Source organism: Mustela erminea, chromosome 15 (assembly GCF_009829155.1).
Source record: "Mustela erminea isolate mMusErm1 chromosome 15, mMusErm1.Pri, whole genome shotgun sequence".
Taxonomy (NCBI): Eukaryota; Metazoa; Chordata; class Mammalia; order Carnivora; family Mustelidae; genus Mustela; species Mustela erminea.
In genome coordinates, this window is record NC_045628.1 from 74,306,933 (window position 1) to 74,367,880 (window position 60,948).

A 60,948-nucleotide genomic window follows, 5' to 3' on the forward strand; every position below is an offset into this window, starting at 1 on the left:
CTTCATAAAGAAGGGGCCTAATGGAGTTTTCTATTAGTCATTGAGATAGCGGTTATAACCCTGAAAGATCCAGAAAGCAAGAGGAGCCAAAATTGAAGGGGGTGTGGGGTGAGGGGAAACAACAAAATCAGGTCTTTTTTTTCTGCCATCAGATTTCTTCAGCAGTAAAGGAAAATATTTTGAATGTCTTAATCGCTACCTCACACATGTGTTTATTTTGTTCTCCTTTTCAGAACACTGGGAAGTGTGTAGACACAGACCCATTCTTCCTCCATGCCTGTGTTTCTATAAGGAAAGCTTCTTTGTCCTGAGGGGTTGGGGTAACTGTGTCTGTTGCGGAGCACCCAGGGTATGGGGAAGGAGGAGGGGGAGGCCCAGGATCTCGAGCCCCAGGGGTAGGCACCAGGACTGAGGTGCTGGCTGGTACACGCCCAGAGGTCCAGGCTGAAAGGCTCAGGGCTCAAATTACCCCTTGAAATCCAGGCTTCTGGGAGAGTATTAACCCTTTCAGGGTCTTAATCCTGCAGGTACCCCCTGCTGCTCTGAGCCCTAGCTTGTCCACCTCTGGGCAAGCCCAGGCCACTCACTCTGGACTCTGGGGGAACAAGAGGGGACACTCTTCCTGCCCAGGTCACTGCTTCCTGCCCAGCCCTGTCCCCGAGGCCTTAATGGGAACCTCCACAACTCCATGATGAGTCCTGTGAGGATGCCTTTTTTTTTTTTTAAGATTGTATTTATTTGAGAGAGAGAGCACAAGCACATGGGGAGAGGGAGAAGCGGTCTCCCTGCTGAGCAGGGAGCCCAATGTGGGGCTCGATCCCAGGACCCTGAGATCATGACCGAGCCGAAGGCAGATGCCCAACTGACTGAGCCACCCAGGTGTCCCAAGACTCCTACTGACTTCAGCACAGATTTGTTTTCTAGAGACCCCAGTGGCTCCAAGAATTGTCCCTCTGGCCAGAGGAGAATCCAATGAAAACTGTGTTGGCAGGGAAAGCAGCAGTTTTCAAAATATGGCCCACAGATATCCCACATCAAAATCACCAGCAAAGACTTGTTAAAAATGCAGATGCTCCCCTCCACGCGCCACCAGCATTGCTCCCCACACACTCAGAATGTCTCCAGCAGGGCAGGAAATGGAGGGAAGACAAGGCCTCCCGCCCCTGCCTCTCAGTCCCTGAACCGCACAGCCTTCCTGGTCTCCCATGATGGCCCCAGAAGACTTTCCCTCCAGGGGTGGAAATGCTGGGCTCCAGTGGGAGGGGACACTGCCTGGAGGCTCCAGGGGACCCCCAAGGCGTGCTGTCCCCCATGGAGCGATCAGCAGACTGGGCCTGCCTGCCTTCCAGACTCGGAAACCCTCTTGTGTGCGTCGGTGTTTTCACCTCAGTGTTCCTGGGCAGAATCCAAGAGGGCATTAGAGTCTCTCGCTTGAGAGCATGGATTTCAGTTACCCTGGAGATGGCCTTCGTCCCCCTGGCTGCCTGTTTGGCATGTGGGTCTGGCCCTATCCTATTCACATTCCTAGAGAGACACTGCCTGAGCCATATTCGATGGAAGAAATTTACAGACAGGCACAGGGATCACGGCTGCCTTTGGCGAAAGGAATTCGCAACCTCCGATGATCAAATGAAGCTGGGACGAGCTGGTCACTGTGGCTCCCACTGGGACCTGCCTCCTCAGGGAGACTTTCAGAGATGCTGGGAAACATATCCCTAAGCTAGTCTTGCCTCCGTGGCATGCCTTTAGAGGCAAGGGGCCAGGAGCCAGACCCTGGCCGCGCCTTTCATAGCTGTGTGTCCTTGGGCACTTTCCTGTCCGTCTGTCTCTCAGCCACAGGCGGTCTCATCTGTAAAATAGAGAAAATGATAGTCATAACGTTTCTGCAGCATCAGTGAGATGAAAGCTCACACCAGGCACCCAGCCGGTGCTTAACCAGACCTTCTCCTCCCCCGCCCACCTCTAGCATTCTTTTTTTTTTTTTTTTTTTTAAATTAATTAATTTATTTTTTTCAGCGGAACAGTATTCATTGTTTTTGCACCACACCCAATGCTCCATGCAATCCGTGCCCTCTCTAATACCCACCACCTGGTTCCCCCAACCTCCCACCCCCTGCCCCTTCAAAACCCTCAGATTGCTTTTCAGAGTCCATAGTCTCTCATGGTTCACCTCCCCTTCCAATTTCACCTCTAGCATTCTTACTGTGCGTCCACACCGGGAACTTAGCCATGGACCTGGCCACTCAGAGAAATGAGCCCAGGAAACCATTCTAACTGCACCAGGTTGACAAGGGATCTGTTATGCCAGATATTCCTGAGTTTGAGCGGAGATAATTACAGTTGGTTTTTGAAAACAATAGGGCTGCCCAGTCTAGTGATGAGACCTCCCATCAAGACAGACAGTGTGCCACCACGCTAGAGATGGGTGACGCTAGAGCTCGGGTTCTCTTCTGAGCCCTGCCATGCTGGGGTGGCTCCGAGCAGAGTAAATATTTAAGCACGTGTCTTGTACAGCTCTTGTGGATCTGAATGCCCCAAGAGCCAAACACGGACACCTGCCTCAGTGACCCAGATTTGAAAGACAGTGTTGATGCCACTCTGGGGAGTCCGCTGGCTATCCTTGGCCGAGAGGTAGCAGAATTCTGGGGTCTGTGCATTGTCTTGGGAACAAACTCTTGAACTGGGAGAAAGAGAAAACAACTGTAATGAAATGAAACTGTAATGAAAACTTTCCTTGGGCAAAGCTTCCCTTGGCACGTTTCTTGTGTGCCCATTAAGCTCTACCTGCTAGGCTCGGAACATTACGTATATTGAATCTTCTAATCCTTACAACAGCCAGAGAAGGGACTCTTACCATCACCAAGAAACAGAGGCTCAGAGAGGTTAAATTATCTCCTCAGAGTCTTCAGCTACTCGGTGTCAGAGTGGGGGGACAGAGCCAGGGGTGGGAACTATAATTGTGGAGAAAGGGGGCCAGTGGTGCTCTTCCAAACCCCGAAGCCTTGCTAGTCACATGTTCTCAGAGACTGCGTGTCCCTGAGACCAGGGAGGAGGCTCCTGTTTACAGGGGATTCCTTCACGCTTCTCTACCAGGTCGACATTAACCCACTTCCTGGGCCTTCATGGAGGTCTACTGGGTAAATAAGTTCTGTCTTACCTCAAAATATATATTAAGACTCAAGCGAATAGAAAGACTTCAGAGACAAAAGAAAACAGATGCAGGATTAAGGCGCCACCTCAGTGAACAGAACCCAGGAAGCCCCATTCTGAGAGAGAGGGAGCCCACCCCACTCGCCTTCAACCCCTGCTCATTTGCACCTGCCCTCTGCTTCTCACACAGACCTCAGCCTCCACCAGCCACAGCGGGCCCTTCCACCCTTTGTTCCCTGGATCCCTGGGAGCTGCACTGACATCCAGCAGCTCCTTCTTACCCAGGTGGGTACCCCGGCTCCCTTGATGCCACCAGAAGCCTGGCACAGCCTGCTTCTTCTCACCTGGGTCCTACTCCTTCCGTGCCACATCGTAATTGTATGTTTATACATCTTTCCCTTCTGCGAACTGCGAGCTCTGCAGAGGATGTTGTGCCCGTCTACAGAGGATGTGGTCCCCGGGTCGCTGTCTAGGGCTTGGCACGTGGAAGGCCCGTGACGAATGCTAACTGGCAGACTGGAGGAATGGATCGTGGCCTGGGAATAGAACCCTTGTGTCTCCAATCCATATTCTGGGACACCAGCCTCTACCTGGTCAACCTGAGTTCAATGCTTTCTCCTTCAGAGATCGCCAGTCGGTCTGACCTTGTTCCTTCAGACGGTAAACAAGGTTACACTGCCTCGTGGAGAGCTCCTAAGGAATAACCAACCGGTAACTAAACAATGACAATAAACAACACTGGAAAACCGCATTTTCAAATTTCCAAGCGAGCATCTTAGTAGAAATCAGGACAATACATTTCATTTTTTAAAAGAATCATTTCAACAACTCAGAAGCATTCACTGAGCACCTCCCAAGTGCTTGATGCTGCGGGGGGAAATTATTATGACCTTGTGTGTATAAAGTGCTTTACAGCCGTCGGCTTATTTCACGGAATTGCCTCTGTGTTTTTCGGGGTCTTCACTTGGTGGGTAGAATAGTGGCAGTGGAAGACACCCCCCCCCCATGCCCTAATCCCTGGCAACTGCAACTATGTGACCTCGCCTGCTAAGAGGGACTTTGCAGATGGGATTAAAGGCGGGGTGTAGAGATGGAGAGATTATCCTGCTTCTCTGGGTGGACTCAGGGTCATCACCAGGGTCCTTCTACGAGGGAAGGAGGAGGGTCAGAGTCTGTGGTAGATGGGACAAGGGAAGCAAACAGTTGGAGCCACGTGGCCAGGAGCCAAGGAGTGTGGGCAGCTTCCAGAAGCTGAAAGACGAAAGGACGCTCTCCCAGAACATCCAGAAGGAACGCAGCCCCGCGGGCACCTCGATTTTAGACTTGTAGGTTTGTGGTCATTTATTACCACCACATAAGGAAACGAATACACGCATCCTTTCAGTGGAGATGGTGATAGTCCTTACCTCATGGGCTGTGCTGCTAGGTGACAGGTGACCACAGTCCAGAACAGAGCCAGGCACATGAATGTTTGGATAGTCGTCATGATCACAGAATTATTTTATTGTAATTTATTTGGGAGACCCTCCCCTGTGGAGTAGGCAGGCCCCCTTCCTCTTCACTGAATGAGCCTGGGTTAAGTCCTTGTTAGACACCAGGTCCTCGGCAACTCTGGGAACTTGTGACGAATCGAATGGCCTTTATGAGCCCAGGGGTCCTGGCGGGTCGGGGAGACAGATGTCTCAACAAGGAGGGCCAGCTCGGGGTGACGAGACTCAGTGAGGGGGTCTGCCCTGGATTGGGAGTCCAGTGGAAGGATCTCGGGTGGGAATCAGGGGAAACTGGGCAGGAGAGGGTCTCTCTAATGAGGGAAGCCTTGAGCTAAGAACTGCAGGCTGCAGAGACCACCAGGCCAACATGGGGAGGTGTAGTGCCGGCAGAGGGAGCAGAGGCCCAAAATCCCACAACCGAGACTCAAACCTAGACCCTCAGCCCTCGCCCAGTCTGCCGCTCTGGGCATACCCTGCACACACGTGACCTAGCTGCCGGCGGGCCTCAAGGAGGATATGGACAACTGGATACAGGATAAGGACTTGATTTCAAACAACCATAGAAGTCCCTATTTGAGAGAATTTAAAAATAAATGGTGGGGAAATTCCACCAGAAAGATTTAAAAGAACTGGACTTGGGAAGATTTAAAAAGGGGAAAAACATGAGTTGGACCCTTCGGGTGGGTAGGATATGGACAGTCTGGTGCAGGCGTGAAGAAAGATGAACCTTCTCAGCGTGGAGGCTGGGCCTTGCGGAGGCCGAGGAGGCAGGCCGCTGGGAGAGTGGGGAGCAGCCTCAGAAACCCAGGAGGTAAGGATGACAGGCGAGTCGCCTGAGAGCTAGTTCCAGCCAACACTTTATTTTTTTTTAAGATTTTATTTATTTGAGAGATCACAAGTAGGCAGAGAGGAGGGCAGAGAGAGAGAGGGGGAATCAGGCTCCCTGGTGAGCAGAGAGCCCGATGCGGGGCTCGATTCCAGGACCCTGAGATCATGACCTGAGCCTAAGGCAGAGGCTTAACCCACTGAGCCACCAGGCACCCCCCAGTCCACACTTTATTCTGAGGATATCGGGGGAGTCTGCTGAAGGGTCTCTGAGTCATGGGATGAATTCAGTGTCTTAGAACTACTCTCGGTCCGTCTCTGAGACCGGAACTTAACTTTACGACTCCCACGTGCTGCGTGTTCTGTTGTTCTTTGTTGAACTGAATTGACGTTTGCAGGATGGATTGGAAAGAATGGCAAATTCTAGCTTCTGCTCTAAATCCTCCTTGCTCACGCCTCATTGGAGACAGAAGCTAACGTTGCCAACCTCCACAAAGACCACACACCCTCATACCCGCACAAGGTCCTAAGTCATCCCAGATGGAACTCTCCTCATTGCCTTTGACCTTGCCTGGTGTATACTAAATGTCTCGCCAAGTACAGATTGAAAGGACACTCTTTAGCTCCTATTTTATATCCTGAGTATCGACTATTTATAACTGAGTGCAACTGAGTATCGACTCAGTTATAAAACAGAAGCTGAAAGTGTGATTTCAGTGCCAGAATCCGATGGGAAGAAGCAAAGCCTTTTCCGGCTTCTCAGCTTCAGCACAGTGTGCTTGCTGCCCACGCCAACCCCGCATGTTGGGCGTTGTGGAACGGAGCGGGGGCTTGGCTGCCAAAACGTGCCAGAAATGGTGCATCAGAGATAATAGTAACGACATGACATGCAGAACACTAAGAAACCGTTAGCAAGTAGCACAGCAAGGAACGCAACGTGAACTTGGGCGAGATGAGGAGCACACTGATTCATCTCACCAGATGACGGCGGTGGCCACCTAGCCTCAGGACCTACTGGAGCAGGGACTCAAGCTCCGACAGAACCTTCCAGCCACGTTTGCCACATGCCTCTCTCGGCACGTTAGCTTCATTCTCATCAAAAGGTAGTGGAGGTGGGGGGGCATGACCACCAGCAGCTTCCAGGCTCTTCTCCCCGCCCCAGGAAGGAACACCTCTCCCTGACCAGCTGCAGCTCCAATAAACTTCAGAGAGGGACTGTCTCCAATGTCATCTCCTCAAGGGGACTGAGACCCGGAAGGTAGAGACACGGAAAAGGATGACAACCCCACCTTTGATCCATGTGGCTGGAATCAAGGAAGGGCTTGGGCTGCACGAATGCTAAGGAACCATCCTGAGCCAGGAACAAACTCCAGGCACAGCAGCTTGGAAGCTAGGCCTGGGAAGGTTCTGTTATCTTCCCAGGTCTTCCCGCCTGGCCTCTGATTATGTGCCCTTAGTTCCTGCCAGGCAAGAGACCTCACTTACCCCTCTGCCTCCTGGAGTCAGCCTCGGCTCTCCCCCCACTTCCCCTCTGTGCTTGGTTTTCTGAAGTCCACGATGCCTGTGGTTAAAAATCCAACGTTGCCATGAACTTAACCTTGTGTCGGGCAGGCACAACAATGAAAGACACTATATATAAAGACCTAATATTCTCGTCAAAGACTCACGAGAACCTACAGCTTAAAAATGTAAGGTGGGGGTGAAATCAGATTAGGTTGGCCTCGATTGTTCCTCGGAAGTTGGCAGATGCCTCCCCCAATGATTGTGCATTGGATGTCCACGGCAAAGGCTAGGTGACCCATCAAGTCATCGGTCATTTAGCTGTGGACGATCCCACTTTTAGAGAGAAAGACCTTGCCATGGGGAAGAGGTCGACTTCATTTAGGGATGGTACAACTGTATCTGGAACTACTGCCATCCACTGTTGATCCTACCCGAGCCTGCCCTGCTGGTGGCAATTGTTTTAAATCCTCTGGCACCATGGATCCCTGATTGACCCCAGATGCCTGAGCATCAGGAACTAGCCCTGACTTGTGTGTCCTTGGCCCCCTAAGCCAGTTCCGGCTTTCTGCACACGTGTCATCTGCTGTGTGCCCTGAGCTCAGCCTTGAAGGCCACCCTCTCACCATGAGTCGTCCAAGCCCACAGCCAGCAGGCCAACGTCCTTGGGGGCTCTGCAACAACAGGACCTGCCTGTGGCTAGAATATGTATTTTTTTTTTCTTCTATGAAGCTATTTAAAAGAGAAGCCTTACTTTTCTGCTTATCTGGCCAATAGAAATCCCATCAGTCCTTGATAATCAGATTGCTGGCTGTTATGCCTGGGCTAGTCATGACTTAAAGCAATGGAGAGCATCTGATTCTTGATCTTGGGGTCATGAGATCAGGCCCCACACTGGGGCCTGAAAAAAGAAAGAAAAGATATGTTGAAGGGTTGAAGGTAGTTTTATTGCCCTCAGAGACAGACTCTGTCCCTTTGCCCTCAAGATACAGCCGGAGCTTTAGCCAGTTGCCTTGAAAGTCTCCCATGGGTGAATGGGTGCCTGGCTGAGCAGAGTTCACTCATCATCCCCCGTGCCTGATGATAGTGGCCCCAGATGTTACAGTTAATGCATTGAAAACTCATGCCTGTGTGTGAGAGCCAACCAGCTGGCTGTCGGGGAGCAGGCTGGGGCTTCAGGGAGCCACGTATGGTATGGGACTTTAAGCAACAATTTGGTCAGAGGTATCTTGGCAGCCCGGAGGGGAGATCATGTGATCCCGGCATGAAAACAACGGAGGCTTGAGGCCTGCAGTTTATGGGGTGTTTCCAATAAAGATGCAGAGCCCAGCACCTCCCTGAGGAATCCCCAGCATGGGAACACAGCACACATTTATCTGGCCACACTGGCACTTTTAAGTGCTTAGGAATATCCAGAAAAGGGGCCTGGGTGCCTTTCCGAGCAACGTGCTGGGCTGCTTCTGAAATCAAAGCTACACGGGCAGATTGGAGAGGAGAGGGAGAGGTGCAGAGCCAGGAGGGGCATTAAAGGCTCAGGGCTAAATGGCTCCTCGTCGGCAGACAAAAGTCCGTTTTCTTAAACCACGAGCCTGGAATGTGTCCTCTGATGACGATTACAGGCCAAATCAACACTCCAGTGATGGAAACCAGGCCTTTGCTCTGCTCACGGTGTCCAGGCTGGGACAGCTGCAGCCCTAATGAGATCCAGAAGACCTACTGAGCTCACTGGCCAGTCCTCAGGGGAGGGGGCACCTAGGCACTGTTCTAAAGGGCTCCCTGCCCAGATCAGGGGGCTCAGCAGGTATGCACCAGAGTCAACCCCATCACACCCCTGAACTCCCTACTGGAGTGACAGGGAGGGACTGTGGTACTGGGGTCAGAGCCTCTGGACTGAGCTATTCCCAGACCTCCTCGCCTGCTCAAACCATGACTTCTCTGCCTGCAAATCTCTCAGCTACATCTGGAAATGCAGGTCAAGTTTGCTCCCTTTGCACTTGGTGGAAATGATGTTTCTATTTGATCCACAATGTAGCCCCATGATGATGCACTCACCGTAACATAAGATCGGATGGATATCCAGGGAGTGATAGCTCCCTGCCCCCCAGTCATTCCACCTCCCTCATTATAACACAAGCCCACATGTTATGGAACTGAATTCTGGGGGCCCTGCTTAGGAATTTACCGTATTTTTTTAGTAACCCAAATCATGCTAGAGAAACGCCGAACATGCAGAAGGCCTCTCCACCTGCGGCCACAGCCACTTTGGTGAGAGACAGCCCTGGGGAGATGCCACTGTCAAGTACATGTCTACTTAAAGGAGCTTACATTTTACTTTATCTTATTTTATTTTATTTTATTTTATTTTATCTTATTTTATCTTATTAAGATTTTATCTATTTGACAGAGAGAACACAAGCAGGAGTAGTAGGAAAAGGGAGAGGGAGAAGCAGGCTCTCCGCTGAGCAGAGTCTGATGGGCTGGATCTCAAGACCCTGGGGATCCTGACCAGAGCTGAAGGCAGACGCTTAATCGACTGAGCAACCCAGATGCCCCAGGACCTCACACTTTAAATGCCCATGGGTCACTGTCACCTCTTAGTGGTCCCCCAGGTAGAGGCTCAACAGTTAACGGAGTGCACGTGGTCCTGGTAATGTTTAGTCCTGGGCAGAGTGAAGGGAGAAAGATGGCTTAACGGATCCTTTTATAGTTCGTAAGGGTGATTATTGGGTGTTCACGCCATGGTGTGCCACGTGCCTCCCTCCAACCTCATTATAACCTCAGCACATTACCCGTCAGGCGTGAACTTGGAGGGGAAAAAAAAAAAGAAAGAAAGAAAAATGGCTTAACAGAGACGTCAGGGCAGAACATTTGTTCTGGTCCCCACAGGACAGCAGATCCAGACTTGCCCTTATAATAAGCTGCCTCTTCACAGCTCTGGGGACAGAATAAGGCTGGTAATTAATTCTCCACCATTTTGGATGGAATAAGAGGCAATGCACCAGATCCAGCTGTTCTTTCCCCAACACCATTATTGGAGCCATGGGTCCTGAGAGGTGGAGCATTCCTGAGAGACTGGAGACCTGCACATCACTTACCTTGTTTCATGTCATTGTCGATGACATTCTTGAGTGCCAAGGAGCTGCGATTTCTGAGCAAGATAGAAAAGTGCCTTCTCCACAGCTTCAGCACAAAAGACGACCTTGAAGAGGAGCCATCCAAGTGTGGAGGAAGGTACCGATTTTCCACAGTTAATATTGTTCAGGCTTTCTGGAAAAGAAACCACAGTACCATATACACCTGACTATACTCTTGGAGGAAGTTTGCTTCATTAACTGGAGTACTGGCCTCTTTAAAGGGGCAGAACTCTCCAGATATGACTACAAGGCTGCTGTAGTCCTCTCTGGGGCACCCCACAAGCAGACAAGTCAACAAACCCAATCTCTTACAAACAGACCGTGTGAACTTCTCCCTGCTCTCCAGCTTCACCCACAGGAAGTGCATTCCAGAATATACTAGAATATTCTAGAACTTCCTAAGAATTCTGGAATGCCTGTACTCTCTGACTAAGCCTACCCAGCTTTCTCCTCCAGAGCCCTTGCAGACTTTAGAATCTCCCACCTATAGATCCTTCCTCCACCATGAACTGAACTGGAGCTCAGAGATGGCTTGTACTTCATGTCTGTTACCTCACCACTCAAAATTTTTTTTGCTACTCAGTGTTTTCTCACTAAAGTACATTTCCATTTTCTCTAATTTTTAATCATAGTCCACCATGGACGTGTGAGAGGCAGGAGAGCCCTCATCCCCAGACTTGTCAACAATTTGTAGTAATTGTAGGACCTCCCTGACCCCCAGAGGCAGTTACATGCTCTTCCTTTGTGTCCTCAACCTCAAAATAAAAGCTCACTACACCTTTTCACGTTCTGTGGAGACTGTTTGATATGCCTTCACTCTAGAAAATACCATTTCTCGAGCACTTCCTACCTGACCATGTTTAACATACAATATTTCCATTCCCTTAAGAATTCTTTATACTATTAACAGATGAGAAAACTAGTGTTCCAAAAGATAAAGGAACTTCTCCAAGATCACACAGAGAACTATGGAACAGTTGCCAACAAGCTTCAGTTGGGCAGGCCTGGCCCCAAAGTGAACCTTCTTTCGGTGGCTTCCCTACCAAGTCAATACCCTGTAAACCCGAGGTCTGGGCTCAGACTTTCCTCTCTGTCCTGGAAACTAACACTGGGAGTGAGGAGTTTCATGGGACATGGGCTTTTTAGGGCTAAAACCGGGACAGCTGGCCATCCAGGGACTGTGGACACCTGGACCTTGTGGTGGGCCCCAGGTGTAGAAGGTAGATGCTGGGGAGAGCCGAGCCAAGGGAAAGAACGCTCCCTGTATGCAAAGACGCCCCCTGAAGGGCAGACACTGTGATGTGTCCAACGTTTCAGAGGGCTGCAGCTTTAGTCTCCAGGCCAGAACACAATCAAAATCATCTGGAGGGAGAGGAGGGACTTGTCAGTAGGTTAGAGACACCAAACACTGGAGAAACATCCCCAAGTTTTTCTTCTGTGTATAAGAATTCTAGGAAGCTAGAACTAGCTAAAATTTTTTGAAAATAGTCATGGATCCAGTGGACCCACCCACCTCAAATGCTCATCTCTGAGAAGGCTTCCAAGTCCACATGCCTCCAGGTCATGACCCGAGGTCCTTTGGGTGTCCCCGATCTTGTTCCTGCCAACAGCTCCCATGCCATAGCGTCCCTCCCCCACACATCCACACACTCACTCTGCACATGACCTCGTCGAAGTATTTTAGTTTCACTCTACGTCCCTGCACATGCTGTGGCCATGGCTCAGATCAAGTCTCTCCTTCCAGAGCCTTCCCGACTACCTCCACCCTTCCCAGGTCACTGACCGTTTCTGTTGTTCATCTGTGTTCATCTCACCCTCTAGGCGGGCATGCAAGGAGGGCCAGTGACTGTGTCTTATTCCCGGGGTTTCCAGTATCCACCCCAGTGTTTGGCAAGCAGATGAGCAGTAAGTGTTAGTTTCAATGAAATGGACAGCGTAGGGCATGCTGGTAATGAAGTCTCTCAACTTGAAAGGTACCCTGCTCCAGGTTGCAGCCACAGGCAAGTCCAGATTTATAAACGTTAAGCTTACCGTGAGCCTCTAACCATCAGTCCCCGCAGCCTTTGAGGCTGCCCCTTGGTTGCCATGGGAACCAGCCACTCACAAAGCCTCTGGGGCCATGAAACTCCACCCGCACTCCCTGCTGCAGAGCCTTCTCAGATGCTGTCCAGGTGCCACAGCCTCCCTTCAGCAGCCCCTCCCCCTTAGGGTGGCCTTGAGCCAGAAGATGGAGGCCAGGTTTCAGCGGTGATCCACGTACAGCTGCATTTTTGGAGAAATGCACTCAAAATTGCAAAGCGACCAGCAGTAAGTGAACTCTTGGAATACAACCTGTGAGATAAAGTGGCTTTGCTCTAGGAAGCTGGTGTGAAATGGGCAAGAACCAAGAAGCAGGCAGATGGGGAAAATGGAAAAGGGATCAGGTCTCCTTTCTCCCCATGCTGGGAAAGGGGAGCTAAGAACTGTTGCCACCTGCCAGTGGTGGGTCCCAGCAGTGATTTTACCAGTTGGTCTTCGAAGGCAATCAGTGGAATATTTCACAGAAGAGGGAACTGAGGCTCAGAAAGTTAACTGAATCCATGTTCATTTCTTCTTTCCGGGTACACGCTACCTGGCCTCCCTTGCAACTAGGAATAACCACGTGGCTATCCAAGGGATCTGAGAGGAAATGATGTGGGCCACTTCTAGGCAATCTCCCATACACGTCTCCAGGCTCTGGTCCTCTCATGGCTGGCTAAACTGCTGATGACCCCCGGGCAAACTCGGAAGTGACTAGTGACCTGGTGAAGATGGCAGAGCCTCTGTTGGTCCAAGTCCTCAAATAAATATAGTGAGTGGGTTGCCCCCCAAGTCTTCACACCTACTCAGAAGTACCAGACTTCTAGTGTAATTATATAAGTGGAGGTCTGTTTGTTAAAAGTAGCCTTCCCTAACGGATACCACAAGACCGTCCTATCTGGTTTTCAACTTCCCTGTACCACATACCACAGGTCAGGACTAATTTCAGGGTGACCAGTGGCATCCGAGATACACAGGCTTAGCTGGACAAATCCAGAGATCTTGGGCTCAGAGCTGTTTTGTTCATTGTAACAGCTGCTTCTTATGCTCTGGAGGTCTTTCAAGAAGCTGGCTCCAAGACAGAACATGAGTCGTCCACATGACATGTTCCCAGGGAGATTATGGATTTCCTGCTTGGTGTCTAGTCCTTAAAAGGTGTTCTATAAATATGTATTGGATGGATGGATGGATGGATGGATGGACGGAAGGAAAATAGCTTCTACTATAGAGCTCTTACTATAGGGGAAGGAGTGAATGTTCTAAATATAGCCATGGAGTCTAACTGAGACACAGGAAGGTAGGTGAAGTGACAGAGCTGTTCACTCCAGCGACAATACCTACTTGCAGTCCAGCTGGGTTGAGGGAAGCAGGTGACCAGAGAGGGACAGGCCCAGGGGGGCAGCTGATGTGTGGTGTTAGTGGCCCCTACCATGGGGGAAGGCTTCACACCCATCCCCGATCAGGGCTGGCGTTGCCATCTTAGCAAATAAAAACACAGGATGCCCCATTCAATCTGAATTTCAAATAAACAACGAGTACCTGTCCATATAACGCTTGGGATATACTGATCCTAAAAAATGACTCATTTTTCTAAAATCTTAAATTCAAATTTAACTAGCTGTCCTGTAATTTGATCTGGCAACCCTAAAGCAGGCAACCTGAGAAGGGATCTTGAAGGGACAAATGGAGGAGACAGCTGACGAAGCCCGGGGTCAAAGACCTTTGCTTCAGGGACTTAGCCTTCCTGTCAGAGTGGTTTGCCTCTTTCGAATAACCAGGAGGTAAAGACCTGGAGCATCTTCATTTGGCCTCTCTCTGGCATTCTAGAAAGTATGGAAAATGGTAGGTGTGAATCAGAACAGGCAAGAAACAACAACATCAACAATAACTCTGGCCTTCCATCCACTAGATCCAGAAAAGAAATCCTTCCAAGACATTGACTGTTTATTAAATGTGGAACACACAGCCTCATTCATAACAGAATTATGGAATGGGAGCACAAGGGGCCTTTCTGTTTTTAACCTTTAGAAGAAGTCTTGGTGTTTTTTACAAGATTCTTAAACATCATTCGCGTGTAATTACTATCGCTGTCAAAAAGCTGATATTTAATAAATAGTCCATTGTCAGCCCAGAATTCTCAGTCTTTATTAGACACTCTTACTCTCCCCTCTTCGATTCCACACAATTTTAGCTTATCTTAATATTCCTGGGAGCCATGGAAGAAAGTTCTGGAAGTTAAGGAACCTAGCCTCACCCCCCACCCCCGACACACTGATCACATTACAAGTCTACCAGTAAAACCTCCTGGGAGAGAAAAAAGGTAAGAGGGCTGAAGGAGTGAACCAATCACCATCCTGGGTCAGGAGAACTGGTCAGACATCTGGTCCCCACTCCTGGCTGGTGTGATGATGCCTCATGTTAGAACGAGATTCAGAGCTATGTTGAAGCGTCACACTGTGACAGAATCCACCCATCACCATCACCCCCATAGGCCAAGTGTTTTACTTGTCACTGTCCCCCCTGGTGTCCCTATTTTTAAGGCTTGCCTCTCCGCAAGCCATTCTCAAGCAAGCAGCAGTCGGAGGGATCTTTGGAAAATGTCATTGTCCCATTTTAAACCTTCCAATGATTTCTCAGCCTTTTAAAGTATATCGAAACCCCTTCATATGATCTACAATGCACATGACTCGACCCCTGTGACCTCACTTTCTTCTACTCTCCCTGACGGCTTTCACTCCACTCTACCAACACTGGCCTACCTTTTGCTCCTCAAACACACCAACCCTGAGCCCTGCTTAGGGCTCCACAGGAACTGGTTACTATGCTTGAAAAACTCTTTCCCTGGGTGTTTGGCTGGCTGCTGCTTTTTGTCATCCAGGGAACAGCTTACAATTACCTTGGAAAGCAGCTTTTCTAGATCAGGAGACCTATAGCAAGTCCCTCACCCTATTTTATTTTTATCATCACACTTACCACTAGCTCATAACTTTTCATATATTTGCTTATTGTCTCTGGATCCTCAAAATAAAATGTAAATTCCAAGAAGACAGAGACCGATTTTTCCTATTTGAGCCATATCCCCCATACCCAGCACAGCATGTAGGATACAGTAAGCTATCAATACATCTGTCTTGCAGAAACTTTCAAAGCTTTGTCACATCACCAGGCACCAAATCCTTACAAGACAGCATCATGAAGAAATCCTCATGAAGACAGACTATAGAGAGACTAATAGTACTAGCAAATATTTATCCAGGGCTTGTCACATGCCTAAGCAGTTGACCCATGTAATTGATTCTCCTAATCCGCACGATAGTTCTAGAAATTCTATTATACAATATCCCATTTAACAGACAAAGGCCTGGAGCACAGGTGGGAAAAGTGATTTGCCCATGACCACACTAAGACTAAGGAGTTGCCTAGAGAACCCCAAAGAAAGCTGGGACCCCCAAATCCTGGGACATAAATGGGACTGAGTCCAAGCTAGTTTCTGGAAGATAGTCCCTATGAGGCTTTCTGTTGTCTTTGGAGGTTGGTTTCATACCATTTGTAGAGTTCTGGTCAGATGTTAGGAGGAAAGAGAACTTTAACCATGATTCAGCAAGAATTATGAGAAAGCCAAAAACAGAAGAGGAAGGAGGCCAGTGCAGTAAGCCACTCTCTTCTGTGTCCACTCACCTCTCCATTTGTCATTCACTCAATGCACTTGTTCTGAACACCTCACCACTGCCTGGAACTCTTCTAGACACATTCGTCCTTCAAAAGGCAGTTAGGAATAATAGTGGCCCAGAAGCAGGGTGAAGGAATATGGAACACCAAATCCAGAATGCTGCTTTATAGGCTTCCCGAAGGGGTCAGGAAGCAGAGAACTCCAGGTATGGGGACAGCAAGCGTAGAGGCCATAAGGCTTGGGAAGATGCCTGGTGCATCCGGAAGATAAGCAAGACATGGGTCTGAGACAGAGCGAGCAGTGGGGAGGGACAAGGTCAGAGGAGGAGAGAGGCCTTATAGGTGTTGTAAGGCATTTGGATTTTACTCTGAGTCGATGGAAGCAATGATTTGGCTTAACAAATTTAGGAAGTCCATGGCTATTCAAAGACCACGCGGGCACCTGCAGAAAGCAAAACACCAACTGGGGTGGGGGTTCTGCCCCCTAGTGGACATCTGAAAATGTCTGGAGACACTTTGGGTGGTCACAGCTTGAGATGGAAGGAGAGGATGCAAGAGGCATCCAGTGGACAGAAACCAGTGAAGCTGCTGACCCTCCTACAGGGCACACAAAGCCGCCACCAGAGAATTACTCAGCACAGAATGTCACTGGCGCTGTGGCTGAGAAATCCCGAGTTCAGACATTACTCCAATAACCTAGGCAAGAGATTTACTCATCAAATGCAGACTAAGCTCCTACGATGTGCCAGACAATGCACGGGGACCTGAAGATACCACAACAACAAAAAAAAAGACAAGGTCTGTGCCCTCATAGAGCTCATGCTGTGATGATGGTGGGCGTTCAGAAGAGGGTGGAGAGAGATGGCAGGGTGAGGGGGACTGGATTTTTAAAATGTCTCATGAAGGCATAACTGACAGTTTGCTCAGAACTGGATATGCAGAAAGAAGAGTCAGAGTTGACCCCAATGCTTTGTCCTAAGCAATTAGTGCTGAGCTGCAGACCCCTGGAGGGGACCGAAATCTGGGGTTTGGAGCAATCGGGGGTTGTGTTTGCATATATTAAGTAGATATGGGGGAAACTGGATATTTTAGTCTGGAGATTTATTTTATTTTATTTTTTAAAAAAGCCTGGAGGCTAAAAAAAATTCAGAGACAAAATTTTAGAAATTGGCAAATGTAAAGAAGAATACACAGGGATTCGGTTTCAATGTAAGAACACGCCCAAGAGATCCTCACACCAAACTCAAGCTCTCTCCCATGAGGAGGCTGGGGAGGCGCTGGCAACAGAGGGTGAGCTGGGAACACAGCCGGTGGGCGGAGTCTTGTTGGAAGCCAAATGAAGAAAATGTTCCAAGAGAAGAGAGTGGTGAAACCATGCTAGGTAGGTGCTCTGATGCAAGGAAGAAAAGCCGAATATCACCCGCCCCCATTTCTAACACTATAAATTGTTCTGGTGAGACCATCAGAAAACTTGGTCTGTCTGTCACTGCCTTATCTGTTCAGTCACCCAGGGTAATTACTGAGCCTGTATCCTGATCAATAATTTAAACTGGACATTGCATAAGATGCAAAAATGATTAATACATAGTTTCTGTCCTTATGAAGGTTTCTATCTAGTAGAGAAAACACAACATCCACAAAAGCTCCTGTCACATCCAAAGAAGGAATTAATCCATTGGTACTCTGGGTATCTACTAAACTCATAGCATTCTTGTGGTTAAAAATATAGAGGAGAGGCAGCTCTTTCTGCCCACAAGTCCTGTCCCCCTGCTTTAATAAAACCACCTGCTTGCACCAAAGACGTCTCAAGAATTCTTTCTTGGCCGTTGGCTTTGAACCTTAATGTCTGGGCGCCTGGGTGGCTCACTCTGTTAAGTGTCTGTCTTCCGCTCGGGTCATGATTCCAGGGTTCTAGGATAGAGCTCCCTGGTCCCCCGGGCTCCCCTGCTTGCCCTCTCTCTGTCAAACAAATAAATAAAATCTTTAACTATATATATAATATTTACATATTTATATTACTATAATATAATTATATTAGTTATATAATTATATTATAGTAATATAAATATATAACTAATATAATTATATTATATTATTTCTATTAATTATTAAATATAATAGTATATAATTATATATATAGTATAATATTAATTATATTAATATAAATATTAAATATATGTGTGTGTGTATATATACATACATATATATATACACACACATACAAGAGAAATGTAAGACAAAAGCTTTTGTCTCATGGAATTTACAAAGTAGTCAAGAGACTGGGGGAAACACAATGAAATTTTTAGAGAAGAAATAAAGGTACCACTACATTGTGAAGTGGGAATGCCCTAGGTGTTTGAAGGAGGAAGCCATTCATACTCAAAGGCTCTCTTCCTGAACTCCAACCTGAAATACTTCCCTTTTGCCATAGTTCACATGTGTGGGGGATGGGGTCCCATGGAAATTGGGAATCAGGCAAGAAGATACGAATAAATCAGCATCCGACCATGACAATCTCTGAGAAAATGGCCCCAAAGCACGCAGGCCACCCGCCGCCAGTCGGAGGAGACTTCTAGATGTTCAGCCTCAGGTTTAAGCATCTCCTAGGACGGGTAGTGGAAGTGAAATTCGGACCAACGTGGAGCTGAGATAACTTGGTGTCTTCCCTTTCATGAGCCTCCAGCTGTTACTTCCCCAGAAGTAACCAGATAAAAGAGTTTTTGCATTTGAAATGTTGAGGCTTTGGAAAAAGCAATTTCCACACCATTTTCTCCCTCAGTCTGATATGGTAACCCAAAATACTTCTCAATTTTGCATACCCAAACACAACAGTGGGAAGTTCATGTATTTCTATAACCAAATCCTCATATTATCCTGTGCCAAGCTTCAGTGCTCACAGGAACTCTTTGTGTAAGGGGCAAATGAGCCTCAAAGGACAATCGGGTATTTCCCTGTTTTAATCTAATTGCTGGAGTGGGGTCTGGGCAAAGTAGTGGCCTGTTGGGCATGTGTAAGTAGAATATAGTGCGAGTTACTGTAAAATTCATATGCCTATTTTCTGTACAAATTTCAAATAATTTTAAGATAAATGTGTATGAGTTAAGTAGAGAAGGGATCAGAGAAACCACATATTCTCTTTTGTGCTAATTCCTGTAATACTATTTCATTACAATTCAAGATAGCTCAGAAGGAAGATGGAAGGAAAATTATTTCAAGAAAATACCTACTTCCTCTATTTCCTCTCCTCTTCTTTCTTGAGTCAGTTTGCTTTCGCAGCAGTAAGATATTTCAGTTATCTGTTCTGTCAACACCCCACCAAAGCCAAAGGAAACATGATCATTTTACTCTGGTCCAAATAAATATGGGAGTAGATTATTTTTTTCAGGTAGCAAAGGACCATAGAGTTAGAAATTACCTATAACGTCTGGAAGGCTTATACAGCCGTTATCTGGAAAATTCTTTAAAGTCTCTCTCCTTCTTTTTTTTAACAAAGAAACAATTTTTTTAAAAAACATATTTTTTATTTTTCACAGTTGAGCCATCCTGTTCTCTTTGAGCCCAGTTCTAAATTGGAAAATTCAGAAAAATAAATTATAAATACATAAGATCAATTGATTTCTTATGAACGCGATTTTTCTTACCTGACATGTTTTCCATAAATTAGGATAATGTTGCTGTGTTTTTAGATTAAAAGACCCAGTTCAATATGTCTGTCCGCGGAAGAGGAAATGAAACATCTGCTTCGAGCTTCCATTAGGTAGATGACTTATGATAGGCAACAGTCAAGCAAGGCGTCTGGATTCTGATGGTGCTGGTTTACATCATGGTGCTGAAAGTCTTTGGGAATCCAGTAAGAGCCTTGGAATCTTACCAAGGCCTTCCCCACCCTCCAGCCCCAGGAACAACATGAATGATAAGGATGCCCACATGCAAAGTCCTGAGGATAATTTCAGGGTTTTCGAGCTTCCTCGCCGGCAAGGAGCAGACCTGTATGCCACATCCATTAGCTTCAGGCTGTTTGATCTGGGTCGAATGACTTGCTCTCTTTTAGTTTCACTTTCCCCCTTTGTAAAAAGGACGTGTAATAATGACATCTACTTCATCGGTTTGTTCTGAAGGTTAAATGGGAAGATATATTGGACCCCTTGGCACAGTGCCTTTCCCATCATGACAGCTGGCTATTGTTAGCTGTCATTTTCGTGCTTGGGCCACGTGGTTAAGATTCTCTGGTTAAAAAGAATATTATAGGGCACCTGGGTGGCTCAGTCATTAAACGTCTGCCTTCAGTTCAGGTCCCAGATCCTGGGATCGAGCCCCGCATCGGGCTCCCTGCTCGGCGGGAAGCCTGCTTCTCCCTCTCCCGCTCCCCCTGCTTGTGTGTTCCTTCTCTCTCTGTGTATCTCTCTGTTAAATAAATAGATTAAAAAAATTTTAAAAGAATAATATAGGTACTTGATACTTTATCAATACCATTTTTCCAAAAAAATCCAAATTACAGGTTTTATGCAATAACTGCTAAAAGGCTGGGTTTACTTTACAATGTTCATTATCTACTTTAAAATAGTTTGACAATGAACGTGAGAGCATGAGTTTGTATTAGTGGGAGCCTCAACACTAGGGGCATTTTAGTTGCCCTTAGAAATTCAAGGGCAGTAGAGAAATTCAGCCTGCAAGGGTGGTCAGATGGGATTACGTCAGAAAGACATCAGCTCTGCCGGTCTCAGTGGCCACCTGAGGCTTTGAAAATTAGGATAGTGAGTATCAGAAGTGAGTTTCTGTTGGTGAAGTGAGAGGCTTAAGGCTTGCCAGTGTACGTGGAGAATATCCAAAATAGGCTCTCAATGTTAAAATGAAAGTTTTGAGGACTGGGTAATTGTTGGGATGGTGCTCCCCAGCCCATGCGTGAATGGAACAGGCTGTAGGGATCCAGGGAGGCCTGAGGCCATGTCCATAGGGATGGCATTGAATGTTGTTGCTTCTGACTCCAGGGAAGCTTTTAGACAAGAGGGGGAATCCTCAAGTTCACAGTTGTATGAACTGTCCTGGGCCTGGTTCCTAAAGGAATGTTTGTTTAATAAAAGATCTGTATCTGTGGCCAAATTTGGTCTGAGAATCACTTTCTTAATAACGAGATAATGAGGTCGAGGACATAGCTAATTCTTACCCACCTTAAATGTCCCAGTCCCATCACATGCCCCAAATTACCCATGAATTGTGGTTGGACCTTTTGGATAAAGTCAGCTCACAACGACTTTAAAATAAGATAGACTTAAGTTTGGATCCAGAATGTGCTCCTTCCTAGCTCTTTGACCTTGGGCAAATGTCCTCACCAGGGGGTTATTAGAGGATTAAATAAGATAAGCCCTACAAAGCACAGTGAAAGAGTAATAAAAGCATGGTCATGGTTATTATTAAGTGTTTAGGGATTCTCATTTCTCCTAATTATAAGTGGCTTTTCAATGTCCCTTGATTTTCATTTTCCTTGGTGATTTAGACGGAATTATAAGTCAAAACTGTCCACTCTTACGCTCTTGTAATCTATGTTGCTCTGGTGATTCCTCTACCCCTCTGACTGCTTACTGCCTCATTAGAATAAATGTTCCTCAAGAGCAATCTTTTCTCTCTTTGTCACGATCTATGCCCAGAACCTAGCCCGAGACCTGGGATATAGTATGGGACACTCCAGGAATTTAATTACACAGTGATTCTCTCTTTTCACCCAGGCTCCAAACCAGTTCTCTTTTATTCTTCTTGCCTTTTCCCTGCTCCCATGCAACCTCTCATGCTCCCTCTTTGTTGTTTATTCATGATGTTATATCTTCCACTCTCTTCTCCATCTGTTCCTCCGCCATCTTAGTCTGGGCTCCATCTTGCATTTAAACCGTTGAAATTTTCACCTACCAATTATCTCCAGTTGGTTCCTCCTCCCCCATCTAGCTATTTCCTTTCTTCAACTATCTTGAACAAAGCTGCCAGATTATTCTATTAAAATCTTGCTTCACACAAGTTATCATTCTCTCAAAAACAAAAACAAACACTTTCAACAACTCTCTACTGAAACTATCCAAATCCCGTAGGCTGGCTGGCAACTAAAGTGTCCATGATCTAACCCCATGGCCCTTTCTTTTGGGCAATCTTTCACTCCATTCAAAATGGTCTGCTCATTACCTCCTATTGATCTCTATGTTCGTAGTCCAACACTTCTTAAATCTTCTCACCAGTCTCCCTAAATTACAGAGTAGGTTGACTCAAGTACATAGTGGGAGAGATTACTTTCAAGTCTTGTGTTTTATATTTATAGCCATATTAATTTTGCATATGAATTTTGCATATATCTCTTAGTGGTAGAAGATTCTTCTGGTGCTATGCTCTAAAATGCTTCCTACAGGAGTGCCTGGGTGGCTCAGATGGTTAAGCATCTGCCTTCTGCTCAGGGCATGATCCCAGGGTCCCGGGATGGAGCCCAGCATCAGGCTCCTTGCTTGTCGAGGAGCCTTCTTCTCCCTCTCCTTCGACTGTTCCCTCTGCTTGTGCTCTCTTGCTCTCTCTGTCAAATAAATAAATAAAATCTTAAAGAATAATAATAAAATACAATAAAAAATAAAATGCTTCCAACAAAATAAAAAAGTAATAAAAGTAATAAGTAATGGTTACATTTTAATTTAATTTTTAGCATCTTATCAAGGTCAGAAATTTATTTAACTTGTTTCCTGGTAACACGCTACTTGAGAATCCCTCACTGAAAGCAATGTGGAACTTTCCAGAAGAGTACCCAAGAAATTCTTGACTTTCTGGAGACCCACTTCCTTTCCCTGTCTGGCCTCTCCCATTTAATTCCTCAATAACTGTCTCACCACAGGGGAAGAGTGAAGACAAGGAACTCAAGAGAGGAAGGGCTTTGAAACAATGGATTACAATTTGATGAGGTTCAGGCATTAGCTACGTTTACCATGGTCCTCATCAACCCAGGTGATTGGAAGAGAGAGAGAAAGGATTTGTCAGCTGAAACACAAAATGTTATTGTGGGTTTTGTCTTCTCAATAGGCACGAACGACACACACAGGTGCATGTGTACGGACTTTCCCCAGCAACCGCCTCCTCCATCAGGCATTTTGTTGAGGGAAGTTACAGGCACTATCCAGCTCCATGGTGTCAGGCTCATCAAGCAGCACTCTTTTCATTCCAGCTGATGCACTGCTAAGTTTAAATATGATTGGGGGAGCTGGGGAAGCTGTGCGCCCCAGTGGGCGTGGCTCTTGGGCTCCCAATGAGAACAAACATTTCCAGATAGTCGCTGTGACCTCCTTCTGGTTGCCACAGTACTGACGTCAAGGACGCAAACCTGTACGCCGGAAGGAAGTCATCCTGCACCACTTGTTCAGCCTTTCGCCATCTTGTTTACTGGCTGAACAGTTATATAGTAGTTTGAATTCTGAGAAGGCTTATATTTCAGTATGTTTACGTAGTGGCTTCCAGTCTATTAATAGCAAGTCCGTTTTTGCAACAGTCTTCAACTGTTAAGGCTAGTTTCTGTTAAAAAATTGTTTCTAAAAATTATGAGAGAGACAGAGGGGTTGCTTTCCTATAGATAGACCTTCTAATATTCTTGAAGCCTGTGATGACTTCTTTTAGGCAAGTAGAAATGTGCCCGTTTGCAGGGCAGCGGGAAATTCTAATGCATATTCTCCATACAGACGTTCTGCTTTACCTATCAGCATGACATCTGAGTGCTTAGGAGAGGATAACAAGAAGAACGGAGGATAAACTTCTCCTGGGACTCTGGTCTATTGGTGTGCCAAGCCAAATTTTTAATTTGGAGAGCAATTCTGCAGAAAATGAACAGAAACTGCTATCTAAACATTTTAATAAGAATAAGCCCCCAGGCCAATATGCAGTCGAGTGCACTGCTTTCTAGTAATTTCATTTATACTACAGCTCCACAAGCTGTTTCTCTCTCCATATTCAGATAACCCTCGCCTCTAGGGTGACCGTAAAAATGATATTTTAATAATGTGCCACATCTGTGATCAGAAATACTTAATGAAACACTCTTGTGATCCTATGGTAACAAGCTTCAAAGAATTCTTTCCAGATTTAGACAGGACCAGTTAGGCTTTTTACGGTAACTTTCATCGGCACATTTTTTTCCAAGGTTGTCTGCAAGAAATCATACCTAAAGATAAGTGCTCAGGGTGAGGTCCAGAATTTATTTCATCTGCGAGGGCTTGCTGGCTCCCACAGAACTTCTAGATCTATAGAAATATAATGTGAGCCATATATGTCACTAAAATTTCTAGTAGATCCAGAAAAGTACAAAGAATAAGGTGAAATTAATTCCTATAATAGATCTTATTTAATGCCTATATCCATGACAGTATCATTTCAGTATGTAATCAAGATGAAAATGTTATGAATGAGACACTTAATGATTTCTGTATTCAGTCTTCAGAATGTGGTGTGCATTGTACGGTTATGGCATATCTCAATTTAGAGTAGCCACCTTTCAAGGTCTGGGAGCCACCATATTGGGTAATGTGGCTATAAAAAGGCTACTAAAGGAGTGCTTTTCAACCTTCTGCATCAGGAAAATCCAGAGAATCTTCATCAGAATGTGAATTTCTAGGCCCCATCCCTAACCTACCATATCAGGTCTCTGGGGGTGGCATTAATGGGTTCCAGAGCTGGAGTTTTGCTTACTCAAATTTAAGATCATCCCCGAGGCTCCCTGTCCCAAATTTGCTCATAGGCCCTGAGCCAACACCACCACAACCTCCCCCCATACAGTAGACAGAAGCGCACACAACTCATTCTAGTCTTCCATTGATTCATTCGGTGTGTGTGTGGAACACTTACTATCTGCCTAGCGCTGTTCTATGCCATAGGGCTAGAATGATGAGAAACGCAGACCAAATCCCTGCCCTTTGGAAGCTTCTAGCCCTAATGCAGAAGACAGACAGTAAGCAAGTAGAGGACTAAATAAGAGGTCTAATTTCAGGTCATGGAGAAGACAAAGTAAAGCAAGTCTAGGAGACAGTGGGTGGGTCAGAGGAAGGATTGCATTTCTAGGTAGAAGCAGTGTACTGGTCTTGGAGGGCTCTGTGAGGAGGTGACCACTGGTAGACTCTGGAATGCGAGGAGGGAGGGAGTCCCAGAGCACATGGGGCAAGAGCCCTGCATTAGAGCCAGCAGCTGGAAGGCCAGCAGGGTTGGAGCTGAGTGAGCCGAGGGGGAGAGCGCCAAGAGGAACACAGCCACCAGCTGCATGGGTCCTGGAAAGCCACATCAAGGCATTTGGGGTTTATCCTTAGAGCAATGAAAATGCCCTGGTGGGTTTCAAGCAAGGGCATGTGACATAACCCCCGATGGAGGTGGCTATGGAAACTGTCCAGGAGAGTCCTGTCAGCTCAGACACGGACAGCGATGGGGCTGTGAGTTGAGTAGAGCTGGCGGTATTTGGTAATGGATCAGCCGTGGGGAGGAAGACAGGGAGGAGTGAAGGGACAGCATGTTCTTTTGGGGCCCGAGCCACTGAGTGATGGGTGGGACATTTACTGACAGCGATAAGCATGCGTGGAGGGCGAATAAAACAAACGACTTGCAGATTATCTCTTTCCGATCTGGGAGAGTCTCATCATGAAAAGAGCCTATTTTGGTCAAAACGGGAAAGGAGGGGGAAAGTTCATTTATTTATTTATTTTTTGTCTCAGCTTCATCTGCCCTTTCACTGTCCTGTGTCCCACAGGGGATACAAAAGGTTAGGAAGCTTCCCTGCTTCCAAGATGTTGGAGGAGACCGCAGCCTCCTTCCTCACAGAATTCTCACCCAAGTATATACACACACACACACACACACACACACACACGCACTCCACCCTGCTTCTGCCCAGAAGACCCACAATCTCATTATCCGTCCAGCTCCCTTTGGATCTTCTGAGACTGGAAGACAAGCTGGGGAGTCAGCATCCTAAAACACCTACATCTCTATATAATCCTTCCCTTTGAGTGTGAGCAGGGCCTGGATTGTAATTTCACTACATTACATTATAAGGTAAAAGTGAAGGGATTTTGCAATGTCGCTAATGGTCTCAAATCCGTTGACTCTAAGTTAATCAAAGGGGAGCCTGACCTGGGTGGGCTGACCTAATCAGAAGAACCCCATGAAAGTGGGTCTAGAGGTCAGAGATGAAAAAGACACCAGTGTTGCTCTGCTGGTGACTTTAAAGAGGTAAACTTAAAGAGGTAAACTGCCATGTTGTGGAGAAGCCCATGTGTCAGGAAGGGGCTTCCAGGAGCTGAGGTCCTTTGTCCTAGAACTGCAGAGGAGTTCTGCGAACAACCAGTGAGCCTCGAAAAGACCCCTGAGCCTCAGCTGAGATTGCATATAGGCCGGCATGTTAGTTATGGTCTGCTGAGACCCTGAGCAGAGGACCCATCTCTGACCCAACGAACATGTGCAGGGGCAAGCATATGGGGTTTTAAGCCACTAAGTTTGTGGGAATTTCTTACACAGCAATAGAAAATTAACCCAAAAAGGTAATGACAATAAATATAATAAATATAGCAATATGAGATAATAATATTCAACATTTATTACATACTAAACAATTTCAGTTGCTTTATCTCACTATTCTTTATAACAGCCCCATTAATTTGGCGCTATTATTATCCCAACTTACTAAATACAAAACTTGAGGCTTAGGAAGCAGTCACAGAATGGTGACGGGGGAGGGACTGAGCCCAGCCCTAGAACTCTGAAGACAGAGTGTTTGATCACTAGGCAGTGCCGTCTCCAACCAGAAGAAGAACCCCTCGAGCTGGAGTTCTGCACCTGAGACTCTCTTCTTTATAAGAATGAAGCCTGCTCTACCAGCCTGTCAATGCCTCCGTGCCCTCTATCGCGCCCGCTCCCCCTGGGCCAGAGTCAGCAGAGCCTCTGATGGGCCATCTTTGCACTCTGGACATCACCCAGTCTGTTTGGACAGGGTGGCCTCTGGGAGCTAGGGTGTCCCCAGGCTCCCCTGAGCATATTCTGGCCCAGCTCCCCCTTTGGACAACCAGTTCATCTTGGTTTGACCAGGACTGTCCCAGTTTTAAAACTGGGAGCCCCTCCTCCCAGGAAATCCCTCAGCCCCAGGCAAACTAGGATGACCACCCTACCTTGCTCCCCTCCAAAACCAGCCAGGTTGAGGTAGGCCTTGGGGCCACTTCCACACTGCTCTTTGCTATGATCTTTTCTTTCCAATGCCCATCATGTCATCTGAATCTGCTATCTATAGAGAGCTAAGGGCAGAAGCAACTCTTAGGAAACAACTGGCACTAAGAAGTTTCTGCTGGGTAGGGTTTGGCCATAAAAGCCCAGATGGGTCTTTAGTCTGGACACCAGATAGGACTGGGAAACCATGTTCACATGGGGGTTTTGCCTAGAACTGAGCAATCTGCTTGCCCTGAGCATCACACATGAATCACATTGGTCTAGACATCCCACGGGACAGGTTCCATGTCTCCATTCACTCCACTCCCCAAGCAGGCAACTTAGAGGGAGCTGGGAAGGTTTGGCTCTGGATTTGCCTCCTTCTTCCTAAGATTTTGAGCATCCTGAGCCTTGGGGTGGGGGGGCGGTCAAGAGGACTCCTCTATTATTACTGCTCACCTCAACTGAAAGCTAAGTCCTCATGAACTGACTCCCTTTGTAGGAGCTGGCTTCTTCCTGTCATGTGTCCTGGACTCTTGATCATACCCAGCTATCTTCTAAATTGTACTCAGTGCCAAGGCACACCATCTGTGACCATGGTCGGACCACCATGAATCTATCCCCAACATGGGAAATGGCTCAACACACATATTTTATTAAATATCGCCAGTCAGTGTCTTATGAACTCATTCATTCATTTATTCATTTTTTTGGTAACTGGGGCCCCCCACCACGGGCCTGACATTATCCTAGCCTCTGGCACTGAGTTCCGGCACATTTTAAACCGAATTGATATGAGGGGTGCTAGGCACGACTCTAGCATGTAGAGACACCAACCTAATCCTCATGCGGCACATGGAGGATTCTTAAGGAAGTTGACAAAAGATTCTTAAGATGTCTGTTTCCTTCCTATAGGAAGGAAAGCATGGGTGTTTTTTTGTTGTTGTTGTTTTGGTTTTGGGTTGTTTTTCTTTTTCTTTCTTTCTTTTTCATTTCTTTTCTTTTTTTTTTTTTTTTTTTTTGCATTTATCCACAATTTATCCTATTAAAGCATTGAAAGAAAACACATCTTAATCCCATAAAACTCATCCCCACTGTCCTCTACAATATAGCACTTTACAGGACGTCTGTTTGAGTTCTAAAATAGCTTGAGACAGGATGCCTGCTATGTGACAGTCTCCAAGCTTGGCACAGGAAAGGCAAAATAAATAGGACATCAGAGATATTCAAGAACAAATGATTTAGTGGGGAAGGGTGACAGACGCTAATAAACTTCTTTATATTGTAATATGGCTTTGTTGCGGTTGAGATGTTCAGAGGGTGCTGTAAGTTCAAGAGCGCAACACTAGGCCAACCTGGAGATAGGAAAGGCTTCTGGAAAAGGCCAGGCTTCAGCCGTGTCTCTCCTGTTATTTTATTTTTTTTTAAGATTTTTATTTATTGGGGTATCTGGGTGACTCAGTGGGTTAAGCCTCTGCCTTCGGCTCAGGTCATGATCTCAGGGTCCTGGGATCAAGCCCCGCATTGGGCTCTCTCGCTGCCTGTCTCTCTGCCTACTTGTGACCTCACTCTCTCTCTGTCAAATAAATAAAAATTTAAAAATCTTTTTTAAAAAATTGTATAAGATTTTTATTTATTTATTTGACAGAAAGATCACAGGTAGGCAGAGAGGCAGGCAGAAAGAGGGGAAAGCAGACTCCCTGCTGAGCAGAAAGCCTAATGTGGGGCTCGATCTGAGGACCCTGAGGTCATGACCTGAGCCAAAGGCAGAGGCTTAACCCACTGAGCCACCCAAGTACCCCATCTCTCCCAGTTCTTTTTTGAGTGCTATTTAGTTGCTCATTAAGAAACTTCAAATAATACATGAAAGTATAAACCACAGAGTAAAACTGACCCCAAATCCCTTCTCCTCAAGATAATCAGAGTTGACATTTTGACGACTGCCTTTCTAGCCCCATGTGTGGGTAAAAACAGTGTCCTTCCTATTATTATATGGAGGGTGAGGAAAGCAGATCAATTGTTCACATGTAGCAACAAACCCACAAAAGACTCACCCAGCAGCCTAAAACATGCCTCTGCATTTTATTTTAGGAACACATAAGTGCAGCCACAAAACATCTTCAGAAAGCCGGCTAAGTCAAGAAACATACAGTAACTGGTCAGAATAAGAAATAATGGGGCCACTGCCATTCTCAAGGGGCAGGGCGGACACAAAGGTATTTTCTTCCAGGGAAAACACGGTTAACTCAAGCTGCGGAGTCCAGATGGCCATTAGATTTACAGCTGTCTGAAGAGGAGCTACAGCTTTGCAAGGGCTGAGTTATGACAACTTTCGGTATTGATCCGATGAGAGCGCCGACCCTGCCTTCGGAGGAGAGTCAGGGTATGAGAAGCAGGGGGGAGATGGTGGTGCTTACTGCCTTTATGTAGTTCTCGAAGTCACTTCCGAAAAAGAGGATGAGGTAATAGTTGAATACACCAGCAACGGACATGAGGAACAGGAACAGTATGATTCGTTTCCCAAATATGTAGCCTGGCGTGCTAGAAGAGAAAGAAAACTGTAGAAGCAGCAAAATGACACCAATTTCACAAAAAAAAAAAAAAAAAAAAAAAAAAGTTATCGTCTTTGAGATACATGGGGTTTAAATTAGAATTCCTTTTACTCTATATGCTTCGTAGGAAAAATGGGAGTTCTCCGCTATTATTCGTCACTGAATATATTTCAAAACCAAGCTAAAAAGACTAGACCCCAAACCCCATCACAGTTAGAGCTCTGCTGGGCAGCTTCTCGGTGCTCTCCCGAGTTCCCCGCAGTGTGAAGGCGGAGCGTTCTGTCAGCTGGTCATCAGGCATGCTGACCAAGGATTTGGAACCCCATTGACTTGCGGCTTTTCCGTTCCAGGAAGTACCAGGGAAGCCGTGCTGGCAGTGGGCTCTAACGAGGGACCTAAGTACCTCTATGGGAGGGGTACTGGTTTCAGTGAGCCAATAAGGCTGGAGGTTTCTAAAAGGTGCTTGGGTGTCTGAGAGGTCAGGCTCGGCTCCTGAGGCTGCTTGGGAGTACCATTATGTTCCCGCTAAGGAGAGTGGGGCCCTTCACCATGGAAGACGGGCTCTTACATTGTAAGTGAATGGAGGGGAAAGAGCTGTTTTAGTGCATTCATATTCTTCTCTTGAAGGCTCTAAATCCTAAACTGCTTAGGCAAATCAGCAGCTGGGGTCAGGAGGCATTTCCCCAGTGATATGTGACCGCTTAATTGTACATAGCGGCTGCCCAGGCCTCCCTCTGCTCCATCCTCTGTGACCGCTGGGGCTGGTTCCATCTGTGCCAGCACTCGCATGTTCGGGAAGTCCAGCCAAATGGCTCGTTAAGGCTGTTAGTAACGACCCCGGCGAGGGGACCCTTTGGTAATCAAGACCGCTCAACAAGAACAGCCAGCTCAGCTAAACAGGTGAGTCGGGGCTGCTGAGCCTGGTTTTTGACATAATCAAGAGAGAGCACAGTTCGGCAGGTTCAATGTGAGAAATTGTATCTTTTGGAATTGGACCCCAGAGGTTCATGCTGTAACTCATCTCTTTCCTGGGCCAGGAGTGTGAAAACCATTCCGCAGTTGACTGTCTAATTTCCTTGCTACTCCAAGTGTGGTCAACAGACCAGCAGCATCCACTGGGAGCTTCTTGGACATGCAGAATCTCATGTCCCTCCCTAGAGTCACTGAACCAGAATCGTCATTTGGACAAGTCCCTCCTTGACTCTCAGGCCATTAAAGCTTGAGCGGCATGGCTTGCTGCCCCTACCGCTGCTCCTTGGCCAGCTGTGTTCTTCTTTCCTTGGTTTCCTGTTTACAGCCATGCTTATGAAGTGAGACATTCTGTCTCTTTATTTGGGAAGAATATTTGACTCCTCAAGAGAGTGTTATGGGCTGAATTTTGCCCCCCCACCGATTCATATGTTGAAGTCCTAACCCAATACCTCAGGACATGATTGTATTTAGAGACAGCGTCTTTAAAGAGGTAATTAAGGTAAAATGGGATCACCAAGGGGGACCCTGACTCAAAAGGATTGGTGTCCTTTTAGGAAGAGTAGGTTTGGACACAGACACACAGACGGAAGACCATGTAGGGACATGGGGCAAAGATGGCCGTCTGTGAGCTGAGAAGGGAGGCCTCGGGAGAAAACGAGGCAGCCAACACCCTGATCTCAGATTTCAAACCTCCGGAACAGTGAAACAATCCGTTTCTGTTTTCTGAAGCCCCCCGTCTGTGATACTCCATCATAGTGTTCCCGGCAGACAAATACAGACAGCTACCTGCTAATGCTGATAAGGAAGTCACAGAGTCTAAGTAAGGGATATGTTCTAGCCAGAGAACAGAGGGTTCAGAGAAATTAAATTGTGAAAAGTCAAATATTGTGGTGGCTCAGATTTCTCACATGAATGAGGCCACCATATGCTCATTACAGAAACAAGAGAAAGTGATTTGCAAAGCTGTTTCGGAACGTGCTCGAGATAAATCTGTGGTGAAGGATGAAATGGCAGTGCCTGCTGCTGAAATTGTGGTGTTCCTGACTTTGGGCAGCATTTTTCAAAGGTCTCGGGGCAGATCGCCCCCAAAGAGACCGCTGCGTGGTACCTTAGCGATCCCCAGACCATGGGAAGGGGGCGGGAGGCAGGAGCTCTGCGCATGCGCGTCACCTGCCGGGCTAGGAAGGGTAAACAGAGGTCCCCAGCTCTGGCACTTCATGGACTTCCTTTTTCAGTCTGTCAGACTTGGAGACGGGCTGTGACCCTGGGAGGTGTGCATGGAAGGACCTGCCCCAGGCTCTGGCGAAGCTCGAAGCTCAGGAGAGTGCAGAAGGAAGAGCTGGCCACCTGCTGCCTAATCAGACTTTGAAACTTAAGGCATCTCTTTTATTGTTTGTAAAAGGTGATACATAGTTCCCCCTAAATGGGGTGGGGAAGGTCAGCATGAAGTTAAGCATCTGAGGGACCAGGCCATTCCCATCTGTGACTTCACTGAACCCTCGGACCTACTCCATGGCATGTGGTTAACCTATTTTCCAGGTGGGAAAACAGAGCAGATGGGTTGAACAATGTGCCTAAAGGTCACACAGCCAAGAAGAGGCAGAGTGGGAATTCACACTTGTCTGTGTGAGGCTACAGCCCTGCTCCTTCTGCTTTCCTGAGGGCTCCTTCAGCTTTTGGAGACTAGGATTTTGTGGTCAGTTTTGAAGCAAACATATCCCCCCTTCCAACACACACTCACACATCACACACACACACAAAACCTACATGAAAACATAAAAGAGGTCTTATGACAAACAGTTCCCTCTCAAAGGTACCTAAAGCTTGGAGGAAAAGGAGCTGTGGTATGAGACAGGTGAGCCCAAACTCAAGGCACCTGAGCTCCAGCCCCAGCTCTCTGCTGTGGGCAAGTTGCTGACCTTTCCTGCCTCACACACAAAAATATATACGTGATGTGGGTAGGAGAAGAAAACTCTATTGTCCCTTCTGACTTTACAGTTAGGTTCTTTTCAATAAAGAAATGCCACTTTAAACCTGATAACTTCTAAAGTGAATAAAAACTGTAAGGCCCGTGAGAGAAAGATACTGCCTCAGTATCTTTCTCTCACGGGCCTTACAGTTTTTTTTGTTCACCCACAGTTTTACCGTTTGACAGTTTTGTTCACCCACATACCTCCAATAAATCAGGCCCTCCATACATTTTTGTCAAATGAATCACTCTTAGAAAAGAGGCATGAACAGCCTTCAGTGTTTACCAAATTGTGTGTAGAAGTTGTTAAAAATGCATATTCCCTGGGCTCCCACCCCAGAGATTCTGATTCCATAAGTTCAGAGTGAGGCCTAGGAATCTGTGCTTTTAACAAACATCCCAGGCAATTCTGGTGTCATTGGTTGGTGGGTTTCACTTTAGAAACACCAGCCTTGATATCCCTAGACTCACCCCAGGAGTCTAGCTCTGGTGAAGTAACCCCATGGTCCATATTTGAGGAAGGGGGGGCAGGGATTCTAAAATGTTGACACCAAGGGGGAAAATGATTTCGATAGAGCAGCACTTTTGAAAACTGTGCCCCTAATTATTTCTATAGGTTTAGTCTTTTGGGTACTGCCCCTGACTCCAGCAGCCCCTGGGCCTCTGTCATGTTCATTATCATCTCAACAAAATGACTTAGTACCTCGCTGCGGGCAGGTGGTCAGTACTTAGTACACGGATGGGGAGTGAATGAGGACCGAGTAAGCAATCAGGGAAGGTGGAGTTGGTTAAGCTGAGTTCATTGGTCTCAAGTGTTGCCAATCTTTACCCTCTGAGGGACAGGAAGAGAGGGCAGCCTAGTGCCAGCCAGGAAAGGTAGATAATAAAGGGCAAGTAGTCTTTAATGCCAAACGGCCACTGAACTTAGGCCAGATGGTAGCTTAGAATGAAAGAGGAAGAAACTAAAATTCATCCTTAACTGCATCTAGAGATGCTACAAACTACCTGATCAAGACAGGGAGAAAGGGTCGGGGAGTAGGATGTAGGACGGAGACGAGGAGCCATAAACTTCTGGGGAGGGTGGGGAGGGTCAAAGGAGGGGACTACAAAATCCCAAAAGGAAGAAGCTTTGTTGAGGGAGGTATATCAAGGAATGTCATGCCTACCCAATGGACCAAAAAGGACACTAGAACTTCTGATGCGGTTGGGGCCAAAGCAACTTCTACAGAGGAGCGAAAGATGATTGTGAGCCCAAGGGAGAAATTCCTGGAAGGGTCCAGGGTCCCGCTGAGCAGTACCTTCCTCTGTTGGTGAGCCTAAGAAATAAGCAGATCCTGAAGACATTAGGTGGTGAAAGCCTCTGCAAAGTCCAAGTATGACACAGCCCAAGGACAGAGGTAGACATCCACAGTGGAATCCACAGAGGAAGGGTATTAATTCATAGTTTCCAGAAGGCAGAATTGAAAAATCCTCTTGGACCTAGCGACTGAGGCTCTCAGCCTGACATCCACCTCAAGCAATATTTTGGTCTAGATTAGCATTAGACATTTCATCTAGTACCTATCATTTCTATTGATGACAATAGCTCAGGCCCCTGTATTCGGAAGTAGTGTGAAGCCATGTTTGTTCTCCGCAGGAAAGGGCGCCATGATGGATGACTAACAAAGGCTACGCATGCAGGAGAGGTGAGAAGGCTCTAATAAACACAGACCAGGGTACAGGGGCTGGTGGCATCACACCTATCTCTCCCGGGGGACACCGGGCCAGCATTTTAGAGGTTAGGCCACTCACGTTTCTATGAGGTCCGGGGAAATCGAATCGTTCTAAGATTTTAAGTCTCTATCTTATTATTTTAGCCACCTCGGTTCGTTCCCTAGCAGTGATTACCTTGAAAATGAAAAGAGCCCGTGGGTAAATGAACACATTCTGTCATGCTCCACAGACTGTCTTAGAATTAAAGCAACTTTAAGATCTCAGGCAAGTGATGACAGAGAAAGAGAACAGGGCCTGGGCCAGACCCCTGAGATTTTGGGGAGGAAGACAGGGAGGCCCAGGGAGGCAGCCCAAGAGAGCAGAACCCCCCCACACCCCGCTGATTTCACTGATGGACACTCCACCTCCTGACAACAGGTGATCACCCCGGCAAAGGCAGAATAGAGGTTTTCCAGGGTGGAAGAGGATAAAGAACATCATTTATGACAGTGTTGATAAGGATAAGAGACATAATGGAATTGCGGTTTTCGAGGATATATTCGAACGCCACCAGAGAGGCATGAAGAAGACATGAGCACTGGAAAGAATTGCTGGAAGGAGAGCCATCCTCCGGGCGGCAGCTCACCATCAAACCCACCCTCCCTCCCTGTCCCCACCCCCCACCCCAGCCATTTAACTTCACCGGCTCCCAAGGTCCCCAGATGACAGTGCTTTCACCTGCCGACCTCGCGGGATGTCAGAGCCTTTGTCACCGCTGAAGGATGCTATCTGAGCGGAGAGCCCATTAACCACGAAAGAAGGGTGCTATTGTGAGAGACAGAGAGGGATGTGAAACCAGACAAGGGAGAGAAATGGAGGGGAAGGCTGCAGTACCCATAGGGGCGGCAGCCTCCCGGAACTGGTAAGAACCAGCCTGCCTCTCAGAGCCCTCCTGGTACCTTAGGAATTCTAAGGAACTGATCGCAGACTAGAACTCGAACATCTCTTCTGTAAGTATCCTCATTTATTTTATGAAAATCCCGACTTCCCAAGGCGGGTGTCGTCAAAGTATGTAAGTGCTGTTCCGGAGCCTTCCGTCTGGCAGCGTCTATAAGCAATGCAACGGGGACGCTATTCACAGACTCCATCCTTTGCCTGTGAGCGCGGACTATTTTTGCAACGTTCTTCCTGCTGGTCCCTGGAAGATCTGTTACTCAAGAGAACGTCTCACAAGGTGCAAGCTTGAGCTCTCGTTTCTTGAGGCAAACAATAAAATGCTTCACTCCCCAGAGGCCTTGGGAAGCCAGACACAGAAAGTCATTCAAGGCCCAGACCCTGAAGGGAGGGCATAGAGGGTGTGGGGTTGCAAGAATGCGCGTGCGGCGCGTGGCATTAAAGCATCCTTTGTGAGCCCAAGACCATGTGGAGGAGTTGGCTATGGGGACACAAGCCCAGCCCCCCAGCTGCATTTGCAGAGCCCGCAAATTCAGGGGACAAAGGATGACGGATGCTACTGAGCCTTCCCCCCCACCCCCCGGCCCCAAGGGATCCCACCTGAGCCTTAAATCTTAGGTAGAATATGGTTGTGAGTGGTCGCTCTTCTTGCTCAAAAAGCATGACTCACACCCTGATTCTGAAGCAGTCCCGGTGGCCTACCTCTGAGTTCTCTCCCCCAGGTAGCCGACGAAGTACTTTTGCCTCACGAACAGGTACATCAGTCCAGCAAAGGCGGCGGGAACTAAGCGGAGAAAGGGAGACGCCAGTGTGAGTTTCACAGGTGCCAGAACATGCTAAATTTACATAATATTAACACAGTCATGACACAGCTAATACTGGTGGAAAAATCTAGCCGAAGCCTCGGGTTCCGATAGTTGGGGCTGATGGGGACTTTAGCAAAAAGCCTACGGCTAGAAGTGACAGTACTGTTACTTTCTATTGGCGTCATGGTACAGTTTACAAAGTGTTTTCCTGCCCATCATCTCATTTGAATCCTTTCCACGTGACCAGTGTCATCTTTTCTATTCCAGAGGTGACACCTGGGGCTCCAGTGGTCAAGGAGCATGTGTAAGATCGTCAAGGGGTGTGTGTGTGTGTGTCTGTCTGTCTGTCTGTGTGGTCCTGGGCAGGGCCTGGGAGAGCCAGACCTGAACCCTAAGCCCAGCCTAGGCTGGCTCTCTTAACAGCATACCCTTCCCCTTTGGGCCTCCAGGCAGTGCAATGCTCAGCCTTTTCCAAACAACTGCAGCCAGTTCAGAAAAGATCTCTGGTGGGGATGGGAGAGGCTGTGGGGACACAGTCGGTTGAGCATCCAACTTTTGATTTCAGCTCAGCCTGCCATCTCAGGATTATGAGATCAAGCCCCGTGTCGGGATCCGGGAGTTTGCTTGAGATTCTCTCTCTCCCTCTGCCCCTCCTCCCGCTTGTGTGCCCTCTTGCTCTCTCTCTCTCTCACAAATACTCTCTCTCTCTCTCTCTCTCAAATAAATAAATCAATCTTTGGGGAGGAAAAAGATCTCTAGGGAGGAAGACTCCCTTTGCCTTCTAGTGCTGTAACAACTGTGAGGAGCAGGAGTCCTGAACCTTGGAGCTGAGAGTTAGAAACTCCAACCCTACAAGAACTACTATGATCAGGAGCTAACACTTAACTCATCCTACATCTGAACAAAGGGCTGACTGCGGCTTTCCTACCTAGCAGAAAAACTTGTGGGGGTGAGATAGGCCCATGGGATGGGCCCTCTGGAGACCTGCCCGCATTTTTCGAAGGCCAAATTGTGTTGACAGAACACTTTCTACATGCCAAGCATTGCTCCAGGCTCTTTGAGTCCTTGGGTTTCCAGTCCTCTCAGCCGCCTGATAAAGAGTGCATTACTGTCCCCATTGGGCAGATGAGGAAATTGAGGCCCAAGGAAGTCAGTTTGCCCAGAGTCGCTTACCAGACCAAAAGAGGACAGCCACCTTTTGCTAACCATCATCTCTGTGCCTGGCACATACTGGCTTTCAAAAACTGTTAAATGAACTCATAAAAGTCAGGTGAGCCGAGGAAAAGCTTGTTAAAAAGAAAACCACAGGCCCCAAATGGCATCACTTAAGCCAAGTCCCCAGAGCAGGGCTTAATTCCTCAGCTAACTGCCGTTTCAACTTCCCTGAGAAATGCAGTCTTAACACGTAGTCACGAATGTTCTGATGCGAGCCAGTGAAGTAATCGGCCATGTGGGCCCTCTCCTTCCTTCAAAGGAAGATGAGGTAATCTACAGGATAAGCGCCCCCCCCCACCCCCAACACACTCCTCCCTCCCTCCCTCAAAGGGAAAGAAAGCTTCCCGGAATAGCCCCTTTTTTTTTTTTTTTGCTAACAACTTTCTTGCCCCACCCTCTTTCCTACAAAAGCTTTCCGTTTTCACAACCCCTGGGAGCTCCCCTCTCTTTGCTAGATGGGATACTGCCAGATTCATGAGTCCTTTGATAAAGCTAATTAGATCTTCAAAATTCACTTGGTTGAATTTTATTTTTTAACAAGGTGGGATTTTAAACCATGTTTGTATGATTTCAAATCTCTATTACCACCACCAGCATGGCACCATCAATAGTAACATCTACTGGCTCCTACTATTAGGCCGGACTGTAGGAAATTGTCATGTTTGAGGATCCTAAACAGTCAGGCATTGGTAGGTGTATATGGTTCGGTCTGCTCTCTGCCATGCAGCTTGTCAGAGGCTTTATGCACACAGTCTCACTTAATCATCCGGGGAACTCGATTACTCCTGCTTTACAAATGGGGAAACTGAGGCCGAGGAAAGGTGAGTAACAGCCAGGAGTCACACCACCAGCAACAAGTGTCCTCAGAACGATCTCTGATTTGTCCTCCTCAGATCCGTGTTCTCGCCCCAACTCCACTTTGCCTCCCCAAATATCAGTGTCATGTACCAGGTAAAGCACAAAAGGAACCACTTATGAGGTTCTGCTATTATCTGAAGGTCACAAAACTGCCATAATTCACAAGCTGCCCCGGACGAAGTCTTTCTTGGTTTGGCCCATCTGGAAGGCTCCACTCTAACTTAACTAGCCCGTCTCTCTCTCAGTGGGCCGCGGAACCGAACAAGGGCTGACAGGAGTCAGGGGTGGAAAACAGCTATGCTCACTGCCTTCCTGCAGAGGACATAGTGTGCCTTGCAGACCCAGGCTGCGCGGAACAGCAGGAAGGCACGTTGGGTTCGAATCTGGACTCGAAAAATCTGAGCTTGAGCAAGCAACTTGGCCTTCTGGGGCTTGGGCTCCTGCTCTGTAAAGTGAAGGATCTGGGCTGGAAGGATCACTGAGGTTCCTTTTGACTAAAAAAATTCAGGAATTTACTACAGTCATAAGGAATGACCATGACTGAAAAGGGTTTACTGACGCTTTCATCCCCTAGCAATGCCAATATTTGCTTTGGCTGAAATGCGTGGTTTCAGGGCTCCAAAACGCCTTTCCACCCCCTGTGTATTAATCGAGCTAGAACATCTCGAGATTCATCTCTATCAAGTGTCATCGAAGACATAAAAGTGATCGTAACTCCTCGTATAGGCATAGTTTGACTTGATTTTTCAAGTTACGCCAGACGTGTTTCTTCTTTCACTCAGGATAGATAGTGGTAAATAAATAGTGAGTAATGACAGCCTTATGGAGCACAGAAGGAGGCCACATGGTGTCCCTGAAGGAGTTTCTGCTGCCATCTCTCACCTCCGTTCCCTGTCGCTGTACCTGATCCTTTTGCTTCTTGGCCCTTCTCACTCTTGGCAATAATTTATCCATTCAGGTCTTCCCTGTGGTTCCTCTCACCAAGTGTCATGGGCTGCACGGCCATCTCTTTATTTATCACTGTGTGTCCAAGCCCAAGGTTTGCCATGTAGAAGGTGTTCAATGTATATGCAGTAGATACATGAATAATGCAGAAGGATACTTACGAGAAGTCCAGGAGTTAGACCTGGGCTCTCATCCTGGCTCCACGTTCACTCACTGAGTGACCTTGAACAAGTTACCTTATCTCCCCGAACCAAAGTGTCCTCACAGACACTAGAGGGAGATAATATCCCCTCCACCTCCTCTATAAAGTGGACAAGGATGATAAGGATCCCCTAGCCCCTCGGAGGACACGAGTGGTCTTTTCTTAGGTGCGCACCCTGCGGGGCCACGGTGTGGAAGCTGGCCGGGTCACACCAAGCCTCTGCCAGGCGCGATGCCAAGCTCCAAAGACAACCCAAACCCAGGACTCTGGTTTCCATTTCATTTTAAATCAGCTCCGGGAGTCAGCCTGCTGGAGTCGGGACTGTGGGCTGCTGATAACCCGGGAGAAGGCTGCAGACCTGGAATCCAGCCCGAAGCTCGGCAGACACACGCCCAGCAGAGGACCGCCACGCTGGAAGCTTATTAGCAGACACGCCGAGCGACAGCGGTCTCAGGATAGATCCCTCAGGCGCTCTCATTTATAATGCCCTTGTATCTGAGCGAACGCTGCTTAAGGATTCTGAGTCACATTTAGCCTTAAACCACCCTTGTCTGCACAGCGGCTCTCACCCAGCCACCGGGGAGCAGGCATTAGCCATGCATGCATAATCGCACCCACTCCTGCTGGGCACACAGCGTGCCAGAAGCACCACCCCCAGGGGGTTCTCCCCTCACTGGTCTTCACAAGGCAGAGCTGGAGGTCAGGCAAAGTCTTTTCAACAAAAAGCCTGCACTCAAACCCCCTCAAGATGCACGATTCAGAAAGGGAACACCACAGAGAAGCCCCAGTTACCTTGGCTACACAGGAGCCCTGCACTCCAGAGCACAACAAGGAAAGTGGGGTACGCATCAACGCAGTTTTGGCTGTAGAATAAAAAGAAAAACAAGGAGGAGAAAAATAGGAAAACATGTTACTGCAGTATACTCGGAAAATCACCTGAAACCCCAGACTGACAATCACCGTCACATATGAGACGCAAACCCCATTCATAACCGCACTTACATCTACCAGTAAGACACGGCTGCCTCATCAGAAATGGGCAGTGGGACGACGCAAACACATGCTTGGAATCCGTTCATTCCCTTTCTCCGCGAAGCCAACGGGAGACTTGGTTTCTTGATGGATTCATTTTGGCAGGGCTCCTGCTCCGGGCTGTGCCAAAGTGCTTCTTGGAATTGAAAAGTGAGCAGCACAGACAGCAGGGCTGTGGCGGCTGTCAGAATTAGGGGGAGGGTGCAGGGGAGAGGACTTCAACTCAGGAAACCTTTGTCAGCCGCACAAGTCAGCGCAGACCCACAGGCTGGGCTGGGGAAACAAGAGGTAAGCTACAAGCATTAGAGAAACAAGGGTCGACTCAGAAAAGCTGGTGCCCAGGAAGGTCTCTGGCTGGCAGTGCGATCGCAGCGTGCGGGGCTCAATCCTGGCTCCTGTGGAGGGGCTGTCATCTCACTCCAGCCACCATGCTGTTGTCTTACAGGTCCATCTCCCACAAACTCACTGCGGTCCCTGGAGGGCACAGGAGTGACTGCTGGCGTTTTCTATGGCTGCTGGAACCAGCTCAGTGGCTTCAAACAATTCAAATCGTGAAGAGGTCAGAAGTCCAAAGTGGGTCTCACCAGGCTGCAGTCAAGGTGTATCTGCACGGCGGCAATCCTGCCAGGGACTCCAGCCAAGAATCTGTTTCCTTGCCTTCCTCAGCTTCCAGAGATCACCTGCATTGCTTGGCTTGTGACCCCCTGCTAACCCCAAAGACAGTGATGGCCGTTCGCCTCTTCCTGACACCAACTTTTCTGCCTTCTTCTTTCATATTTAAAAGAACCTTTGTATTACATTGGGGTCTTCCCAGATCATCCAGAATACTCTCTTGATTTCAAGGTCAGCTGGTTAGTGACCTTAATTCCTTCTTGCCATGTGACAGAACCTATTCGTGGGCTCCCGGGGTCAGGACGTGAATGTTTTGGGGGGCCTTTTATTCAGCCTACCACAGCGACTCTCATTTTCACATGAGAAACCAAGATTTGGAGAAGCTGAGTAACCTGCTCAGCATCACCGACCAACAGGGTGGCAGAGTCAAGATTCACATCCTGCTCAGGCCAGCTCTAAAACCGGGTCTGTTAGTCTAGATCAGGATCACCGATATACACATCCATGGAAAAACAACCTTCGAAGACGTGGAAGCATGAAAGGATGCGAGGGCAGAGCAATGGGGTGGAAAGGGCACATGACTGGGATTCGGTCCCTGCCCTGACATCCACTAGCTGTTTGTCAATTGCAAAGCAATTACTTTGGACTTTGTTTCCTTACCTGAAAAAACTAAGAGACTGATAGTAGCTCTAAGATCCACATAAAGTTGAAGAGTTGATGCTCTAATGGGGGGGTGCCCAAGGTGTGGTGCCGGGCTCAGCAGTGTCAGAAGCACCTGGGAACTTGCTAGAAATGCAAATGTTAATGTCCGTCTTGGACCCACAGAATTAAAACCTCCCAGGGAGGGGGGTGGTGGGGACAGCAATCTGTTTTAACAAGGCCCTCCAGGAGACTCTGAAGCATGCTCTAGTTTGAAGACCACTGGTCTAATTTAATTCAAACCGTATGGGTAAAAGCAGAGATTCCATTTGCAAAATATATTCAGCCTTTTATCCGAATTCCTTCCTTAGAGTCCTTCATCAGGATCCTCCTTGATCTCGTTCTCATGCTTTTCCTCCTAAATCAGCTGTGAACTCTTGTTCAGCTTGATAGCATCTCATGCCTCACTACTAACCAACAAGAACTCTGGAATGAACAGCCCTTGGTCCATCCCCTGCAGACAACCCAGAGAGGATGGGCTGTGTCCCTGGACACAGGAGTCTTTATGTCCTTCTGATGATCAAAAGATCCTCTAGTGGAGAAGTCAATGAAATTAAAGGTAAGAAAGCAGTGCATCCTATCCTGGGCTCTAGGCACAGGGGAGAGAGCAGAGCTCTGCTCGCCTTGCCAGGTGCCGGGGTTCACTGTGTCTAGTGGACACAGTAGGAACTCTGAAGTTCAGGCGGCAGAACAAATTTATTATTTGGGATGAAGTACTTAGTGAATAAACAGGTCCCGTATACAGCATGGAGCACAAGCATTGTATCTATTACTACATATCAGAGGCACAAAGCCACAGCCTTGGAATTCCGAATGTGATCCATTTCCCTGTTCAAGAAAAAGAGGGAACACATCCTTTGAAAATTTATTAATACCAAGCTCTCTCCTGCCTCCTCATTCTCATGCTTCTATTTTGTTTGTTTTTAAGTACTGGTTTCATCTGGGTGGTACAAAATTTATTAAAAAAATTCTTAATTATCTAGGGAATTTGCTCATTAGAATGGTATAGTATTGGGACATTGACTTAGTCATTCAGTCATTCTTCCTATTATCTCAAGTCACCTTGGTCTCCAGCAACAGTGGTCTGTCTGGAGTTAAATGAATCTCTCCCAACTTTAAGAGAATGGGTTCCTCCTTTGGATTTCCAGAATATACCCAGAGTCCCGTTTCACTCTGACTCAAACCAGTCCTTATCTGCTCCAGGATCTCTGACACATCTTCCACCCACAACTCCACACAAGGTGCCCATCCCTGACAGAGGGCTGCCGCTGGGCTGAATTCAAGTAGCTTTGGTCAGTGACGAGGCTGTCCCTGGAGATGGAGCCTAGTGGATGCTCACATGGTTTTTAAAGTCATGAAACCTCGGTCCGCTGTCTAATCAACTACTGACTGAATGTGGGTGCGTTTCCTAGCCTCACTGAGCCTTGGTTTTCCTCATCTAGGAGAGGTGAGGGGAGATATTAGCAATTACCGCCCTGGCTTGTGAAAATAAAATGAGATGAAGCAGTGTCTGACTCATAATGAGCTTCCAATAATTGGTAGCTATTGACTGCTCCAATGTCTTCCTTCTTACAGTCCCTGGTAGAAATGTCTTTCCTGCTGACAAATTATCATTATTCTAAATTTTCTTTTGTAGAGAGTTTTGTGCCATTTTTTCTGCAAGACAAAAATGACAAACCCATCTTGGCTCTCATTTCTTGAGGTCTAATTCTGAGGTGCTTGCCAGATTTGTCAACAATTCCCTGTGCTGCGTTCAATTTGATGCATTACACTATCACTGTTTTCATGGAGAAAAGGACACTTATTTTCCCTTTTATTTTTCTCTACCTTTGGGAATCAGATACTGACATACTTACATAGTGTTTTGTTAGTTTGGATTAACTTAAGTAAACATCACTAATAATTGTAAATTGTATCACTACTCATTAATATAATCAAGGCAGGTCTACCACCTTCAAATTATTTACAAGCCCACCCCACTTAGAAGAGAGGCTGAGGGGGATTTTGAGTGGTGCAGAGGAGAAAGAACATTAAGGTGACATTACCGAAAATGTATTTTGTAAAACACTAAATCCTTGATAAAAAATGCTTTGCAAATAAATAAATAAATAAATAAATAAATAAATAAATAAATGGGGTGTGCATCTATAGTTTAAAAAAAAGACTTCCCTTTCTTAGAGAAACAAGAATCGCAATGTTCCTCAGTACATTAAAAGTTCTCACGAGTCTTGCTGTCCAGAACTTTTTCTTTGTCTGTAACAGGTGATACCAGCCCATGAACTGGTAATCTACGGAACACATGTCAGAAAATTACACTTCTCCAGAGACCCTCTCCTCTCCACAGCCTGTGCTTGCCTGGCCTCGTAGGGAAGAATCGTGGACCTGTTAACTGAGCTTTTCCTCCTGAAATCAAACTTTGCTCTAGCTGTGCTCCCTCCTCGGGGAACAGAGCTTTGAACTGTGTTTTATACACCTGAACAGAGAGTCAAGGTTAAGATTCTTTTTGTCTCTCAAACCCTGACTCAGTTCTGCCCTGGTGGGTGACGGGTGATGGAACAGGCCATTAACCGAGGCCAAGTTGGAGCTGATGGGCCACACCTCACTAAAATGTCTGTTCACCAACTGCCCCCCAAATCCAGAACCATCTGTATCCATCAACAGTCATATTTTAGCCTGAAAAGCATCGGGCTTTTCAGTCCACCAGCACCATTTATCCTGTTATGCTAGTTTTTCTCAATAGCCATGGTCTGGAAACATTTATGATCTCACACCCCATCAACCAGAAGATTTGATCACACAACCTTGTGATAGGTATAATACACACACAGTCCACTTTCAAACTATGTATTAAACTTGAGTAAAGCTTAATTTCTTAGTTTTTAGATAGTGGGATTAAGTATATGTTCTTTTCTTTATGCAAATCCCTGGTTCAACTCGCACCCTCTTTGGTGCTTTTGGAGGTCTCTAGACAAGCTACTGCTGGAGAAGAAATTCTGCTGTACCAACCCATAACCCCTTGCCTGTAGCTTCCTGGCAGGTGCAAGCAGACCAGGCGCCCCTGGCTTTTGCAGGCACATAGTAAGTAGCGGGCATCCACAGTCTTTCTGCCCTTATATAACCACCACAGGCACACCAAGTACTTGCTGCTAGCTGGGTCGGGGAGGAAGTGGTCTTGGTAACAGAACCACAGCGCTGTCTGGGCCAACTTCATCTTACAGAAAATTCTTTTTCTCCACCTGAGCTCCTACCTCTCCACAGCTCCCTCTTCTCCTCATTCTACTCACTCCTCTGTTGTGGAGATGAAGTGGTAAAGACGCATGGATCGGGGGAGCTGGGCTGCGGCATCCACACCATGGGGACCCCTGGGCAGCAAAAATGCCCCACCCCTCCCCTCTGGCCACTTCTTCTGTCAGGAACCCCACACCATTGCAGAACTTCCAAACCACCCTTCCAAATGACGCAGGGCAGCCACCACCAAAGGGCACTTCTGCAATCTGGGCGCTGGCCCCGGGGGACTGATTTGAGCACAGAGATAGCCCACCCCTGGGGGAAAGGGCAGGCACTGAACCACCTGGCCTGCTCCATTTCTTCGTTGCTGGCAAAATGGAAACCTAACTTCATACACTGAAGGCTCAAATGTTAAAAAAAAAAAAAAAAAAAAAATCCCTGGAGGTAGTTCAGCAAAAGATTTCCTCGAGATCTGACTGCTGGAGTGACCCTGGTAAGGACTGCTTAGTCTGAGGACAGAAGACGACAGCAGGTGGCGAGGGCCCAAGAGAGGGGGAGGTCTTGGAGGGACTGCGGACACTCAGGAGCAACCTGAAGGCCCAAGCCCAAAAGACGAAGGGCCCAGACAGGGTGAGGGGACCTGGACATCAGCCTGCGGTGATTTCCTTAGGTGTCCACAACTGCCCTTCTGGAAAGCTCTCTGGGGGCCCTCAGAGTCACTTCTGAGTTACGACGGAAGGCCAGCTCCTTAGCCAGCTCAGAGCTGAAGACTTCCCCTCTGACCAGCCCCTCTTCACAGGCACAGAGAGGCAGATAGGCCACTGCCTGAAACTGCTGTTCAGATACATTCTGCATAAAGGAAAAAATGAGCGTTGGAATAACAGCCATCCAGATTTGCATCCCAAATAATTCCCATCTCCTTCACTGCGCCGTTCAGGTGTCTTCAAGCAGCTTTTTTATTCAAAAGTAAAGAATGAGAAGGGGAAGGGGAACCAATTGCCCAGGTCCCCCCTTCTCACTGTCCTTGTTCTGGTTGCTCAAGGAGACCAGGCCTTATGAAAGGTCCTGCCACACCTCCACATATGTCCACTGAGTGGGACACAAGAGGCAGAGCCAGCCAATGAGTAATGGTTGGTTTTCATGGTAGTACCTGTGGACTAATTCCCCCGGAAACTGGTAACACTCTGACCACACTGGCTCAGGGTTTCTGGAACCAGGGGAAGCCGTGGCGATTGCACGACTCCCCACTCCCACCCCTGGTACGCCCAATTCTTTCTTTAAACACTAGCACTTATGAAGATGACAGAGGGTCCCACAAAGCCATCCCCACTCCCACCCCCAGCTGAGCTTCAACCTTCCCGGGGACTCTGCCTCCCGTGGCACTCTGAAGGTTGGCCCAGACATTCAGGTAGCCTCGAGAGTGGTCTTCACTCTGGCAAGGAGCCCCCGATGCCTAGGGCCCCACTCTGCTGGTTTGCAGTATCAGGGTTTAGACTCACTTGGCAGTGTAGACCCGCTCAAAGGCAAGTGTTCCCGTCCTCTGGAAGCTCCGCCCATTGTGTGTCTTGCTTTCATGCTCCACCTTGTGGGCAAAGAACCCTGGCAGAGGGAAAAGTTTGGATCTGGTTTATAACAGGCACGTTCATGAGCCTGGCGTCCCATTATTTTACCAGAACATTTAATGTTCCCTCTGTGTGCCCTCCAAACCGCCTAAACGTCTTCCATCAAATGTCACTTACCAAAAATTCATTCTGCAGCTATCTCTACAAATTACTGCATTTGGTGATGGCGAAGCCCTCCAAGACACAGCCCCCCACTTTCAAGGATCTTTCAGTTGAAGGAAATAAACACACAGAGCAGAAATTGTACTCTAGTGATTCACGTGAAGACAGAACTGACTGAGAACATGAAGCCATCAAGGGTCCAAGAAGCAACTTAATTCAGTGTTGGGTTCACAGAGGAATCCCTACAGGTGACCTCTAGGGTAAGATCTGCAAACAAGTAGGAATTAGCCAATGAGATGGAGGAAGCAATGGAGAAGATCACCCCACTCGAGTGCGATGGAATGTGCAAAGGCACAGAGGCAAGAACTGTCTTAAGTTTGCTGTCTGGCTTACAATGGGGGAAATCGACAGCAGGGAGTGGAAACTGGCAGAATTACAAATGAGGCCAAAGAAGTAGATGGTGAATTGTTCTTTCAAAGACATTTTTCTTTGTTACTTGCCATGTGCCAGACCCTTAGCTTACATCAGAGAAACAAAATGCACCAAGAACCTTAGCCTGAGGAGCTTATGTTCCAGCAAGGGTGGGAGAGGAGACAGACCATAAGACAGTGAACAAAACACTTGTGTTAAAATTGCACAGTGTGCCAAGCCGTGGACAGAAAAGCAGGCAGAGGGGGTAAGGAGCCCTGTGACGTGCTTCCATGGTAGATGGAGTGAGGAAGCAGTGAGCCCAGCCCCGAAGAAGAGGATCTTTGAGAAGTGCCTTCCAGATTTAGCAGTGTGACTATGACCTTGATGAGAGCCATGTTAAGAAAATTAGAACTTATTCCCATCTCACGAGCAACAGGGGGTTTCTGGCAGGTGTAAGCTGAGGAATGGTGTTAAGCAGAGAGCCTTCTGTCTTTTGCCAGGTCAGGGTCTATGACAGAAGGAAAATAGGAGGGAGCTGACTAGGATGGCCATGGGATGTGAGGGGTGCCGAGGGGCCAGAATCTCAAGGGTTTGTCTATAGACTGGGGTGGGGGAGGGGTGGGAATGAAGGTCTCTATCTCCTCCCCTCCCCCCTGCCCTGTGATATTCCTTTACTCCAATTTTGAGAATATCAGGGATCTTACAGGATTCCTTTTCATCAGCTTCCTATCAGTTTCCTCAAAGAGATGTCAAACGGATGCCTTATCAAGTGTGTCTATGAATAAAAGCTTACCCTGGTTTTCTTTGGGGCAAAAGTACAGCCCCACCCTAGCAACATGCCTGTCTGGAACAGAGCTACAGGGCCACTGGTCTGAAGGGTACAGCGGCCAACTCTCCAGCAGATGCCTGACCTCTGCTCCCTCACTAGGCATTGCGACCACAGCTGCAAAGTAGGCAGTGCTGTCCCCACCTTATAGACAAGGACACAGTGACTCCGGGAGGGCTGATAGCTCTCTCGGAGTCACTCCACTGGGGAGCAGTGCAGCTGGGGATTCAAGTCCGGGGGCTGGGGGAGCCTCTGGGGGTGGTGTTTTCCCCATTACTGTCACACTGAAGCTCACCACGGGGTTTCCATCAGCCACAAGGGGTGAAAGTACACATCTGTCTGTTCTGAATGTCTCTTTGGACCACAGAACGCAGTAGAAAATTCTTACCATTGCCTTTCCAGAACCCAGTGGGACGGCCATTGCCTCTGAACATGACAGAGATATTAAGAAAGTCAGAGGTCATTTCTGCCACCAGCCATACCACGTGGCTGTACTGAGCATCTGCCTTTCTTCTTTCTCCCCTCACTCAGAGGAACCAACCCCTTCCTCTTTGCCAGGGCTTGCCCTCTACCTGTGACCTTGAGCCCATTCCTGCCACCCCTTCGGCCCTGTTTCATCCGTGTTCTCCCCATTTCCTGAACCTTCCCTCTCTTTCTTCCTCCGTCTCTTGACCCTGGAAACAGACTCTGATCTTTCCCACCCATGAAATGAAGCTAAAGCCAGCCTGCCCCATTCCACTAGGCTGCACCTCTCCTCCTGCTTAGCTAAACTTAAAAGCATTTGGCTTCCTTTGCCTACTCCTCACCGCCCACTCACAGCCCCCATCCGCCACATTATCCTCCACAGTGTCACAGAAACCTCTCGTGCAGAGACCATGAGCACACTTATCTTGGCCAGCTGTGGGCGGTAGGCCAAACCAGAGAGAGAGAGAGAACCAGAGACACAGAGAGAAAAGGCTGCAGGCCATCCCTGAGCACCTACCACACACACTGGGCCCCTGCTGGCTCGGGTGTTCTACGCAGTGCCTCGGACCAGCACATATGGAAGTTATCATAGCTCCACATCTCTGTTGAGGAAACTGAGAGCCAGAGAAGCCAACGAACTTTCTCAGGATCGCATAAGAAGATCTGGAGAATTCAGCGAAGCACAAAGTTAATAGGCACCAGCAGACAGATACAAGTGTTCAAGGTATAACACGCCAATGATTATTTTCACAGAATTGCTGTCTGGATCCCAGGAAATGTTTCCCTGGACATCAAGCATCCATCATCTGCATCTTAGAGAGCACGGGGCAAGATGGGAGGGAGGGGGCAACCCAACAACAAAGGACCCCGGAAAACAAGTCAGCTGAGAAGTGGTACCCTGAAAGCAGGATGGTATAGCTGACTCCGTAATCTAGAGGCAGCAAGCATAGACCAAGCTTTTCCAGAGAAGAGAAACAGGACCAGTGGATGGAAGTTATAGGGCAGTAGGACTTCTTGAAGGGTGTGCATTTGAATAAATGTATCTGAGGCAATATACACAGCAGAAGCATCTACTTTTTGGAAAGGGTTTGAATCCCAGTCTCACCACTACTGGCTCTAGGATTTTCAACCAATGGTCTAGCCTCTCCAAGCCCCACATGGCTTCTCTGCAGAACAGGAATAATAATAGTGTATATTCCAGGGGCTTCAAAGATTCAGTGAGGCATTATTGCCAACACAAAGCTCTGTGTTGGCAATAATACCTCAAGACACCCAACGAGGAGAAAGCAAGCTAGGTAGGTCATGAGCTCTCTAGCATGGGAGAGTTCAGGCAGGAGCTGTTGAGAATGGCATAAATAAGATTTCCGCTTTGGGGCACTTCATGAGTCCTGTTTCTAGAGCCCATTCAACCCTAGGTTGGGTTGTGAGGTCTTCCAATATGGTGCCCATGAGATTAGTTAAGAGTCTTGGTGTTGGGATAGGAGTACCAGGGATGGTGTGGGAAGGTAGGCACTCAGTACCAGCTCTATATCCTTCCTTATCACTATTCTCACAAACCCTTGTGTCTGTGGGGCCATCATGTCTCCCCCACTTCTTGGCTTCACGGTAAGAAGAGAGTGAAGGAGAGAGGATGATGCCAATTCCCACCACCTTTCCCTACAACCAGAAGGGCTGTGGGAACAGCTCTCCTGCTGGAGGACATCTTTTCTCTGCTATTGCCATTCAGACTTCCATGTACCAGGCTCAGTGCCCTTCCCCCCAGCTCACCCTCTCCTCTCAATCTCATTAGCTTGGCTTCCTATGGAAATCACTTTCCCCAAAACTGTGTTTTTTCAGGTTTGCTGCATGTCAGCGCTGCTGGCACCTTGGCAGAAGAAGCTGGAGGCTCTCTGGATGCTATTCATAGGAAACGCCTCTATCTTTACTCCCTGGGAAACCAGGCTTTGGTGGTTCTGGCCCAGCGCTCTCGGAATGATGTATTTTCAACTCGTTCTGTGCTTCCAAATCTGTGTTTTGCTGGATCAAGCTGGAAGAGGACCCCAGGTTCAAAGATCTTGATAACTACAGAATGTTTAAGAGTCAGAGGAGGAAGTTCCCCCAGGCGTGGGCTGTGTGGCCTCTTCCCAGGAACTGAGGTTCACACAGGGTACAGAGAGCACAGACCTTGGATATCATCATGGACACATGATGGATATCATCTCGGGACAAAGACAAAGCTTATGGCACCTGGCAACAACATGTAAATATTCCTTAAAACTAACAGGAAGGGCTCAAAATGACATTTTGCAGGGCAGGAGGAGAAAGGCACAGTTTTGCATATTTTCTGAACTCTGTAAGGAAGACCTATGGTTGCAACATTGCAGTTAATTAGAATTGCAAAGAGAGGCTCTGGGCATGCACTTGAACCTTTGTGTTTACCTGAAAACTCATGGTGCAAGCAAGCACAGATGTTCTCTCCCAAGTCATTGGAATTTTCCTTGTTCCCCGACATGGGCACATTTTACAGTTACAAATAAAAGGCAGACCTCACACAGTGGTCTCAGCATCACATGGTAGTCGGAGGTCTCTGCCTCAGAGGGGAGGGTGGCTAGGCTGCTTCTGTGGCTTCAAAAGAGCAGCCGGTTGTCCCTTCCCCAAGCAAGGGTGTGCCTGAGCTCTACAAAGTCACCCTTGGAGCCATGTTGCCCTAGCGGCTCAGGGCGGGTAGGGGAGGGCAGAGGACAGGATGTGACTACCATGTAGGGTCTGCTCAGCCTGAAAAAGTCTCCAGTCCAACAATGGGAGCTCCACTCAAACCCAAACTTGTATCTCCCCATCAGGAAGACTCCATCCCACTCCTCAGTTGGTGGACCTCTATTAGCGAGGCCACTGGTGTTCTGTCACTATCTATCTGAAATGGCCTGTCAAAAGTCAAAGCCCTTAGACTGTGGTTGTTAAGACTCAGACATTCAGCCAACCATAATCTCTCCTTCCGTACTGTACCAAGGAAGAAGACTTAATCTCACTGCCAAAACCAATTAGGAACTCACTGTCTCTCTTCAAGTCCAATCAGGGTTTGTTCTGCCACTATGGGAAAAAGCCCCAGACCCACTCCACAGACCAAGGGTGGGTTCTGCATCTCCAGGGAGATGAAGAGACTCTGTACTCACAACAGGACACTCGGCAGCCTCCCCCAAGTCAGCTCTGCACTGAGAGGGAGCGGCTCAGGGTGAGCGCCAACTCTCCAGCTAGGTTAGTCCCATCCACACAGGCCGTGGGAAGGTCAGTGGTCCCCAGTCCACTGGCATTGTTGGCAAAGATGATGCTTATCAGAGGAAGAGCCAGAGGGAAGACCCTACACAGAGCTGAAAAATCACTGCCCACCCCCCCACCGCCCCATGCAAAACTGCCTCCACAGACACCAGAAGGGTCTTGGAATTCTTCCTGTTGACCATGGCTGGCCATCTGTTCTCACTATCTTTTCCCTTTCTGGCGGGTCTGCAACAGTGCTGTCCCCATAAAGCCAGGACACTGCCTGGCACGGTGGGTCCTGCGAGGCGTATGCAGGTTGAATAAATGAATCCCTGACTGATATGCAAGACCAAGGGCACTCATGGTCGCTGCATGAAACTGAAATGGCTTGAGGAACGGCAACCTACACAATCCCTTGGCTCCTTGATGAGCATCATGAGCAACTTGATGGCGTGGATTTAGTACGAAAATGTTTGGGTCAAAAAGTGGCCAACTGTTATTCCATATAGGAAACCTACTGGGAGAATGCAAAGTTGGGCCTCTCTGGTGTGGGGAGGTCTCAGGGAAGCCTTCCTCTAGGGCTCAGAAGCCGAAACCGAAGGCTTTGTCCACATTCAAGCTGGGAGAAGGTTGGGGGAGATAACAGGATATCCCACATCGGTTAAATACTGAAGTTTCCCAAGTGTGACAGTGTGGGGACATGCAGTAGTGACCATTAGGTTACAGCAGCTGCCCTTAGTAATCACTCTTCTTTTTTCCTCTGTCTTAATAAACTACAATACATGAAGCCACTGGCAATACTTCTCAAAACGGTCTGTGGCAGTCTTAACTCAGAAGTCTGAAGAGAAAATTCTACACGGTCTTGGCTTTTTCAGGTCTGCGTCCCTTACTTGGTTTTTCAAGTGCCAGCACGGTTAATGGAAACGCAAACCCCACACAAGAAAAATGCTTCCTCTCTCTATGTAAATATATCATGCATAGGAAAAATGCTTCAAAATGGTACATTGTTAGAAAAAAAAGGAAGTATTACAAGGGGGAAAAGAAAGAGCAACTCATAGATAAAATAATGGTAAGGTGATTTCTCCCTCCCACCTTCCAAATTCACATTTCTTCTCTTTTTAAGCCTACAGGTGACAGATAATCCCAGCTGCATTGAAGTCAGCCCAGCTCCACTTACCAAAGCCCAGTGTCTGAGTAAAGATGTACTTTACTTTCCCCGTCTAGGCTTCTTGCCTCCTGCCCTGTCTCCAGTCACTGTAATTAATGGTTAAAATGCTGCTCACAAGACACTTCAATCAGGGTTTGGAGAAAACCTCTAGGTTGCTGACCTGGTTCTGCAAACACGGTTAGTTACCACCATGAAAGTGAAAGGAATACCAGCAGAAGGAAAACCCCAAAGGCAGGCACACACCGATACATTCAAAGAACAAGAAACAAATAACGAATAAGGCAAAAGTGGGCCAAAGTGCACACAGACACAGAGACCTGTGTGAGCCTGACTTTACAGCAACAGGCAAACAAAATCTGCCCTTGGCCCCCCTTCTGAGTGAGGACCTCCCCTTACCGTTCTGGACCACGCTGATGAGGGTGACGATGGCCAGCAGGACGATGTTGCCCACGGCTTCTTGATCCATGTTTGCTTCGGGCTCCCCAGGGAGGACTGCTCCCGTCTGGTGGCGGGCACCCAGGCCTGCGCCGTGCAGAAAGGGGAAGTGAGGGCCCGCATGCTGTCTTTCATCATTAGAATTTCTGAAGGTCCCAGCACAGTTACACAGTGACTTCTTCTTTCTGTCTCTCCCTCTCTCTCTCTTTATTTTTTTTTTCAGTAGCCACCAAAGCACCCTGGCTCGTGTGACCTGCCAAGAGAAGCAAAGCTTGGAAGAGAAGCAGGAAGGGAAGAAAAAATGAAGCTTGGGTTTTATTTATAGAGCACCCAAGAGATCTGGGTTTTGAGTGCTGCCTTTCTTTTCTTGAATTCCCAGGGGAAAAAAATACTTCACATACGGCAGGGTCCAGGGTGACAGCCACGTAATAAGGGCTGGATGAATGAATGAATGAATGAATGGCGGGGGGAAACAAGCTGACATCTCCATTTCAACAGAAAAAAAAAAATGCAACAAGAGAAGTAAAACTAAACCAAAGAATTTAGATAAGGAGCAGAAATGAGGATACGGATGACCCATAAGGAAAACTTCCAAATGGGCAGTGTTACTAAACACCGTAGCTGGCTCCCCAGAGGTCATTGTTGAGACGCCTTTCTGGAGTCTTTTCAATGTCATGGTAAGAGTAGAGAGAAGGGGTAAGAGTGAGCCCGCTGGGTAAGGTAAGTGGTTGCCTGGTATTTTCCAGGATAGCTTTCTCCGTGTAAATGGCAGTTTCTCAGAAGCGACACAAAAAATGCAAGATTCCTGCAATCTTCAGCCCAGACTCAACAACCAGTTGGCAGTGATTAAGAGGAGCTTTTCTTCATGAGAGCATGAGCCATGAAGTTGGTGGCAGCAGGGAACTGGCAGCTTGAGCGTCCTCTATTCAACGGAGAGAGATAGAGGTCCAGAGCTTGGACATGTGGAGGGCTATGACAAGAGCAAGCCAAACAAGGTCTTGACCCTCGGGAGTCTTCTCTGAGGGCTGGGGGCACTCTGCCAAGTGCGATGTCACAAGATTGGTTTGGTTTGGGGCTCAGCACCAGCCAGATTTGCATATTGATTTTGATGAGATCTTATTTGTACAGGAGATCTGGTAAGTTTCACTGGCTGCTTAAGTCCCAGGAGATAAGGAGCCTGACCCTGGTGAAGAGGCAGCCTTTCGAGTATTCATCATAACTAAAGACAATGCATTAGAAGTGAAGGCTGGTCCCTTTTAAAAGCACTCCAGTTGCAAACAATAGACACTTAGCTCAAACCAGCTTGGGCAAAAAGGGAAATTGATTGGCTCAAAAAAATCCAAGGAACTGAACAACCGGAAGTGGAAAAGAGCAGAGATGTCTGTGGCTGGGCGGTGGAGGCCGGGCCTTCTCTCTCTCTCCCGGATAGAGTTCTGTCTCTCACTGTATCTCTTTCTCTCTCAGCTTTCTTTTGGTTTGTCAGCTTTATTCTCTCTGCACACCACGTATCTCCACAGTGTAAAGGACCGACTTCTCTCATCTAAATTCTCAGAACGATCTCATCGGCCCTGGCTAGTCACATATCATTCCTAGGACAACCAGATGGCAGGAAAATGAAAGAACCTGGTAGTTTCCATAATTGTCATATGTTGAAGGAGATCATTCCCTAAAGAAAGATTGGGCGTTGGGTGGGGGTGGGGAGTGGAGGGATGCCCGGGTATATCTCCCATCATGCCATGATTGCCCACCACTTAAAATTCCAGATCAAAACACCCAGTTATTTATTTATTCATTTATTTCTTTTGAAATTGTATTTATTTATTTAACTGACAGAGAGAGAGAGAGAGAGAGAGAGCAAGACAGGGAACACAAGCAGGGGGAGTGGGAGAGGGAGAAGCAGACTCCCGACTGAGCAGAGAGCCCAATGTGGGGCTCAATCCCAGGACCCTGGGAGCATGGCCCCAGCTGAAGACAGACTCTTAACGACTGAGCCACCCAGGTGCCCTGAAACACTAAGTTATTAAAGAAGCTTTTCTATCACTCAGCCTGATGGTTTTAAGGCTCAGCCTAGCCTCCTTCTTGCTCGTGTGTGTGTGTTTATGGCATGTAGGTGGGCAACATCATTGGCAGCACATAAAAAAACAGCACCCACAGAATCCAACGAGGCTTCGGGAAATCATCCCAGCCTGGGTTCCTGGAATGCAGGAACCCAGGAAGGGGCAGCCTCTTCTCCTGCTTCCCAAACCTCCAGGGACCCCACAAAATGGGGGGTGGGGTGGGGTGGGGTGGGGGTGAGGTGCAGTGAGCCCGGACTGGATGCGGGGAGGTAGGGGTGGGTAATGGCCTGCCATTTCCACTTTAGGAGGCAGGAGGGCCCTGGCAGGAGGTCTGGTAGCTGCGCCCCCCTCCGTGGGGGCCCTCCACATCCGTGCTCCCTGGAGTCACCCCGCCAGGGCGGACAGCACGTGCCGATGGAGCGAGTCCACTTCACCCGGGAAGAACATTTTAATAGTCAGCTGCGAGGGCCATTAAATTACAGCGCGCACATTAAGATTCTGGCTGCCGCCGCAGAGGAACACTTATCAGAGGTGAAGCCTCTGGAAATGCCATTCATCTCAATAGAGAGCTGCTGAGACAGAACAAAAAGACGAGGGGCGCCAGGGGAGCGGGGGAGGGGAGCGCAGCGGCCCTGCTCACCATTCCCCTTCCTAACAAGATGGTCTCCTGCCCTGCCAACGGTCCTGACAGGGCCCAGCCAGGCCGGACCAGGCACAGGACTGTAGCCCCGGGCAGATTTCGCCTTTGCTCCTCAACAGGGGCCTCTGGGGACGGGTCACTCCTCCCACAAACCAAAGGATAAAACTGGGAGGCAGAGGGGTTAAACCACAAGCCCAAGGACACACATGCATGAAGGACCAGAACCAAGATTCAAACCCAGGCTTGTTCTAGCTTCAAAGTCTGGGTCCTTAACCACTCTGAATGCTGCTCTTAGAGCTTCTGGAATGGTTTTCGGAGCTCAGGACTCCCTGGTCCTTCCGCATGGCCCCCAGCCCTTAAAGAGAGATGTTTAAAAAGAATGGAAAGGAAAACAGATACATGTCACAGGAAATAACAGATTCTCCAGCCCCCCCACCCACTGTTGGTAAAGGTGGTTTAACAAGAACTATCCCCACCCCCTACCTCCCTAGCTCCCCCATCCCCAGCTCTTAGCTGTGAGCCTACCCCTCTGCTCCCAGACCCTGCTCCCCCACCTCCCTGATCATGCCTGTGCCGCACTTACAGAGTGTGACAGGTTAGTTAGACAAATGTGCTGGGAGTCGGGAAGGATAATTAGCACATTCATTAATTAGAGTACTGCTAGTAGTTTGACTGTGAAGGACAACCATTTGTCAACAGAGATCAGGACAGCTGGGGCCAAGCAACCACTCAGGGCGGCAGCAATCCAGAGAAGGCAATAGCACTGACCAGCTGCTATAAAAAACATAGGAGCTGCTCACACACTTAGCGGCAACAGGCTCCGTCACCATGGCAACGTTGGGCCACTTCGTCAGGCTGTCAAACCACAACATTCACATATCCTTCATCTCACCTCAGGTGCTTGTTGCTGTTTTGTGACATCTCTTCCCTTCGCTTTCTGCACAGGCTTGCCCTCTGTGTCCGTTAGCACAAGGCTTTCCCTGGACTGGACATTAATGTTGGGAGTGAGGGAGCAAGTGTGGAATTCTCCTGTGCTGGGGTGTCAGCACTAGCTGGGACATTAGAGATAGAGCCCAGGGCCACAGGCACAATGCACCATGTGTGTAAAGTACTTTTGCACCATGGGTGCAAAGCAGTTTCTTTCATTTCGGTTGACCTAAAAACTCTCCAGAAGAAAGTTGATCTGCAAGACGAGCAACATGGACAAAGACCGGGTGGTCTTCTGTTCTAGATATCACCCATAGTCTCTGAGAGAACCAAATCAGCCTAGTGAAAATGCCAAGTCTCCTTCCCCAGCCGTGGTCCGATGGCCTTTCTTTTTTGTTTGTTTTGTTTTGTTTTGTTTTTAATAATACATTTTATTTTTTTATTTTTTATTTTTTATAAACATATATTTTTATCCCCAGGGGTACATTTTATCGCCAGGTTTACACACTTCACAGCACTCACCCTAGCACATACCGTCCCCAATATCAATAGCCCCACCTCCCTCTCCGAACCCCCCTCCCCCTAGCAACCCTCAGTTTGTTTTGTGAGATTACGAGTCACTTATGGTTTGTCTCCCTCCCAATCCCATCTTGTTTCATTTATTCTTCTCCTACCTCCTTAACCCCGCATGTTGCATCTCCACTTCCTCATATCAGGGAGATCATATGATAGTTGTCTTTCTCCGATTGACTTACTTCGCTAAGCGTGATACCCTCTAGTTCCATCCACGTCGTCACAAATGGCAAGATTTCATTTCTTTTGATGGCTGCATAGTATTCCATTGTGTATATATACCCCATCTTCTTTATCCATTCATCTGTTGATGGACATCTAGGTTCTTTCCATGGTTTGGCTATTGTAGACATTGCTGCTATAAACATTTGGGTGCACGTGCCCTTTCGGATCACTCCGATGGCCTTTCTTTACACGAATCGCCCATCTGGTCCTGAATGGAACTGAATGAACTAGAGAAGAGCCTTCATGCCATTACACAGATGAGGAAACTGAAGGGGAATGAATTGGCTGTAATCTGAATGCTATTGATTAAATTCCACATGTGCTCAGGGCATGGAGCTGGGTGCTTTTTAGAACAAAACAACATTGACAGATATGACATCCATCACTCAGACTCGAGCTAAAGGCTACTGATATCAGTGCAAGGACACAAAGGGAAGTAGAAGTCCACAGACCATCGCACAGACGGCAAGAACCCAAGCGTGTGTCCAGAAAACATCTTCCCTCCCAGATCACAAACACACCAAACACAGAGCATTGTTAGGAGTTTGTGGGGGAATCAAGCAAGTAACCTGGAAGTACAGCAAACACCATGTCGTGTATCATGGACAAAAACAAAGCTTACGTGTGGGTTCCTTTCCCCGACTCTCAGCTGAATCTGTCTTACAAGCTGTCTAAGGAAAAGAGGTCAGCAAGCGGGCATTCTAGTAGATTTAAAAATTGTGAGGCTTGTATGTGCTCAGCTCATTTTTGACAGAGTAATTCAACCAGGAAAGAAAAGTCTTTCAAATGAAGGATGCTGGAACAACTGGGTATTCATATAGGGAAGAAATGAACCTTGACCCTCCCCTCAAATCACACAAATACAACTAGAAATGGGTCTTCAACTTAAACATAAAAAAGAAAACTACAGAGCTTCTAGAAGAAAAAAATAAAAGAAAGTCTTTGTGACCGTATGGAAGGCAAAGTAGTTTTTTTATTTTTTTTTATTTGAGTATAGTTGACACACAACATTACATTAGTTTCAGGTGTATAACATAGTGATTCAATGTTTCTATATGTTCTGCTGTGCTCACCACACATGTAGCTGCCATCTGTCACCAGACAATGCTATTACCGTGTCATTGACTGGATTCCCTATGCTATAAAAGTTGTTTTTTGTTTAAGACAAAAAAAGTGTGAGCTGTGTAAAGAAAAAAAATTGGTAAGTTAGACTTAATTAAAATTTAAAACATCTGTGCTTCAAAAGACACCATTAAGAAAATAAAAGGGCAAGCCACAGGCAGGGAGAAGATATTTGTAATATAGCCACTTGATAAAGGACTTATACCCAGAATATATAAAGAACTTATTCCCAGCCGATGATAAGATGAACAATCCCACTTTTAAAAATGAGTAAATGACTTAAACAGACATGTTGCAGAAAAATGCCTACCAATGGCCAATAAGTGGATTAGAAAATGCTCGGCGTCATTAGTCACTGGGGACATGCAAAGTAAAAGATCCCATCACAAAGCTCTAAGAATGGTTAGCAAGGACATGGAGCAAATGAGATTCTAATCCGTTGCTGGTCAGAGTGTGAAGTGGTAAATGCAAAAGTGGTAAAATAGAAATAAAAACACTTTGGAAAAAGTTAGATAGTTTCTTAAAAAGCTAAATGCATATTTGCTTTAGGACCTAGCAATTTCCAAAAGAAATGAAAACACATGTCTCATAGCAGTCAGGGTTTCTTTCCAGAGAAGCAGAACCACTAGGAGACTATACATACAATTCATATACCTATATGAATGTGTTATAGGGATCTGAGCTTACGCAATTTGGGGAGCTGGCAAAATTGTCTGTGTGAATGTATTTGTTTTCTAGGGTTGTTCTAAAGAAACTTAAAACACTGGAAGGTTATTGTGACACAGTGCTGGAGAGTAGAAGAAGTCTAAAATCAGGGTGTCAGCAGGGTCATACTGCTTCTGAAACCCATTAGGGGAGGATCCCTCTTTGCTCATCCCAACTTCTGGTGGTCACCAAAGTCCTCAGTGTCCCTTAGCCCGCAGCTGCAGCATTGCAGTCTCTGCACCTGTCACCCCATGGTACTCAGACCTTGTGTCTTCACATGGTCAAATTCTTGGAAGAACATCAGTCAGACTGAATCAGGAACCCACCCTTCTCCGGTATTAACTTTCTTTAAAAATTATATTTGTAATGACCCTATTTCCAAATAAGGTCACATTCTGAGGTAAGGGAGGTTAGGACTTGGACAGGTCTTTTGGAAGACAGTTCAACCCTGGACAGTACGGTTGCTGTTCTCTGCTGCTGGTGCTGAAGCCTAAAATCCAAAAGGGCAAACTGTCAGGCAATGAGGGTCAGGTAAGAGGGACATGAAGCGGGGGAAGCAAGAACTGAACTGACACTAAAATCTGTGAGGAAACCATGAAGACAGGCTGGAACCCACGTCTGTCACACACAGACTCTAAGCCCAGACCTCAATGATCAGGACTTTCTGCAGGAGACTCTGGTCCCCTTGTCACAGTCCAGAGAAGCTGAAGGAATTCCCTGCAGAAGCAGAAGAACTGAGGGCCCCAGTCGACTGCCCTAAGTCAACCAGTTGAGCCAACAGATAAGCAAGAATGTGTGTGCAAGAGAGCCATGTGGCCTGCCTCACCTGCTAAGCATCAAAGATGGCTGCTGTTTCACTTCCACCTTGCGACCTCACGTAGGATGTCTCCTGGAGTCACACTAACCCAGAACTATGCAGGGAAATGAATTGAGGGAAACATGGTTCCAGCTTAGGTCAACTGACACAATACGAACCTATCTACCTACCACATTACAAACCTGTCCACCCCTTTGTCAACTTGACTTCCATGTACACCCCTTTAACCGAACTAAAGTTAACATCCAAGAAAGACAGTGGTAAAATCATGCTTCTGTATAACATAATGAAACTCTCTCTCACAAAATAGAAAATGCACTAACACTTTCCCCCCAAAAGAGGATATAATTCTCTCTTCATCTTTGGGTGATATTGTGGGTTTGATTCCAGATCACCACAATAAAGCCAATATCTCAATAATGTGACTCAAATGAATTTTTTGGTTCCCTAGTGCATATAAAAGTTATGTTTACACTATACAGTTGTCTATTAAATAGCATTATGTCTTTTAAAAAAAAACAATGTATATACCTTAATCAAAATATACTTCATTGCTTAAAAAAAGGCTAACTATCATCTGAGCTTTTAGTGAATCATAATCTTTTTGCTAGTGTAGAGTGTTGCCTCAGCGTTGATGGCTGCTGGACTGATCAGGGTGGTGGTTGAGGAACGTTGGAGTGGCTGTGGCAATTTCTTCAAATAAAACAAGATAGAAGTTTACCTCATTGATTGACTCTTCCTTTCATGAATTATGTCTCCAAAGTGTGTGATGCTGTGTGATAGCATTCCGCCCACAGTAGAACTTCTTTCGAAATTGGAGTCAATCTTCTGAAACCCTGCTGCTGCTTTCTCAGCTAAGTTGATTTAAGA

The 60,948-nt window shown here is 47.4% G+C and overlaps 1 protein-coding gene, 1 long non-coding RNA gene and 1 other non-coding gene across 4 annotated transcripts; 1 reads left to right on the forward strand and 2 right to left on the reverse strand.

Moving 5' to 3' along the window:
• Nucleotides 1–813: 813 nt before the first annotated feature.
• Nucleotides 814–20,072, reverse strand: LOC116574328. Its single transcript, XR_004279219.1, has 3 exons — nt 19,468–20,072; nt 10,061–10,232; nt 814–1,849 (listed from the first exon to the last, which is right to left on the reverse strand). It is a non-coding gene; the product is annotated as an uncharacterized LOC116574328 (long non-coding RNA).
• LOC116574664 lies at nt 9,661–9,764 on the forward strand. Its single transcript, XR_004279433.1, has one exon. It is a non-coding gene; the product is annotated as a small nucleolar RNA U13 (small nucleolar RNA).
• Nucleotides 20,073–29,073: 9,001 nt separating the features above from the next.
• ALOX5AP (arachidonate 5-lipoxygenase activating protein) lies at nt 29,074–53,153 on the reverse strand. Of its 2 annotated transcripts, none has more exons than XM_032314973.1 (5): nt 52,974–53,153; nt 46,252–46,351; nt 39,974–40,044; nt 35,858–35,939; nt 29,074–29,557 (listed from the first exon to the last, which is right to left on the reverse strand). In XM_032314973.1, the coding sequence occupies exons 1-5, from the start codon at nt 53,041–53,043 to the stop codon at nt 29,395–29,397; spliced, it is 486 nt and encodes a 161-aa protein (XP_032170864.1). In that variant the 5' UTR covers nt 53,044–53,153; the 3' UTR covers nt 29,074–29,394. The 2 variants fall into 2 exon arrangements, with proteins under 2 accessions (XP_032170864.1, XP_032170863.1); XM_032314972.1 differs by lacking the exon at nt 29,074–29,557 and adding an exon at nt 34,903–35,536 and having other exon boundaries at nt 52,974–53,138.
• Nucleotides 53,154–60,948: the final 7,795 nt, after the last annotated feature.

What these genes read in the sequence shown, in the direction of transcription:
- ALOX5AP (XM_032314973.1), bottom strand. Translation starts at nt 53,043, where the DNA reads ATGGATCAAGAAGCCGTGGGCAACATCGTCCTGCTGGCCATCGTCACC. An exon ending in GAGCGGGTCTACACTGCCAA is followed by an intron (nt 40,045 to 46,251) that starts GTGAGTCTAAAC and finishes TTTATTCTACAG; the next exon opens with CCAAAACTGCGTTGATGCGT. An exon ending in CTGGGGGAGAGAACTCAGAG is followed by an intron (nt 29,558 to 35,857) that starts GTAGGCCACCGG and finishes TTTCTCTTCTAG; the next exon opens with CACGCCAGGCTACATATTTG.